The sequence below is a fragment of the Pogoniulus pusillus genome, chromosome 5 (assembly GCF_015220805.1).
Source record: "Pogoniulus pusillus isolate bPogPus1 chromosome 5, bPogPus1.pri, whole genome shotgun sequence".
Lineage (NCBI taxonomy): Eukaryota > Metazoa > Chordata > Aves > Piciformes > Lybiidae > Pogoniulus > Pogoniulus pusillus.
This window is the reverse complement of record NC_087268.1, coordinates 41,917,121-41,988,427: the sequence shown is the minus strand read 5'-3', so window position 1 is coordinate 41,988,427 and position 71,307 is coordinate 41,917,121. Positions and strand designations below refer to the sequence as shown.

The window sequence follows — 71,307 nt, the reverse complement described above, 5'->3', positions numbered from 1 at the left end:
CATTTCAGATTAAACTGAGTTCTAGGGGTAGTTTGCAACCCTGGGAAACACGATGGCAGACAACCACACATTCTCAGTTCCCAGGAGTGCTGCAAAGTACCATAATCTCTGATCAATGCAAACTGATCAGGTTCATTGTACCATGACAGAGGTTTGAACGCAGTACTGAAGTGTCAAAAAAAACCCTGCAGAAAAAGGTGATAGCTACAGGGAGAAGCACAGAAGCACAGAACGTTAGAGGTTGGAAGGGACCTCCAGAAATCATAGAGTCCAAACTCCTCTGCCAAAGCAGGATCCCCTAGGGTAGTTCGCACAGGAACACATGCAGGTGGGTTTTGAAAGTCTTCAGAGAAAGAGACTCCACAACCTCTCTGGGCAGCCAGTTCCAGTGCTCTGTCACCCTCACTGTAAAGAATTTTCTCCTCACGTTAAGGTGAAACCTTCTGTGTTCCAGTTTGTAGCCATTCCTCCTTGTCTTATTGCTGCAGACCACCAAAAAGAGATTCCCCCCAGCCACTTGACACCCACCCCTCAGATATTTGTACGTATTGATCAGATCTCCTCTCAGTCTTCTCTTCTCTAGACTAAACAATGCCAGAGCTCTCAGTCTCTCTTCAGAGGGAAAATGCTCAAGTCCCCCAGTCATCCTCATGGCTCTCCACTGAAGTCCCTCCAGCAGGTCCCTGTCTCTATCAAATCGGAGAGCCCCAAACTGGAAACAGTATTGGCAGGTGTGGTCTCAGCAGGGCAGAGTACAGCGGCAGAAGAACCTCCCTAGACCTGCTGGACACTTTTCTTGATGCACCCAGAAGGGCATTGGCTCTCTTGGCCACAAGCACACATTGCTGGTCCATGCAGAACTTGCTGAAAGACCAAACATTTTGTTTGTGTGTATATATATATATGTCTCTGTGTGTGTTTATAATTTGTATTTGGTTTTCACTTTTACTTCTTAGTTTTCCTCTTTATTTCCTCATTTTTTCCTCTTAGATAGGTGTGACTTGCTCTTCTCCAGCCAACACAGTGAGACAGTGAAGATGTCTGGTTACTGCTCCAAGCAGAAATGACAGTTGGTGATGAACAAGCTGGTTTCCATGCAGACACTACAGTCCAGTTTTCACTTTTATTACTATTTTTCACTTCCCTTCTCCCCCATCTCCCTCCTTTCCTCTCCAACTCCTTTCTTCCCACCCCCCTTCTTCCTCCTTTCTTCTCAATCTCCTTCCTTTTCCCCCATCTTCCTCTTTTCCTCTCCATCCTTTTCCTTTCCATCTCACTCCTTTCAGCCTCACCTCCCTTTTTCCACTATGTCTGCCCCCTTTCCACCCCACACTGTATTTTCCCTTTTTATCCCCCAAACCCAAAGCACCTCAGTTCTGTTGGAGTCTCCTCCCACCCCAGGAATGACCACTTTGCCCTCTCTGCCCACTCCCCTTAGACAGAAGCCCAAAGCTTGCCCAACTGGGCAGAGGATCCTCCCCCTGTCACCACTGGTGAGTCCCCATGGTGCACACTGGGTGAATGGGAATGGAACAAAGGCCAGGGGGCCGGTTAGGTAGGAATAGTCTTGATAGTCACTCTTACATCACCTATGGATGCTGGCTGGGCCTCCTGCCATAGGCTTAGCCCCTCTACATTTAGCTGCTTCTTTCTGCTCACTTGTACAACTGTGAAAAAAAATCAAGAGCAGAGAGGAAAACTCAGAAGTTTGCATGCTCTGAAGAAGTGCTGATGGTACCTTAGGGAACTGATAGTATTTGAGGCCTTCTTGATACCTTGTGCAATCAGCCTTTGGAGCAAGGTTAGCAGAGCCATCCAACTCCATCCCCTGATCCCTGCACCCTTCTCACCTGTGCACCGACAGCTGTGGTTGAAGAACTTGAGAGGCCAGCGTTCCCGATCATCCACGTTTCGAAGGGTGTAGAGACCGCTCCAGGGCCGAGTGTCTGCCTGCACCTCCTGACATCGTCCTCTGCCCTGAAGCGACCCACAGATGTTGCCTGGCTCCATCCCCAAGGCTGGGCAGCAGCGCTTCAAGCGAAGAGCATCCACCGTCATGCAGGCACGAGGGAACTGTGCCTGCACCTGCAGGAGACAGCAACAGCTCAGATAGCCCAGCCCTGTCCAGAAGAGCCACCTCAGGGTGCCCATTATGGCTGGGTGCAGTTTCTGTCCCTCTGCTGGACTTGAGCAAGTGGAATGGGAGATATCCACCGTGAGACAAGCTGGCCTCACCGCAGCTCCATGCCCCAGCCAACCAGGATAATCCCTTTTGCTGCTGAGATGCTGGTGTTGGGTGTTTGTTTAATCCCAGTCTCTAATTGCCTTGAATGTAGTTCAAAAGGCAAGTGCTTTGGCTCGGCGGTGCCTGCCCAGCAGCCACGGCTTTGAGCAGAGTATATAGAGGCTGGGAGAAGCCCTCATTAGAGGGATTAGCACAGCACAAATCCTTGTGTTTTGCACATGACATCAAGGGCAGAAAAGATGCCAGCATGAGAGCAAGTTCTGCAGGCTCTGGCAGCTTGTCAGAAGAGTGAATGGCTCAGATTTATTAGATTTATTTTTTCAGGTCTTTCATGAGCTCTGAGAAATTGATGGTCCTGGTTTAGCTGAGGTGGATAGGGAAACAGGTTTGTTCTTTTGATCAAAACCCTGTAAACAGATAAGAAATAGAAGAGGAAACTCTTTCCAGCTCATTCACTGCAAGATAATATTTTCCACCAAAGCAACAGCAATAGAAAATTAAACAGAAGCACAGAGGATATAGGTGCATCATTAACAAAAATTAATGAACCTGTTTGCTGACTGCAAAACCCCAGTGCTGGTACTGCAAACATCCCAATGGCAACTGGAGAAAGGTTCCTTTCTTAATAGGCATTTCACATGCAAAATAAATTATTTAATTGTTTTTAAAAGGTGGATGATCTTTGTTTGCTCTCTAATCCTTCCCCCCATTATTACACCAGAGGTTGTCTTGGGATCGGTCTGGCTGCAAGACTTTCAGAACTGCACAGCTAAGCATTTATTACCCAGCTGGCAGGAGACAGTCTGTAAGATCAATACACACATCAGACATGCAGACAAGTGGTTTTGTTCAGGACATGAACAAATTACTTTCAAAAGTTCCTAGTACACAGCAGTTCTTGCCTACAGTGCAGCTCCTATGTGCTAGAGGAGTAAAATGGATCAATCAAAACAATGTAGTGATATATCACAAGAGTCTGAATCTTGAAGGTCTTTTCCAATCTAAGAAATTCTGTGAAAGGGCTGGGTGCTAGGTTGGACTGGATGATCTTGGAGGTCTCTTCCAACCTGGTTGAATCTATGATTCTACAATTGGATAGGGCTGGGTGCTAGGTTGGACTGGATGATCTCAGAGGTCTCTTCCAATCTGGTTCATTCTATGATTGGACAGAGCTGGATGCTAGGTTGGACTGGATGATCTTAGAGGTCTCTTCCAATCTGGTTGATTCTATGATTCTATAAAGCAATAGCTACTAGTTCAGCTCCACCATGCTGAATGGAAACTGACAACTCTCTTTGCTTCACTGAAAGCTTTCTCTACCTCTCCCTTCACATCTCTGTTATTTAGCCATTTTTGTAAGTGTAATGGAAACAGCTGTAGTTGTGTCTCTTCTATTCAGTATTTCCATGAACATTCAGCTACACTATTCTAGCACAAGAAGTCTATTATCTATGCAGCAAACTTATCATCATCATCATGCAACTAAAGAGTTCATCCATGCTGCAGACACTACCATCAGCATTCTTCAGGTTCTCAGATCTTTATATTAAAAATGTATTAATTGCCAGGCAAACTAAAATGCAGTTCTGCTTCATTGATGGACATACAAAGCCAATTAGCAATATCATGTAGTCTAAAACTGCTTTCAACTCACGTCCCTTAGGATTCAATTTACCTGGAGCTTGCTGTTCTCAACACAATGTGTGAAAAAGAGAGTGCAACTATTTGCTGAAAAGAGTACATTGAAGGAGTTCAGGAGTTATAAATGGAGACAATGATTCAAAACCACTCTGAACAACACAAACTCCCCTACTACTCAGCAACTGAATGCACTTCTCTGGCACCGGGAAGATCCATTTATGAATTTAGGTTACATACTATCTTGGATCAAAGTTACCAACATACCACCTGAAAGCAATTAAATTGAATACATGCTTATCAGTATCACCAAGCAAAACACTGGCAAATGTAATTGGATTCAGCTAGCTGATTAAACCCCTGAAGTGTCAATATGTAAAACACTGTGTTTATGTTGCCATTAAAATCAAAGCTGGCTCCTACTGCAGTCTTATATAAGACAGAAAGAGCTAGCACAGAGAAAGGTGAAGTACTGAGGCAGGCAAGATTAAGGCAAGGAGGAGTGCTTCTCATGTAGTACATGAGGAAGGAGAAATCTGTCATTTTCGGTGCTGGCAGCCTCATGTTGCTTCATCATGAGGAAGACACCGAGCACAATCACGAAAAGACATTTGTCTTTCAATTAGTCGTGGGAAAACAGTAGGCTTTGTCCATTCCTTCATGCCTCACTGAGGAGAAGTCCCCACAGCTTCCCTGCGGCTATTGCTCTTAAATAAAGGAGCCATTGCTAGGGCTGCACAGTATCAGCACTATATCAGTTTACAAAGCAGCATTCTGAATGACTTTTTATTTACTATGGGATTTTACTATCTGTTGGAAAATAAGTAGCACTGCCTCTTGGCACTACTACCCAGAACTGCTTGCCTGTAATTATGAAAGAACTTTTCAGACCGTGAATCTAAGCACATGAGCAGTGGACAAAGCCCCAGTAATCCAAACTGTGACCATGCTGCCTTTTCACCATTTCTGAGCTACTGAGTTTAGGCTCCCACACCTCAAACTGTGCTACAATCATTAGTTAATTCAAGCTTTAAGCTGAAAATACAAGAAAATAGTATTGCAGCCACCTTATAGTCTGGATTTGTGCCCAGATTCACCCCTAATAGCAAATTTCTCAGTATGCCATCAAAGGGTGGCAGAGAAATACATCCACACAGATGCAAATGCATACTTGGGATTCATACTGTCACACATTTTTTTTGGCAACAGAGGAAATAAAGAGAAAGAATACAGAAATGTAGAGGAAGGAAAAAAGATTCATAAGAAATACTCAAAAAGGGATACTCAAAGAAATCACTAAACACAACTCACCCAAGAAACACAGAATTCCTGAGCAGTAAGTAGGCAGTGGGTTCACATTTCTTTTCTCAATGACACTATTGTTTCTCAGGCTCCTTCTACTGTACTCAAGCACAGATTAGCACGAAGCCAGAGAAGTATTTAGCCTTTGGAATTTTGGAAAGAATTCAGGCCAAAATACAACATTCTACATATAAATGTTTGTGGAATTCAATATATCAAATGATAAATCCTAATGGCCAATGATAAATCTGGAGATAACAATAAGAAAGGTAATTCTATAGGCAAAACTGCTGACAAGTTAAACATCAGGGTCAAAGAGTAACTGTCACTCCTGTGTATGTTAATCCACTACTCATGTAGATTTTCCTGTTTATGTTTAAGTTATTTATGCTTAGAATAATAGAATCAACCAGGTTGGAAGAGACCTCCAAGATCAGCCAGTCCAACTGATGACTCAGCCCTATCCAATCAACCAGACCATAACACTAAGTACATCATCCAGGCTTTTCTGGAACACCTCCAGGGACAGCGACTGCACCACCTCCCTGGGCAGCCCATTCCAATGCCAATCACTCTCTCTGCCAACAACTTCCTCCTAACATCCAGACTAGACCTCCTCTGGCATAACTTGAGGATGTGTCCCCTTGTTCTCTTGCTGGCTGCCTGGCAGAAGAGACCAACCCCCACCTGGCTACAGCCTCCCTCCAGGTAGTTGTAGGCAGCAATGAGGTCACCCCTGAGCCTCCTCTTCTGCAGGCTGCACACCCCCAGCTCCCTCAGCCTCGCCTCAGAGGGCTGTGTTCCAGGCCTCTCACCAGCTTTGACACCCTTCTCTGGACACATTCCAGTATCTCAACATCTCTTGAATTGAGGGGCCCAGAACTGGACACAATACTCAAGGTGTGGCCTGCCCGGTGTTGAGTATAGGGGCAGAATAACCTCCCTTGTCCTACTGGCCACACTGTTCCTGATCCAGGCCAGGATGCCATTGGATCTCCTGGCCACCTGGGCACACTGCTGCTCATGTTCAGCTGCTATCTACCAGTACCCCCCGGAGCCACTCTCTGACCCCAGCCTGTAGCTCTGCTTGGGGTTGTTGTGGCCAAAGTGCAGAATCCTGAACTTGCAAGATTGTGTTTCATTTCCAGAAAGTCTGATGATAATTCTTCAGCTTTTTATATCTTTATACATAGGTCTTTCAAATCCTGTTTCTACACTGGAAGTGTTTTGGGTTTTTTTTTTCCTTTTTGTTTTGCTACTTAGCTGCTCGTCTCTGTTCTCTTCCACCTCCTGAAGAGTAGATCTCTTGAATCATTTCTCCCTAACTTTCTTCTTTTCCTCCCATCCCATTATGCTTTTTCCTTCTTACACAGGCTCTGATTCATTCATGTCTTCTCTCCTCCTTCCTCCAACACAGGCCACTGCCTTTTAGCCACCTTACCCTTTGTCTCCCTGTCCTGCAGTTGGGAGAACAAGGCCAAAGTTTGGGCCTGCAGAACAGATCACAGGATCACAGGCTCACAGGATGCTAGGGGTTGGAAGGGACCCAAGGAGATCATCGAGTCCAACCCCCCTGCCAGAGCAGGACAACACAATCTAACACAGATCACAGAGGAACACATCCAGACAGGCCTTCAAAGCCTCCAGAGAAGGAGACTCCACAGCCTCTCTGGGGAGCCTGTTCCAGTGCTCTGTGACCCTTACAGTAAAGAGGTTCCCCCTTGTGTTGAGGCAGAACCTCTTGGGCTGCAACTTACACCCATTGCTGCTTGTCGGCTCTTGCAATATTTCAGATATTTCTCTAGTCCCTTTCTAGTTAGTGGACTTCTGTTCCTGAAAACCAATTTACAACTTACAACATACTCATAGTATGTACATCCAAACAAAAATATAATGTTTCCCCAGGGGTTCACTAATGAATAAAGATAGTATTGATGAACACAGTAGGACTAAAGGTTAAGATTCCACTTAACCACCCCAAATACGTCTTGTTAACTATAATATAAATTCTACTTCTATTTACATTTGTATGAATATGAATTATGTATTCCTACAAAAGCACAAAGCAGCAATCATAGAATATATTGCTGGGGGAATGTGGCTGTTTGAGCCAGATTTCTAGCTCAGATATAAAAGTATTCAGAACAGAGAAACTTAGAAGTAGAAGCTCTGAGTGGCATCATAGAATCAGCCAGGTTGGAAAAGACCTCCAAGATCATCCAATTCAACCTAGCACCCAGCCCTATCCAATCAACTAGACCACGGCACTAAGTGCCTTATCCAGGCTTTTCTTCAACACCTCCAGGGATGGTGACTCCACCACCTCCCTGGGCAGCCCATTCCAATGGCAAATCACTCTCTCTGCCCCTTGCTGCTTCTGCCACTTCAACTGAGCTCACTGCTGTCTTCCTCTGCTAGTGATTTGGTTGCTGCTGCTTTGGCTGCTGCTGCTTTTGCTGCTTTGCCACCACTTGACCCTTTCCCCATCTTCACTAAGCTTATTATATTTCTCTACTAGTTTAGTTCTCCTTATACTGTTATATTTAAACTGTAAGTCCCTGGAGGTGTTCAAGCAAAGCCTGGCTGAGGCACTTAGTGCCATGGTCTAGTTGACTGGATAGGGCTGGGTGCTAGGTTGGACTGGATGACCTTGGAGGTCTCTTCCAACCTGGTTGATTCTATGATTCTATGAAATACAATTTCATTTTTCCCTGACTTTCAAAAAAAATCCATGTTGTAGTGAGTTTATTCTACCAGGGGAGGGATCCACCCTAACCTAGGACAGGCGAAAAAATACTTTCAAGGAAATCAATCAGAAAAAAAAAAGCCAAACACTAATTGAGGTTCTTAAGCTGAGCTTAGACAGAAAAAGGCTCTCAGAAGTTGCCCACTCACAGGGGAAAATAAAGGAATAAAAGTATTGAATGTAGTGCTAGAATCAGTTGAAAACTTTTGTTTTCTTTTTAAACTAATTTCTTCCCTAGCAAGTTGAGAACCACAATTTCAGTTCTTCTACAAGACCTGGAAATAAGATTTGCTATTAAAAATAGGTTAAATATATAAAAATCATTAAAACTAACTCTGAGTCTTGAGTCATGTTTCCTAAATCACTTGTGTCTATCATGCTGGATAATTAAGTAAGATTTAGCAGATGGTGCAGGAGACAAAGTCGGAAATATTTCAGTTAGGAGACAGAAACAAATCGTTCCTATCACACAAACTCAATTTTCAGACCAAAGAGAAGGAAATGTTACTATTTGTATGAGTAAGTAACTTTTATTCACTGCTGAAAGGCAGACAAGGCAGCAACAAATACCAGGTGCAGAAACCGCCTGCAGGATCAAAGAGGGGACTTCAAAATCAGACAGATGTGCAAGTCTGGTGACATGAAAGAGGAGGAGAAGCATCTCTTCTGAGGAACATCTGAACTTGTTAAAACCCTCAGAAAGCTTATGGAAAAGCCAGGCACAGCAAGTTAGTCCCACCATCATCAGGAATATCATAGAAGCATAAAATCAACCAGGTTGGAAGAGACCTCCAAGATCATCCAGTCCAACCTAGCACCCAGCCCTAGCCAGTCATCTAGACCACGGCACTAAATGCCTCAGCTTCTTCATTATTTGCCATGTTGTACTATTGCAAGTTGTTCCAGCTTGCAGCACTAAAAAGGGGGTACACCTCTCCCTGACCTGCACCTTCTGCTGCAGTTTTCCTTCCCTTAAAACAGCCACCAAGGATGACTGTGGGGAAAGTGCATGAACCAAATCCACCAGATTTTGAATATTTGAGTAAGGATGAAACAATATTGAGTAAGGATGAAACAAACCCTATGAGGAGAGGCTGAGGGAGCTGGGGGTGTGCAGCCTGCAGAAGAGGAGGCTCAGGGGTGACCTCATTGCTGTCTACAACTACTTGAAGGGACATTGTAGCCAGGTAGGGGGTGGCCTCTTCTGCCAGGCAACCAGCAACAGGACAAGGGGACACAGTCTCAAGTTGTGCTGGGGAAAGTATAGGCTGGATGTTAGGAGGAAGTTGTTGGCAGAGACAGTGATTGGCATTGGAATGGGCTGCCCAGGGAGGTGGTGGAGGCACCGTCCCTGGAGGTCTTCAAGAAAAGCCTGGCTGAGGCACTTAGTGCCATGGTCTAGTTGATTGGATAGGGCTGGGGATAGGTTGGCCTGGATGATCCTGGAGGTCTCTTCCAACCTCATTGATTCTATGATTCTATGAATATTGTAAAATATGGTTTCTCCTCTGAACCCCTGTGAGGTATCTACTTCATTTAATGGTCATTTACAAATACAGATGTAACTATATCTGTATCAGCAAAGAAGTTTCTCAGTTGCAGAGAAGCAATCATGTGACTAAAGCATAAAGGCTTAGTCAGAGAGACATGAAAGTAGCCTGGATTTGCTGCCTAGGAGGAGGCTCATTTTGAGGGAACAAGCCAGTAGAAAAATAAATTGAAATAGAGAGGTTTGCTGGCAAGAAGAAACCTAGAAAGTAGCAATGCTAACAAGAAGGCGACGTAAAGAAGATACAGCTGAATGAAAAATGTCTGAATACTGTGACATAAAAGCAATAAAGCAACACTCGAGGTTATTTTTCCAGAACCTGCCAAATCACATTAAAAACCTGCATCAAGCCTGCAAAATCAAACAGACAGAAGTTTAAAAACACCAGAATTAAGGTTATCTCTTCATTTTATCCCCTTCTTCCACATAAGACCCAAGGTCTTATTCAGTGTGTCCTATCCAAATCCCATAGCAAACGAAAATGAGATTTTCTTCTCAGTGTCCCTATGGCTATTACCATTGCTGTTTCAGTGTTGCCACAGAATTTGTGTTTAGCATCACAAAACCTCTGAGAAGGAAATTGCTATCCTTAGCTCATAAATAGAAATTTCAGACACTACCACAGCACATAACTGTCATACATCTGCACACCTGGGTACTGCTAAAGAAAATCAGACACTTGGAGAGAGCAAGAGTGACCTAGACCTTTACTGGACCTCACAGAGATAAAAGGCAGAGGGGACTCAACCTATAGTATGACCAGATCACTGCCTAAAACCAGTTGCAGAGTCACATCCTGACCCCCCAGCTGAGTGGCACTGGCTGGCTGGCTGGTGCCTGCACTGTATGGCGCTGGATCCTACCCAAAGGGAGGCTGAAGCCAGGTGGGGGTTGGTCTCTTCTGCCAGGCAACCAGCAATAGAACCAAGGGGACAGAGTCTCAAGTTGTGGCAGGGGAGGTATAGGCTGGATGTTAGGAGGAAGTCCTTGACAGATTTGCCATTGGAGTGGGCTGCCCGGGGAGGTGGTGGAGTCGCCATCCCTGGAGATGTTCAAGAAAAGACACTTAATGCCATGGTCTAGTTGACCGGCTAGGGCTGGGTGCTAGGTTGACCTTGGAGGTCTCTTCCAACCTGGGTGATTGATTCTATGATTCTGTGAACTATACCTTGGAAAATTGATATCAGTGTGCTAGTGCACAAGCCAAGAAGATAGGCAGAGATCCAACATCCAAGCTTGCTCCATGACTCTTTTATTCAACGGTAGGACAAAAGCCCAAACATAAACACTCATTCTCTCTTTTGCTTCTTTGAATACACATCTGCAGGAAATATCTTCCTAATTCATTCCCAAGGCACCATTAAAGTCCTTGATAAATAATTAACAGGTTTTTTTTTTCCAAGAAAGCGTGCATTTATCATGTCACATGCATAGATGAGTACAGATGAGAAGCCACAAATAAATCTTTATTTTAACATTTTCTTCTATCTTGGAGTATTCAGTCATGCAGTCATTACTTATAAACATTTGAAAGTCCTTAGGAACTATAATAATATAAGCATGCATAATATCCCTTGTCTGTCTTCTTAGCAGGAGTCTAAGTAACACTTACCCTGTTTGTGCTAACACAACATTCATCAGCAGTGAGAGCACCCTCCTGGATGTGACTCTGTGATTAATACAAGGACCGATACCTTTACACAAATAGATGGGAAATTCTGCATCCTGGTAAGGAGTTGATTTAATGCTGTGTTTTACACTGCTGGCACCAAGGGTGAAGTATATTTTTCTCTCTGTTTTTCTGGAGTCGCTGTTAGGGGATTGTGCTACTTTGAAGCAAGCAAGAATGTTTTGGTGAGAAGAACTAGATTACAGGCTGTGAAAGGAAAAAAATGGTGATGTCTACTTCCCTCATAGGCTTGCTGACATGTATAAAAGCATAAAGCAAAACATAGATAAAGCACTCTCACTTGGGCTGCTGGCTGAGATGCATCTTACTCTCTAACCTCACCCTCTGTTTTTTATTCTTTGGCTAATCCACTTTGCTTCCTAACCCTCCTGGCCGAGCGTCCATTCTTCCTTGGGACTGGGGTAAGGTTGAGAGAGGTAGGGGGAAGGTGAAGGGGCAATTGGGAGCCCCTCCTGGGGACTCAGGTTTCTGGGAGGGCTGTTGTGTTTCTGTATTACCTTTTACCTTGTATATTTCTGTCTATAACTGTATATACTGTAAATATCTGCTTGTATATTGTGCTAGCTGTAAATAAAAGCTTCGCTCATATTTCCAGAGCCATCTGAGTCCAGTCTGGGTGATTTCTAAAGTGTGTAGGGGGGAACACCCAAATCATCACAGTTACCAAAAATTACCTGAAAGCAGGAGAAAGCATCTTAAAAATGTGAGACTCCGTTTTATTTCTTTGGTTTAGCAAAACAAAAACTGGGAGTTGACTTGACTGCACCCTGATGACCAAATGCCAGATGCTGAGGAAATCTTTGATCTAGAAGAGAAAAGGTTTAACATAAACAATAGCTAGAATTGAACAGAGGACAGATTCATTTTCCCCCCATTTAGAAGTGAAGAAAAACGCATGAACAATAAAGACTAGCCAACATTATTTAAGTTTCTAGCCTTGATGTCATTCCTTAGGATTTCATAGAATCAACCAGGTTGGAAGAGACCTCCAAGATCATCCAGTCCAACCTAGCACCCAGCCCTAGCCAGTCAACTAGACCATGGCACTAAGTGCCTCAGCCAGGCTTTGCTTGAACACCTCCAGGGATGGTGACTCCACCACCTCCCTGGGCAGCCCATTCCAATGCCAATCACTCTCTCTGCCAACAACTTCCTCCTAACATCCAGCCTAGACCTTCCCCAGAACAACTTGAGACTGTGACCTCTTGTTCTGTTGCTGGTTGCCTGCCAGAAGAGACCAACCCCACCTGGCTCCAGCCTCCCTTCAGGTAGTTGTAGACAGCAATGAGGTCACCCCTGAGCCTCCTTTTCTCCAGGCTAAACACCCCCAGCTCCCTCAGCCTCTCCTCATAGGGTTTGTGTTCCAGGCCCCTCACCAGCTTTGTCACCCTTCTCTGGACATGTTCCAGCACCTCAACATCTCTCTTGAATTGAGGAGCCCAGAACTGGACACAGTACTCAAGCTGTGGCCTGAGCAGTGCTGAGTACAGGGGCAGAATAACCTCCCTTGTCCTACTGGCCACACTGTTCCTGATGCAGGCCAGGATGCCATTGGCTCTCTTGGGCACTCTCAGCTGCCCGTTGACAGCGCAGGAATAGCGAGTTCCAAGAATTTTGACCTCTGCTCAAGAGTTTGACGAGAAGCAACCTCTGATCCCTCCCAGTTCCCGCCCTGCTGAGAGCCTCTCTCCCTCACTGGCACAACCCCCCCAGGCCATCCTGCTCCTGTCCCTCGCGGTTTCGCTTTCTCTTCTGCCGAGTCTAAGCAGCGGTGGAGGTGATCTAAGGGAAATCAAGGAATGCTGGTAAAAAGGTCTCACAGACCAGATGCTCGTGTTGAGGGTGTCTCTGACAAACCATGAAATACCAAACTCTGTAGAGAAGTTTGGTTATAGTAAACCGTTGATAATCTGCAAACCTAAACAAGGGCTGCTGTAGCAGTGTCTGCAGCTACTCGTTGGAGATCTCTGATAAGCAATCTCGTAAAGACCCAGGCCTGCAGCGACTAAGGAAAGCAGGCAGGAAATAAAGGAGAAGCAGGGACATCCTGACATCAGCAACAAAGAAGGCTCTGCTGACCAGAGATGAGAAACACCCTGTGAGGAAGACTGTGGGGGATGTTCATCGCAGATAACCATTCCAGACCACCAGGATTGGAATTGGGGTGGAGAATGGAAAAATACCTATGTTAATGAACTCCAAGAAATAGCTGTAATAACCCTACCTCTTCTTATGAATATGCATGCCCTTGTGACGTAAACTGTGGCTTGTGCCAGCATGGAGTGTGCAGGATTGATGGAGCCATCCTGCCTGCACCCAGCACTGAATAAAGCATCCCTACTTCATAACTCTGCATGAGTTCTGGGGTTCAGTTCATAGAATCATAGAATCAACCAGGTTGGAAGAGACCTCCAAGTCCAACCTAGCACCCAGCCCTATCCAATCAACTAGACCATGGCACTAAGTGCCTCAGCCAGGCTTTTCTTGAACACCTCCAGGGACGGCGACTCCACCACCTCCCCGGGCAGCCCATTCCAGTGTCCAATGACTCTCTCAGTGAAGAACTTTCTCCTCACCTCGAGCCTAAATCTCCCCTGGTGCAGCCTGAGGCTGTGTCCTCTCGTTCTGGCGCTGGCCACCTGAGAGAAGAGAGCAACCTCCTCCTGGCCACAACCTCCCCTCAGGTAGTTGTAGACAGCAATAAAGTCACCCCTGAGCCTCCTCTTCTCCAGGCTAACCAATCCCAGCTCCCTCAGCCTCTCCTCATAGGGCTGTGCTCAAGGCCTCTCCCCAGCCTCGTCGCCCTTCTCTGGACACGCTCAAGCATCTCAGTGTCCCTCCTAAACCGGGGGCCCAGAACAGAACACAGAATGGAGAATGTGGAGGGCTCCCTGACACCTCCTTCGCAGATGGTCTCCAAGTGTTTTTCTCAGACACACTCCAGAGGCCTGAAGTGCTGCCCCGCACCAACCTACTGTGAATTGCCTGTACAGGAGGGGCTGCAGACCAGCACTTCTTTATCAGAGCCGTCGCCTGCCAATCGTCAGTGCCCACACTCTTAGCAGAGGCAAAATGGCATCGTTTCCCTAAACGATGTGACTGAAAGCATTGGAAACTCTGCACCAACCAACCGAAACACCACCCAGCTGAGCAAGACAGTAAGAAATTGCAGGTGAAGGAGCCAACAGCCCTGGCAGGTTTAGGACAGTGCAGGCAGCCTGCTGCTACTAGCTTTACCGCCTGCACAAACTGTCATGACTGCAGACGTGACATGAGCAATGCCGCCACCAGTTAGGCAATCTACGGCTCCGACCGGGCCGCTGTGGAGGTTTGTAGGCGGTGACTACCCGCAGGGAGGCAGAAGCGGGGCGGGAAAAAAACGTTCTGCCGAAACCCGGGATCGAACCAGGGACCTTTAGATCTTCAGTCTAACGCTCTCCCAACTGAGCTATTTCGGCTCCCGGCCGTTGTTTTTCTGAGCGATACCGGTAACGTTTTCTTCCACATGCATCATCTGGCTAATACCTGCGTTTAACAGTTTAAGACAGCGGTTGTTACTTGTCCTGTATCACTGGACACCATGACTACCACAAACGAATTATGACGAGTCTCTGCAAATAAAACTACGCCTTAACAAAGACAATTGCAGCAATAACATACAGGCATTTTGTATCGGAGTAACTGTTTCAGCTGTGGCACCCTGGATTATTAGGGGAGTAACAACTGTTGTGTGGAATTCAAGAGCATTATTACACTGAGAGTATTTTTGCTTCAGTGCTTTCAGGGACTTTATTTTGAAGTTTGACAGAGCTGACATTCCATAGGCATGAATAGAACAGGCACTTCCATCCTCATTTTCCCACAGTCTTGCTCAGAGAGGCACATTCCAGAGAAGCTCTATGTGTCTGCATAAATCACAAAGCCAAACTAAGCATAATTGCAAGAAAAAACAGTCTGTTCTCTTTTTTTTTGTGTGGCATTTATTCTGAAGAACAAATGATCCAGGGTAGGGTGTCCCTGCCCATGGCAGGGGGGTTGGAACTAGATGATCCTTCTGGTCCCTTCCAACCCTGACTGATTCTATGATTCTATATGGCATTCCTGCAGCTATGGGGGTTGAAAGCAGAGGATGTACCCAAGTGTGCAAATCAGCACATCTGGCGCTGCTGCTGGGCACTCACATCTCATGTTTGTGTTTATTTGCACATCCCAAGCTATCTGTGAGAGCATCCATTATGGATGCTTCCTGCATGCCACATGCATGTAGCTCAAGATTGTCCACTGCTTCTCCCTTCTGTTAGTCAAAACAAACCAAACTAACCTCTCTTACACAGTAACAGAAGAATTTAACTCATTTGCAAAGTCAACCTGATGTAGAGCAAAGTAGCTGAAAGCAAAAGCCTTCTAGAATAACACTGTCTTGCACCACATCCTGGACTCCAACATGGTGACACATGGGTTTGATGGGTAGACCACGAGATGGATAAAGAACTGGCTTAATGACTGCACCCAAAGAGTGGCTGTCACCAGGTCCATGTCCAAGTGGAGGCCAGTGACAAGCAGAGTCCCTCAGGGATCAGTCCTGGGACCACTCTTGTTCAACATCTTTGTCACTGACATGGACAGTGGCATTGAGTGCACCCTCAGCAAGCTTGCTGATGACACCAAGCTGTGTGATGCAGCAGACATGCTGGAGGGAAGGGATCCCATCCAGAGGGACCTGGACAGGCTGAAGAGGTGGGCACAAGCCAACCTCATGAGGTTCAAGACCAAGTGCAAGGTCCCGCAGCTGGGTTGGGGCAATGCCAAGCACAAATCCAGACTGGGCAGTGAGTGGATGGAGAGCAGCCCTGAGGAGAGGGACCTGAGAGTGCTGGTGGACGAGAAGCTCAACATGAGCCAGCAGTGTGCACTTGCAGCCTGGAGGGCCAACAAAATCCTGGGCTGCATCAGGAGAAGTGAAGCCAGCATGACAAGGGTGGAGATTCTCCCTCTCTTCTCCACTCTGCTGAGACCCCACCTGGAGTACTGCATCCAATTCTGAAGCTCCAGCACATCTTCACGAGAGGGAGTGTGTCCAGAGAAGGGCCACTGGGATGATCAGAGGGCTGCAGCAGCTCTGCTATGAGGACAGACTGAAAGAGTTGGGGCTGTTCAGTATGCAGAAAAGGAGGCTCCCAGGTGACCTTCTTGTGGCCTTTCAGTATGTGAAGGGGGCCTACAAAAAAGCTGGGGACTTCTCAGGCTCTCAGGGAGTGACAGGACTAGGGGGAATGGAGGGAAGCTGGAGGCAGATAGGTTCAGACTGGACGTGAGGGGGAAGTTCTTCACCATTGAGAGTGGTGAGAGCCTGGACTCACCCAGGTCGGTGCTTGAGGCCCCATCCCTGAACATGTTTAAGGCCAGGCTGGATGAGGCATCTTTATTTGATGATTCTCTGATATGTCTAAGCTGTGGCTTTGGCCAGCCTGATCTAGAGTAGGATGGCCCTGCCCATGGCCACCCTAGATGATCCTTGTGGTCCTTTCCAGCCCTGACTGAATCTGTAATTCTATGAACAATTTAAAATATGTTTTAATGTGTGTGCATTATATATATATAAAATTACTAACACCAAAACCAAAAATCTCTAAACACTTGGCAGGATTAAATCTTCAAAAACATTTAAATAAATGTCATCTTCCACTAAAAAATAATGGATCCTTTCAAAAATTTCACTTCCAGTGATATCACTTGTTTAGATAGCCACATAAATGTCAAAGTTTCCATTCCCAGCATCAAAATGTTCCAAACAACTTTCAAAAGATCTATTTGATACAGCAATTACACACTGCTGCTTTCTTTTGTGTAATTCTGATCTGATAACACTATCAGAATTGTTTCTACACTACCTATAGGCTGTCTGGGTCAGGACTACTGAATTTTATGTTCATTTCCTACTGCAACTCATTAAAGGCAAAGCTAAGGCAAATGCCCCAGGACCCACTCCTTCTATACTTACACTGATAAGGACTTCTGCACATGCTTGTGTTTTGAGAATCAAATTCCAGTTTGAGACCTTAGAAGTCAGCAATTTCTGAGTACACCATAGCATTCTAGTCCTGTGTTTCTGCAGATCTACACAAGAAAAAAAAGAGGAGGATCTAGGACTATGCCAAGCAAAGAAGCTACAGTAATAAATCAGTGTACTAGTTTGAAGCTAGCTAGAATGTTTTGGTGAGAAGGACGAGATTATAGGCTGTGAAAGGAAAACAATGGTGATGGCTACTTCATTCATAGGCTTGCTGAGATGTACAGGAACAAGAAATAAAAACAGATAACCTCACTTGGGCTGCTGGCTGAGCTGCATCTTACTCTCTAACCTCACCCTCCATTTTGGACTAATCCACTTTGCTTCCTAACTCCCTGGCTGAACCTCCATTCTTCCTTGGGACTGGGGTAAGGTCGAGAGGGGTAGGGGGAAGATGAAGGGGCAGTTGGGAGTCCCTCCCGGGGACTCAGGTTTCTGGGAGGGCTGTTGTGTTTATGTATTACCTTTTTACCTTGTATATTTCTGTATATAACTGTACATGCTGTAAATATCTCCTTGTATATTGTGCTAGCTGTAAATATAAGCTTCATTCATATTTCCAGAGCCAGCTGAGTCTTGTCTGGGAGATTTCCAAAGTGTGGGGGGTGGGGAACACCCAGACCATCATAATCAGAGAAGTTTTTCCTTCTATGTCTGCCACCTCAAAGCCAAAAAAAAGTGAATATTTATTAGTTCTTCCTATATACTGAAAATTTTAAACTCTCATCTACTTTTTTCAGTGTGTTTACTTGAGAGAAAGCAGCTGCATCATAACTTTTACTACTAAATCAACTTCAAAAAAGATTCATTGACATACTTCCTGAAGTTTCCTCCAAAACTCTACATTAAAAATAGACTATTGTTTCATCTTTAAAATGGTTATCACCAAAACCAGAAAAAAATGTGGAAGAGGAAACTGAACAAAGTCAACTGATCCACAATTCACAGGACACGATGTTTACAGTTTCTTCTCCATCAATAGCCTTCACAGACAGGAAATAACACCACTGGGATGTTTCTATTACAGTATTTCCAGTTTGTTACAATTACAGTTAAGAAAAGGAAATAAGCATATAAGAGACAGTAATACAGTAAAAAAGATGACATCTAAACCAAACCAACGTTTAAGAAAATGCTCCTGGAAATCTCAGTAAGAATACTTGCTACTTCTTGACACTTTTACACACACACCCCCATTAAAAAAGAAAAAAGGAGGGGGAGGCATTTGAAGTTACAAAGTAGATAAAAGTTTAATCAGTCATCCACAGAGAAAAGGATCAAACCATATGGATACCATATCTAGCTTGTATCACTGGATTTATACTCTTGGCATATAAAGTACAGAGTATTTCCCCTTGATAAAAAATAGATCTTTAAAGTGACAAAAATAACACATTACACTTTAAGAACAAACTAATGCATGTGAATGATTCCAGAGCTAAAACAAATTTCATTGAAAGTCCCCAAAACTGTAACTGGAATTATTTAGTCTTTACTAACATGGCAGATTTGGCTTCAGTTACACTAATTAACAGCATAATAAATATTCTTCACCCTGTATAGTTCTTTAAAATCAATACTTAGTGAGAATATAGTATTGCACCAAAAGCTGAAATTAACAGGTTCCACTTGGAAAGTGCTGAAACTCTTCAAGGTGTGCTGTATTGTCATTCTGTATTCATCACAGTTCACTTATCTTGAATACATTAAGAGTTCGGTTTGGCCACCTGGAATGAAGGCTTCGAAGAAAAGACTGTGTGAGGTAGAATAAACTCCTTCAGGTTCTCCACCACCCTATGGACCACTGAGCTGTGCAAATGGCTCTGTCACAGGAAAGGGTTCCAAAGCTTTCTCTGTGTTTTTCCAGTTATGAAAGTTTTCCTTGTACCATTCAACTAGTATGAAGAGAAAGCTGATTAGTCAAGTCAGCCAGAGACACAAGGGAAATTCAAACAGTCCCACCAATATCCTAGCCCAACAACATGCTAATAGTTATGTAGCCTATAAAATTAAAAATATATAGTTTCAGTTTTAGAAATTCTTCATTAAACTTAGTCTAGCATTAAAAAGCAATTAATTCTAGCACTTTATACACTTTAATGTGATATTTTTTTCTTTATAAAATCAGGTAAATTAGCTACTTAAAAAGTACCCAATTTTATGTAAAATGGAAGTGTTACATTCATTCTCTTTACTTCAAATTAACTAACCTGTGCACCCATTTCCCCCTATTTCCCTTGTCCCATCACATCTAAATCAAAGTGTAAAAGCCATCAGTCCTACTTGTTTTCTTTATTCCTTCTTTCCAAGGCACTTTAGGTCTCCATCCTAAATTGTGCATTTTTTCTGAGTTCATTGGGTATCTCAGGTCATTGGTAGGTCTGCAGAAGTACAAAATGCACACAGAAAACAACCTGGTTAGACTTTTTCATTAATTAGGGATGCAGTACCTCACACTTCAGGAGGTACTGCTTTAATTCTGTTCTGAAAACAATTTGATTAGACTGTTTCATTAATAAGAGATGCAGTACCTCACACTGTCTTCAGGAGGTATGCTTTAAGTCTGAAAATTCCCATCAACATGAACAAATAATATTGCCCTCAAAAAACACACAGCAGCTGAGTGCAGCTACAATACAATTCAGCATGTACAGTCAGCAACTTAGAATTGACTAGAATAAACATGAATTAACATCATATTGGCACAAAAATGAATGCAAAACTCAAATTGCTGCCACTACAATTGTGTGATTCAGTGCATGTGCAACACTCCAGACAGTCACCACACACACCAGTGTTTTCTAGTATCCTCAGTCACATTTTTTTCACTCTGAAAGCCTACAAATTTCAGATTTGAAATACAGACTTCCAAAGCATTGTCATTACAGTGCCTCATTAGCTACACAAACTTAGAAACACTGAATATGCAGAATCCCAGGTTGCAGCATTCAACACAGAAAAAAAAATCACAGAGAGAGTGATTTGCAATTGGAATGGGCTGCCCAGGGAGGTGGTGGAGGCACCGTCCCTGGAGGTCTTCAAGAAAAGACTGGATGAGGCATTTAGTGCCATGGTCTCGTTGACTGGATAGGGCTGGGGGATAGGTTGGACTGGATGCTCTTGGAGGTCTCTTCCAACCTGGTTGATTCTATGATTCTATGTGTTGGTTTGAGGATAATTGGAATACTTTAATGAGAGAAATTAGAACATTGGCTGTGAAAGAGAAAATAGTGATGTCTGTATTAATCATTGGATTGCTGAGGGATATAAAACCACAAAACAACAACAAAGTGTCTCATTCTGTGGCTTGCTGCTCACTAGTTAACTGTCTCTGACTGAATCTGTGTAACCCAATCTAATCATTTTTCTTCTAACTTCTTGTCAGCTTTTAGCATCTCACCCCAGGCTTTCCCTGCAAAGATTAAGATTTCTGAGATAAGAGAGAGGTGAGAAGAAGGGGTTAGTTGGGAGCCCTCCTGGGCAGTCTTGGCAGGCGGTTTAATTTCTGTATTACTTTTAACTTGTATACAATTGTACATGTCTGTATATATGCTTGTAAGTAAGTGCCATGCTGTACATAGAGCTTCATATTAACTTCCAGCCATACAAGGCTAGACTGGTGATTCCAAGTGGAGGGAGGGAAACTCCCAAACCACATCACCTATGTTCAAGCACAGCACAATTTTTCACTTCCACAACCTGGCAGTTAGGTAGCCTAGCCCAGCATTCCTCTTTTACTGGCACTAGCTAAGCTATGTCAGCAGATGAACCAGCTACTTATCATTATTAAAACATGCTAATCTCAAACAGAAGCAGAACTAATTTTTCCATGGCAAGTAACCCCCATGACCTTTAAGTAGCTCATTACAGAATTAAATCATTAGCTAGGTATCTTAAGAATCATTTGTAAGACCTCAACATTCTTTGAAAGATGTATTCCTATGTGTATTGTATTCCTTGTATTCCCAAGCTTATTTATGTTTAAATATTAGAAGACAAGGCCAAATACACAGGAAGACACATCTCAGTCTAAATTAGAGTAAGCTCATATTGTGTCAGCCTAAGGCAATGTGTTCAGAGTCCTGCAATACACTCAGGATTTTGAAGAAGCTTCCTCTTAAAACCAAAAATGTGTACATTTAAACACTTCAGATGCCATGATAATCCAAATGTGAACAGAATTCTAAAGGCCACAACAAAACTTAACTGCTATGAGCAGATACATAATTCATAATCACTCTGGAGAGAATGATATCTAAAGTAAGCTGAGGCTCATTGCTGCTGCAGAAAAGAAATGGAGATAAGAGAACAGAGCCAAATCAAGCCTGAAATTATGGAGGAAACACACAGCAAAAGCATTTCTATGAAAGCTATCATTTTTGCTGCCACCCTAACTTTGGCACCTCGGAGTTTTACAGCTACTTTTGAGACAGCAGGTTTAGCTTAAGATAGGAATCTAAAATTAACTAGGCTCTGTAGGTGCACATTTCTGCCTGTGGAGAGTGGGTCTTGCCTATAAAGTACTAAGTCAGAACTAGTCTCATTAAGGTCACAATACTAAAGCTAAATGAGACATGACAGGATTTGTCTAATTCAAGTGACACTGAATACAAAGTAATGGTATAACCACCTAAACTACCCTTAAGAAAAGATCTAGTCACCATGTAAAACTTGTCCTTCTCATTACTGAAGTCTGCTCTGTAAGAAGCCTGAAAAAACGTTTGATGACAGACACATTCTGCTTCATGGCAAACAAAAGTGCTCTTACTCCCTCAAAAGTTTTCCTTTGTACAGAGCAGAAACACTTTCCAAAATAAAAGAGTTTTGCCAAACTCACAGAAACCTTCAGGAAAAAGCTATCCTGGGTGTGCTTTGTTATTTTCTCACCTGTCTTTGACATAATCCATCCAGTACTCCATTTCAGATTCTGAAGTAGTCTTCTTTATCTGTCAAAAGAAACAAAAAATATTACCACACATTTTGCACTGTCTTAACATACATTTTAAAACTAGATTTTTTTAACCAGATGTGCTAGTTTGAGCTTAGCTGGAATATTTTAATGATAGGAATTAGATTATAGGCTGTGAAAAGGAAACAATGGTGATGTCTGCTGCACTCATAGGCTTGCTGAGATGGATAAAAACAAGAACACAAATATAGATGACAGAGTTGCTCTCTGGCTTCTGGCTGCCTCCCTTCTCTCCCTAACTTGCTGTCTAACTAATCTGTCTGCTTCCTAACTCCCCTGGCCAATTCTCCAAACTCACCTTGAACGTAAGGTGAAGTCTGGGATAAGGTAGAGGGGTGGAAAGGAGGTGGTTGGGAGCCCCTCCTGAGGACTCTGGTTTCTGGGAGGGCTGTTGTGTTTCTGTATTACTTTTTAACTTGCATATTTCTGTCTCTAGCTGTATATATTGTAAATATCTGCTTGTATATTGTGCTAAGCTGTAAATACAAAGCTTCATTCTTTAATTTCCAGCTGCTGAGTCTAGTTTGGGTGATTTTCTTAAGTGTGGTGGTGTAGGTAACATGCAAACCATCACACCAGATTTAAGGCTGTTAAAAACAAACCAACCAATCAGCCAAAACACACAAACAAAAATGGTCTTTTGTCTAAACTTGAGTTCTCAAACTACTGGAATTATCTAATCTATCTAAACAAATTCCAATAGCTGTCTTTCATCCAAGAACTGCCTAACCATTCATGATCAGATTTCAGTAGTGTCTCACTCTCAACAAACAATGAAGCAGCCAGCATGAAAAATTCCCTACTAAATGTTACTTAATTGTCATGTCAGTTATGTCCCAGTTGGGGTAACTGCTGCAGCAGCTCAATGCATGATAGCCTGTACTGCAAATTTACATAGTACAGCTGCCACAGAAAGGGTAGTCAGTCCTTCTGCAGCAACAACCGTCTAAGATCCACTACAAGCCTAAGCTCTCTCAGAGCTGCAAGAGGTTTATAGTAGTAGTCCATATAATAATATATACATGTGGAGTGACTGGTAAAGACAAGCATCGTAACTGTGTACTTACTAAATGGATTAACTCCTTAGCAAGCTGGACAATGGACATCTCAAAGTTAGTTCCAATGTTATAAATTTCACCTGGCTTTCCCTCCTTCAGGACAGTAAGGAATGCTTCTACTACATCTGCTGCATAAAGGAAATTCCGTCTCTGAAGTCCAGAACCATGAATACAGCTTAAAATTGGGAAAAGGAAAGAGATTTTTGTTAGTCGTTAAATAGAAGTATTCCATTTATTAAGACTTTTGTTTTAAGAAGTTTTGCTGTTAGCACAGAATCAACCAGGTTGGAAGAGACCTCCAAGATCATCTAGTCCAACCTATCATCCAGCCCTCTCCAGTCAACCAGACCACGGCACTAAGTGCCTCAGCCAGGCTTTTCTTCAACACCTCCAGGGACAGTGACTCCACCACCTCCCTGGGCAGCCCATTCCAATGGTAAGTCAATCTCTCTGTGCACAACTTCATCCTAACATCCAGCCCAGACCTCCCCCCGGCACAACTGGAGACTGTGTCCCCTTGTTCTGTTGCTGGTTGCCTGGCAGAAGAGACCAACTCCCATCTTGCTACAACCTCCCTTCAGGTAGTTGTAGACAGCAATGAGGTCACCTCTGAGCCTCCTCTTCTCCAGGCTGCACACCCCCAGCTCCCTCAGCCTCTTCTCATAGGATTTGTGTTCCAGGCCTCTCACCAGCTTTGTCACCCTTCTCTGCACACATTCCAGCACCTCAACATCTCTCCTGACCTGAGGAGCCCAAAACTGGACACAGTACTCAAAGCAGTTACTGAAGGTACCTTATGTAGCTGACATGAAAACAACCCTGTAAGGAAATCCTATTGTAAGAACAAGCAATTCATAACTTGGTTATAAAGTTACCATTTTACAAATTACACAACATATTTAGAACTGTAATTAGCAGAGACACTACAAATAAAAAAGCAAATTTCTTACCATTTTCTGTTCTGTTGCAACAGAGATATAAACTTTGGAATAACCTAAGTAATTGAACAACAAAAAAAAAAATCATTATTATTTTAGAAGCTGTTACTCTGCAAAGAACATGGGCCTCCACCACTAAGTATTTGAATAAAACTGTGCTAGTTTGAGCATAGCTGGAATGTTTTGGTGAGAAGGACTAGATTATAGGAAAACAAGACTGATGTCTACCTTGCTCATTGGCTTGCTGAGATGTATAAAAACAAGAATCAAAACACAGATATAAGGGAGTCTCGCTTCTGCTGGGGAACTGGCTGAGCTGCATCTCTAACCTCACCCCTCTCTGCCATTTCTTTAATTAATCCACTTTGCTTCCTAATCCCCTGTCTGAACCTCCATTCTTCCTTGGGACTAGGGTAAGGTTGAGAGCAGTAGGGGGAAGTTGAAGGGACAGTTGGGAGCCCCTCCTGGGGACTCAGGTGTCTGGGAGGGCTGTTGTGTTTCTGTATTACCTTTTACCTTGTATATTTCTGTATATAACTGTATATACTGTAAATATCTGCTTGTATATTCTGCTAAGCTGTAAATAATAAGCTTCATTCAATTTCCAGAGCTGGCTGAGTCAAGTCTGGGTGATTTCCAAAGTGTGGGGGGACAGGGAACACCCAAACCATCATGAAAACCTTTTAAATAGTTTTAAGTTATCTTAAGTATAATCAAAGAACTCATTCAATCTGGACACTGCAAGGATTTAGGGTTGCTTTTATCAACAGCAGATGCATTTCTTGCATTGTAAAGCAACCCTCCTGGTCAACCATTACAAATCAGTCATTATAAATGTAACATTTTTAAAGAAGAAAATGGTTCCATTGCTTTTCACACACAGAAATGCACCAGAGTTCAACTAGAGTTTATAACATAGTGTAAACTTCCAGGAAATTGCAGTACATCTACAATCAGAAAGTAAGAGTCATTAAAATAGTTACATTTGGAAGAGAATCAACAGAGAATTTTAAGGTTAAGCAAACACAGATCAAGTGATAACCACTAGCTCACAGCATAAAGATTTACAATATTATGTTCAGCTGTAAGCTTAGATCCATGCATAATGTCCCAGAAAATTCAGGGCAGTTAGCCCCACTATTGAAGTTTTTAAACTGAAACAACTAGAAACCTATTCCAATTCTTTTAATTTCATTAACACACTACTCTAATCATAGGAGCACACATACAAAGTAAAACAAAAAAATACATCTAGCCTAGTACTGTGCTCTTAGTAGCAACTAAAAGTGAATACTTAGGGAAGAATACACGTATGATGAAAGTAAGTAAATAGTGATACATCCCCTGAAGGTACTCCCAACATCATGCAACCTGTAGCCAGACATTTCCTATGGCACTGATCAGTGGAAAACATAAGCCAACGCTTATCTACCTGCAATGATGTGGGGGAAAGTAAATTAATTTGCAAAAAACCCAACACCCTACACATAAAAATCAATTTAAAATAATGTATACCTCTTTAGAACTTCAATATAGAGCTACATTTCACAGAAGCTTCAAACTCCAAAAAGTGTATGTATGGTTATCACTATCAGTGTTATGTCCATTCACTAGCACAGCAGATCTTAGTACTGCCTGCAAAGACACCTCCCTCTCAACTAACTGTTTTAAACAGCCCACAAGGTATGTATGGACACATGCAAAGTACAACTCTTTCTGTACTGTACAGGGTTAACCCTCTAGGGGGAGTAACCTTGAACCTGACCCTAGGTGATCTTGACCCCTCCCCAGGGGTGAGTCTCAATGCTACCAGGTGATGGTTAGCCCACTCCCTCTCCTGTCTAAAGGCCTATAAAAGCAGGGGGACTTCCTGTTTCTCTCTCTCTGCACTCCCTGCTTCCCTGCTTACCAGCATCACCATCCTGTTCCAGGTTCTTACCATGTGGCCATCACCCACGAGGCAGACAAATCCATTACCATCAAAAATCTGGTTGTATTTACACATTTTGTATTTGTTTTTCTTTCCCTATACCTTTGTAGCTTCCCTACCTCAGATACCTTTTTAACTTATTGTTAAACATTCCTTCCTTTTTTTTTTAACTTCCAAATCAGAGTGAGATCATTTATTTGGGTGTGCTTACCTTTTCCTCTCTCTACAGCTAATTTCTTTCTTTTGGGAAAGAAGGGGGAGGAGGGAAGGGCACCCTAAAATATCATTATTGGTTCTATCAAATATATTTGAGTCTCTGGGAATTTAAATTAGAGCCAAGACATGTACTACTGCTTACCTTGTATCTGATTGCTACAGCTTCATCTTATCTATGTTCCATTACAGGTTGGAATATCTCTTTACCAAATGTTTCTCTCTCATAATGTACTGTTTGAAACGTTTAGCTCACTTATTGAGTGTTGATAATGACAGCACATGACATGTGAGTAAATGCACTTAGAAAGTGAACCCTACCAAGCATAGGGCAGTTAAATATCCCTTGAAAAATTACAAAGTCATTGCAGTCAAATTCATGTAAATACTGGAAGTCTTCAACTGATGTTTTACTGACAATGGAAAAAGATGCATCCACTGTGTTGATGGTCAGACATACTAGTGTGAGATCAAAATAGATAATCACAGCCAAGCGTACACAGATATATTTGCAAGACAGTGCAAGACAGACAAATCAGAAAACAGTAGCATCATGACATCCCAAAATTAGTGTGTACTGAAGCTCAGAGTAAAGCACAGGGTTAACTTACTTTTTCTGGATACTGGTGAGGTCCATAAACATTACTGCTCCGTGTGATAACAACTGGGAACTTTAAAGCATTAAACATGAAAGTCATTACATAAGAAAATACATACCAGTAAAAATCTGCATGCTTCCTGCCAATCAATAATACACTGACATACCTACAGTGCTTATTCAAAAATCTACATGCCCTCACAAACTTGAATGAATGAAGCTATCCGTGCTTTTTGTCAAACAGGCAAGGGCCTCCAGCCTCCTCAGACCGTCAGAAGCACAAGGGACAAATGCTTGTAATCTCTCAGTCTTGCTTAGGAGCCACCATGATCTATCTGGTTGACTAGAAATTGGCTTACTATTTCTTATTGCAGGAAAACAACACATGTCAAAACCAAAAGACTAAGGTATTCAAAAGTGTGAACATTTTTACTTGAGCAAAACTGGGTAATCAAGTTTTCCCCTCTCCCCTCCCTTTATTTTTTTGCTTTCACTACAAGTCTAGTCTTACTACAAATTTATTTTTGCATATTTTACTTCTGTATAAATGGATTTCCTTCAAACTTAACACTGTTTTCTCGAATTGCTAATGTTCTCTTTGACCATTTTATCAACGAATATTTTTGGATATTAGAGTTCAGAATAAAAAAAAATAAGAACATTTGACTTCTCACTGTCTTGCAGTGTATCTTCACCAGTAAGTGGTGGACATCCTCCAACACACCCAAACTAGAAGACTAGCAGTCAGAAAAGTCACTGTGTGGACTAGTACTGATTTTTTTTAATACTCTTACATATGTAACACAGACACCTAAGTATTGACTTGAGAGTTTAGGAAGCTTACTTGGTATCTTTCCCAGTAAGACTGAACAGAACACTCTGCAGCTGCTTTAGAGGAAGCATAGGGATTTGTTGGACGTTTTGGTGAAGATTCATCAAATTCCTAAAATGAAAAGAGAAATTTGTTTTACTCATTTTGTTTTGCCCAGATAAATCTTAAAGTTACAAAAGCTGCAGTTGCAACTGAAATTAAAAAAAAATCCCTAAATATCAAGGACCACAGACTGGTAAAAATCTCCCTTCTGCTTACAGCAGAAGAGGAACAGAAGAATGTATTTATCAAACACAGGAGACTGCTAGAATACTGGCAGTAATATTTTTATACTCCTGGTAAAGCACTTCACAACAGCAGGTCCTTAAGATTTTTATCTTGTACAATAGTAAGTTCTTACAAGGAGGTTCAATCCTTAGAGTACCATTGCACTACAGCTAGCAAATTGACCTTTCAGTCCTAAATAAAATGGGTCCATTATCTCACTGCTTCGGGTAACAGGCATTCAATATAAAGCATGCTACAAAGAAAATTTAGGAGAGTTTTGATACTTAGCTTTCTGGAGACAACCAGTGCTTATGTACAAGCTCCAGTAAGTCATACATTTACAGAGACCAAGGAAAGATAGATTAAAGCTAGTAAACCTAGAAAAACCCTCATACATTTTTAATCTTACCTCATCAGTACTACCTCCATACACTTCATCTGTACTAACATAGACAAACTTCTCCACGTTGGCTTCATGCGCAGCAGCAACCAGCACATTAGTGCCATAAACATTCACGTAAGTGAATTCCAGGGCACGCCAAAATGAAAGATCTACATAAAAATAATCCAGACAATTCTGATTACATTTAGCCAACATAGGGCTTCCTATCAAAGCATAATATTAAAGGTTGCAATATAGACTGGGGCTTCTACACTAATGCTTTGATTGTCAGACAGCAAGGTCATTATTAAATAAAGACACTTCAAGACAATATCCTTGGTCTGTACAAGAGGCTGGAATCAGAAGCAAAAGCTTACTGGCTATGGATGGTTCCATTTGAAACAGAATTACCTAAGTTTATTTAAGTGGCATAATAACTATCTCTCCTCTCCACTAGGAAAGGCCAAGTTCAGTAACCGAAAGTGTCACTTTGACAGTTGTATAACATAGTACTATATACATCTTAATTAACTAGCATCTGGTTTAATTCTGACAATTCTGGCCAGGTATTTTCCTGCATAATTCTTTGATAATTTGTTCTCACAGTGAAAGGAGTATGGTAAGGATAGCTCTCATTAATAGTTTTACTAAAAAGCTGTAATTTGAAATAGGTGCTTCTAAACATATTTAGCACCCAGGTAGGATTCTGAAGGGAACTATGCTTAATTCTTCAGCTTCCAGACAGCAGGTTTTCCTGCAAAGTTGGAGCAAACTGAGTTAAAAGTTAAGACTATTAACAAATTATTTCTCCATTACCTTCGTGACTCCACCAGTACACTGGGCACATTTAAAAATACAACACAAAAGAAATGCCAGGAATTACTATTTATGCACAACTGAAAGAGACAACAATCAGATGAAGCACTTTGTAAAGTAAGCCTGTGAACCTCTGTAAGTCTTGAATCACGTAGCTTGTGAAGACAAACTGTATCCTTGTTTTATATGAAAAGATGAAAAGTATCAGTATATATTTCAAACAAACATGCTCATAGAAAATAATAATACCAAAATATTACTCACCTACATGTGTCTGGGCTGCAAAATGAAGGACTATATCTATTTTCTCAGTTTCAAAGAGCCGTTTTATGAAATCGGGTTCACAAATATCTCCCTAAATAAGAAAAAAAAATTAAAGAATTCTTTTGGTTAGAAAGTAATAAGCTTTCATTTGTACTAAGCATCACATAAAAGGGAAAAAAATACAAAGGAAGCACAGGATACAAATAGCACTACCAGGTAAGGTTGGGACGATTTATCAATGCCATGTCTAAAATAAAACCAGATATAAATATCACAATTTCACAGATTGCATCAGGTAGCAATGGATCCTCAAAGGTCATCTTGTCCAACCACCCTGCAGGGACACCTCCAACTAGATCAGGCTGCTCCGGGCCACATCAACTCTGATTTTTAATGTCTCCAGCAACAGGGCCTCAATCACATTGCTGGGGAGCCTGTTCCAGTACTTTACCACTTTCATTGTAGAGAACTTCCTCCTTATGTCTAACCTAGCTCTACCCTGCCCCTCATCCTATCACTACAAGCCCTTCTAAACAGTCTTTCCCCAGCCTTCCTGTAGGTTCCTTCAAATACTGAAAAGTAATTATATAAGGTCTCCCCAGAGCCTTCTCCTTTCCAGGATGAACAGCCCTAATTCTTTCAGCCTGTCTTCATAGGAGAGGTGCTCCAGCCCACTGATCATCTTTGTGGTCTTCCTCTGGACCTGACCCAGCAGGTCCATGCCCCTCTTCTGTTGCAGGCCTCAGAGCTATTTTGAGCAACACTCTTAACGAAACTTATTTCAGGATTTGCATTATTATTTAACATTAGAAACGGCATCGTTGCTCAAAATAATACATAACACACGTATAGCAAGTGCCTTAATGTCAGTAGAGCAAGTCTGGCTATCGGACACTGACACCTAGTGGCACTATAAAAGGTGAAGTGAATTTCCACTTAAGATTGGATGACTTGCACAGATTTTCTTTCTTTTGTGGCTTGTTCTGGTAATCTGGGGAGGTGCTGTTGTTGGTATTTTAATAGATATATCCATAAAAGCGTCAGGCATCGATCCACAAGCCATTCTTTAGTTTGGTGCAGAAGCAACAGGTGTACATTAAAGGTAAATGCAAGCTGAGGAAAAGCTTTTGGTACTTACCTGTTTGATCAACTTAAATTTTTCAGCATTTTCAATAACAAGGCAATTATCTAAAAGTAGTTCAAATGCATCTATGTTTTAAGAAGCTTGCAAGCAACAATTCTGAACAGCCTCAGAGAAGCACAGTATGTCAGAAATGGGAGAGAAATTAACTCATTTTCCTACTTCTCATCCTTGAACAGAACTGAAACACTCCAGCAAATACTTCAGGCTCACACATTATTTTGAACTAAATGGTTACTTTAAAAACAAAGCAAACAAAAAAAAAAACCCGCACCTCTGAAATTCAAACTCATCTGTGATGAGCAACAACAGAACTTCTAATAAAACTGTGTCTTTCATACAGCCTCTTATGAAAGTCCTCTGAAGTTTTACTTCTCTAGCCTCCAAAACCACACTTCTCTTCTACAGCACCACTACAGCATTTATCCTTCCTGCTCTCTCCTACAGTCAGTAATAATAGCATTACAGTTCTAATCACAAGGCTTGTCTATCAGGTACTATTTTTCACAGTGTATTTTTTTCTATCAGTGTAAATTATTTGGCTGCATATCAGCTGCCTATTAAGCTCTGATCAAACTTCCTTCAAAAAACAAACAAACAAAAAAACACCCAAAAGGGCCCGAAAAGTTGGAATGAATTGTACTGATCTAAGTTTTATGAAAACATATTCCTACTCTAGTGCAGAAGATCCATCATTTCTTGCTAGTATCCCACTACTTCACATAGGAATTTGAGTATTTACAGGATGCCTTCCAGAACTCTATGCTGTCCCCAACAATGTTCATATATACCCAGATAACAAGGCCTTTCTAATGCATTCATACACTTCATATCACATAATGGAAACTGTCAAAATATAAGAGATATGTTTAACTTACATCTACTACCTTGACAGTTTCCCCAAAGTTGTTATCTCAGAAGTGCTTCAGCACATAAACGTTCTAACTGCTGGGCTTATCTCAACAGCAAACCTAAACCCATCTCCTGTCCGGACATAAGGCTGTGGAAACAGTAACCTAATTTAATTGGTGTAATTTTGAAAAGGAAAGGCATATTCTGGATACTCCTAGGAGACCCTGTTCCTACACAGCATCAACAGCAGTAAAAGGAAGAATGAAGCCTGATGTCTAATGCTAAAAGAATGTGTTGCATACCATAGACTATGATAAATTACAGTGTTTGAAGGTGAAAAATCTAAGAGAGCATCAGAGAAACATGAAAGAGCGGAATCTGATTCCATATTACCTATTGTAAGTGAAACAATTATACCTAAATCCACTCATCTCTACAGCCTCATTTTTACCAGTTCTGTACCTGTATTATATGGTAAAATACGTCAACTTTCAAAAGATTACTGCATGGAAGAGGCAGAACATCACCAACTTCTGTGGATGAAACAAGGTAAAGAGATGAAGTAAATGCTGTTATGTCCACCCGATTGTTACATACACTGACATGTGACTTACACTGCCTCATTCTTGACAATGAAGAATTTCAACTTTACCATGTATGAAAGCAGTGGCTATTGGTTTGGGTAGCTCTGGAGCCCACATCACCTTGGTATGAAGGCATAACGATCAGTTCAGAATGCAAGATTCCTAGAAGAGAAGGCTTTGTTACCTGGATAAACTTGTAGTTTTCTTTCTCAGAGACAGTTTCAAGGTTCTTCAGGCTTGCACAGTAGTCTAGCTATGGAGAAATACCAAGTCAATCTCATGAACTGGTCTTTGCTAATGTAAATAAGCTAACTAAGATCCAACCTAATTACTAGAGCGTTTGAGAACAAAGTAAAATCCTTTTTTCAAAAGAAAAGCTATTATGCAAAGAAGCTTTAAAAACAAAAAAATATAAAAGATATTCTAACTCCCCAAAATTCTTAACCAGAAGTTTAGAGTTTCAAAAGGTCCCTTCACTTTTTTTTTGTTACAAGTAGTTTATGTCTGGTGGATACAGGACTGTAAGCATGAACAACAGGTACTTTTTGGTTTGGCATAGGAAGAAATGGATAGCCAAACAAAAACCATACTAGACAACAATAACCCTTTCAAGTTTCAAACGCTATAGATTACATTAACGATAGTTTTAAATAACTTCCCATATCAAGAAATAAGCTAAGCTATTTACCTTATCTAGATTTATAATCAGATAGTTTGGATAGTTTTTCACTAGGGAGACAACTACATGTGAAGCACTGTAAGATAGAAGAAAAACATATTTTACACTTGTATAGTTAGCTTTACAGTAACATAGAGATAACAAATTACAAACAAGCTCAGCAATACCAAAATGCTTCAGGGAAAAGGGGAGTTCAAAAAATAAAGAATAAAGGTTCTTCACAGAGAGAGTGATTTGCCATTGGAATGGGCTGCCCAGGGAGGTGGTGGAGTCGCCATCCCTGGAGGTGTTCAAGCAAAGCCTGGCTGAGGCACTTATTGCCATGGTCTAGTTGATTGGATAGGGCTGGGTGCTAGGTTGGCCTGGATGATCTTGGAGGTCTCTTCTAACCTGGTTGATCCTATGATGTATTTTAAGACACATCAACATTATTCTATTGATCATGACCTTAAGCACATATTGTTGTGAAACTAAGAAGTCTGATTAAAAGTTCATGCTATAACCAAAGAAAACAGCACTGCTCACAGCCACCTAAAAAACCCCAAGCCATTATATACTGGATTCAACTACTATCCTAAAATACTTTTATACTCTTTACCTTTATACACCAAGTATTAACAAGAACTAAACCATCATCCCTCCTAACTTGCAACACTGATTCTCCTACACTGATGCTATGTGTAAGAAGTAATGACAACCTGGCTACTAGGTGTAACTTCTCTTTGGTACAGTCCTGTGCACAAGAGGCTCACCCCTGAGAGTTCGGGTTTAGCAGGGCCTCCAAGCTGAAGAGTATACACACAAATCTAGCCACAGAATGACAGAATCACAGAATCAGTCAGAGTTGGAAGGGACCACAGCGATCACCTAGTCTCAACCCCCCTGCCATGGCCAGGGACACCCTACCCTAGAGCAGGCTGCCCACAGCCTCATCCAGCCTGGCCTTAAACACCTCCAGGCATGGGGCCTCAAACACCTCCCTGGGCAACCCATTCCAGGCTCTCACCACTCTCATGCTCAACAACTTCCTCCTCACGTCCACTCTGAATCTCATCTCCAGCTTTGCTCCATTCCCCCTAGTCCTGTCACTCCCTGAGAGCCTAAAAAATTCCCTCCCCAACTTTTTTGTAGGCCCCCTTCGGATACTGGAAGGCCACAGAAGGTCACCTCGGAGTATCCTTTCCCTCAGACTGAACAGCCCCAACTCTTTCAGTCTGTCCTCATAGCTGCTCCAGCTCTCTGAGCATCCCAGTGGCCCTTCTCTGGACACGCTCCAGCATGTCCGCATCTCTCTTGTAATGGGGGCTCCAGAACTGAGTCTTCTCACAGCTTCAGCCTCTGAACAAGCTGACAGGCTTTAGCTTTAAAGCGGACTTTGATAATTATTCTCTGCCTCTAGCAGAGCCCGTATCACGGGGGAGTGGAGGTGATCACAGCAGGCTAGCGCAAAGCACTGCCAGCCCCTTATCCCATCCTGGCTGGGACCGAGAATCGACTCTTAGTGTCGACAGTAGGAGGTCCCTTCACCGAACATCAACTTCCTTAACATGGACAGAAAAGTACAGGGCAGCAGCTCAGTTCTCTCCACAGAGCTTCCCATACCGAGATCCGCCATACGAGAGAGGCACAGGAAGCCTACAGCGCAAAATCGGACCTCTGAGCCAGCCGAGACAGGTCCTATGGGGACACGCAAGCGAGGCGGCACCACGGGACCCCTCACCTAACACATCCCTCATGCGCCCCCACAAAGCAGACAGACCCCTCCCGGGTCAGCAGAGAGGCGAGGATGCTTCTGGGGCACGGCCACTCACATGAACCCCGCGCCGCCTGTCACCAGCAGCCGCTTCTCGAAAGCCCGCAGCTCCGGGGAAATCGGTAGAGCCGACATCATCCGCGCTTTACGGTAGCGGATCTCAACCCCGTACCGCTTTGCGCCGCCACATCACACCTACACATGCGCACCACTGGAGGCGGCCCTGTTTCTCCCGGAGGTTTCACGGCCAGGCCCGCGGCGACAGCAAGATCCAACATCGCTAAACGCCCTCCTCTCCCCTGAGCAATGGAAGCGAGCGGCATCGCCGCGAGTGTGCCACACGCCAAGAGCAGACATAGCTCCCGCCGCCTTCAATGGCCACCGCCGCCTTTTGCGACGATAGGTCTCAACTTACGGCTAAACCCAGCAACGGACACGTCGTACCGGGGGCGGCTGGCGGCACGGTGGCAGGGGCGGTGCTGGCACGGCCGAGAGCGGAGACCCTGCCCCGCCGGGGCGGGCACGTTCCTCGCACGCGGCCGCCATTGGCTCTTTCGCTCTCCCGCCCTGCCGCTCGCGCGTCCCGCGCCCGCTTCCCAGCCGGAGGGGCGGCTCACGTGACGCGGCGGCGCGCTCCGGGCTGCGGGATGCGGTGGTGGCTGCTGTGGCTGCTGTGTGCCGCCGGCTGGTGGGGCGCCGGGGGCAAGACGCTGCGGGGCGCCTTCGCCAGTGCCGCCGCCCGGCTGGAGCCTTGGCGGCCTGTGGTGCGCTTCCAGTTTCACGGTGGGTGTTCGAGGGAGGGGAAGCGAGCGACTGCGCGGCCTGGCCGCAGCGTCCCTGGCCGCTGTCCTGAAACGAGGGGTACAAGATAAGGGGCAAGGAGTCGTTGAGACGCCGAGGGCGCTAGCCGAGGGGCATGGGGAGCGGCGGCGGGCAGTGCGGCCAGCCTGCCTTCCGCCAGGACGTGCAACAGGTCTGATCCGCGCTGCCGGCGGAGAGGAGCCTATGGCAGCGGCGGGGGTGATGGGGAGCTTGGCCAGAAGCGAGACCCGGCGGGGCTGCGCCGAGTCAGTGGGAACGGGAGCTGGTAGCAGCCCGTCGTGCTGCATTACATAGCATCGCTGCTTGTCAGCGTACGGAAAAGTGCAGCTGTGGGTCTTAGGCGCTGTGCCGCCCTTCTCGTCCCGTAGCCCAGTGTAGCAGGGTTATCTGGGAGAGCAGAGGCATTTTGACTTTGAGGTGCATCTCTGGGATGTCACCCCAGGAGAGAAAGGCTTAACATTGTGCGTGTCCATTTCTCCTCCCTGGGTGTTTTTAGGGTCAACGTGCATCAGAATGTAAATTCCCACCTGATTACTCCCAATGGCTTTTTCTTTCCTAAGTTATTAAGTGCTTGTTAGTTAAGAGGCCTAACAGTGGGTTAGAATCCTGCTAGAATAGGCACTGCAGAAACACAGGTTGTGAATTACTTTTCAAAAAGAGATATATGTAAGTGTGGTGAGTGTCATATATAATAAGTCTGTGGTGGTCAGCATGCTTTTCCAATGTCCTAAGCATTTCAGTAGCTGAAGCTAACTAAAAAAGAAAGCCTCATGGCTAAAGAGTTTTGCTGAATGCTTCAGAAGACAGCCACAAAGATAATACTTGCACAGGCTTCCAGTCTGGAGGAGCAATGAGTTTGCAAGAAAAAAATCTAATGGAATGAAGGAAAATGTGACACAGCCTTTGTACTAGACTCAAGAGCTACCCTATGATGCTCAAAGGTCATAAAATACTAGACTTTGAACAAGTTATTGAGGCTGAGGCATCATCTTTATTTGAACCTGAGAAAACAATGTCTGAGGTGGGATGAAGGAAAAAAAAGCTATCTGAAAATCTGTTTTTAAAAAGGGAGAGGAGAGGGGAGGCTGTTAGCAGTAGAGAAGACTAATGACATTTGGGTTATGGTGAAGGTTTATTTAAGCACCATCATAGAAAGTTATGTATGCAATATTAAGTTAATGACACATACAGAAAGTATTTCTGAAAGAGTGTAAAGGCTTTTACAGGAAGTAGTGGTGAAATTTAAGAAATAAAGTGATGCTGTAGTGCAAAATAATTATACCACACTAACTTTCTGTTTATAACTGACATGGAGGCAGAGGAGTTGATTTTGTTTTTTAAATATCAAGGTGACCATGCTGTTCTGTGTGTCAGAGTTGAGAATGCAGCTGTAGCTGTGACAAAAGCAGCTAGACTTCACCTGTTTCAAGCACAGGAATGGGAGAAAGTGCAAAACAGCGTCCAAGATCAGAGCTGTACAGAGAAGTTCTCTAAAGCTCAGCTGACAAGTGAGTTTTACCCTTTTTTTTTTCCTTATGCGTTAAATTGTCTACTTAGAACCCTGTTAGATGCATATTCAACATATTCTCTTCAGTGAATTTGGACTTTGTGTCAACTTAAGTAAAAGCAGGACTTAAGGCTTCTATAATTAAAAATTATTACAAGGAAATAAAATTGCTTTGTTTACATTGTTTCAGAAAACTTTGCAAGTTGTGATTTGTTGTATCGAAAAGTGAACAGTCCCTGACAAATGGTGACTTTAATGTATAAACAGCCAAAATTCCTGGCAGATCCTCTTCTCCTGCTTTCACTTTTCCACAGCTCAGAAGGAGTATACATTTGACTGAAGTTTTCATTACTCATTCAGTATATAGATTTTCTTTTTTCAACTTTGCTTTGAAATAAAAACCCATTTTAAAAGCTCAGACTTACCTGTAAAAAAGATTACATTGAGTATTTGAAAGAATTTACAAAGAATACCACTGTAATAGGAAGGTAAAGAACTTGAGAATCAAGCTCCTTGAGAAAGTCATGTACAGTTTGAATTGTGACCTTTATTGCAGTGGAATGAAAAAAAATTAGGGACAAACTGATGAAGCCTGCTGCAGTTACCTCTACATTTCTGAAGTGGTTGTAAGGTGGGAGTGTGTAGGACAGGTACATAGTAAAAAGGTTAATTTCATACATGCAAAGCTTTTTTTCTCTGTTGTTTGTGGTTTTGTTTTATTTCTTTTGTCTGTAAGATCATCTGAGAAAATCTGTGTTTTGCTGCCTTTATTTTTGCATTTTGAATCTTGCATTAATATGTTTTTAATATTTGAGCTGAGAATTACAGCAGCACAGACTGTGTAGGTGATCTTGTCTTTTATGCAGGAAGAGTTATCATTTGTCAGGAGAGTTCTGTTCTCTGGAAACTGTTCTCTAGTTCTATGGAAATGACATTTTTCAAAGACACAAGAATAAAAATAGTACTTTTGCTTTCATGATAGCATAAGCTTATCACACTTTGATTTAGAAAACGTTTTAAAGTTGGGTTTTTTTTTAATACAATATCAAAGACAAGCTAGTCAGGATAAAGTTTTACTTGAGTATCCACATAAATGTAAAAGAAAAGTAAAGTACTGAAGCATTCACTGTAAGGCAAACACACTGAAATAATTTTCACACCAATTATTGATCATAACATTACAAAATCCAATTAGAGCATTAATTCTCCTTCAATAAATTAATATTAGAAGATTCATTCAAATGTATCTTAAATGAGTGCAGCTTATTTCTTAAATGCATTTCCTCTGTGCAGCAAGAATCCCTAGAGTAATAAATTTATTTCTTGGAATATAAGAAAATTTTACACAGGTACAGTTTCTAAGAATGCAATTCCTTACCCTGGATCAGAACTGAAGTGCTGCTGAAATGTCCAGCAGTTGGTCTGCCACTCCTGTGTCTCCTAGCTGTATATTTGTTATTTTCTACTGCATGTAGGAATCGTGTGACCACAGGGTGAATTGGTTCTGTTTGCTGGGCAAAATCAATTCCATTTTTATTTTATCCTTATTTCTTGTGATTCAGATTGCATGTTTGATGAAAAACTGATTAAACGTGCTCTGTGTGATTCTGAGTCTTGATGTAACTAACACTGTACCAGAATTCAGCTAAGAACTGAAACAGAGTGAAGCCATCTCTGTGAGATGCAGTTTTGTGATGGGAGCTGTTTAACTTTGTGTGTTTGATTGATAAGATACACAGCTCCAGAGTGGAATTTGTACTTAGCATTGCCTACACAAGACCAACATCCTGTGTTAGAAGACTTTTATTTTTCATTTTAGTTCATGTGTTGTCCATATCTGTACTTCATGACAATTGCTGCAAAGACACATGCCATACATTTCTTCCTGGATCTTCAGTTTATGCCTTGAGTGACTGAAGGAAAATATTTTCTGTTCTAAGGGATTGTTTTTAAATTATATAAAGAGCTTTCGCAGGTAGGCTTCAATGTAGAAGTTTTGTCTGCAAAATATTTAGAGATAATGAGTTTGCTAAAGGGTGTTTTACACATATGTCTGTAAATTTTTTAACTAGAAAGGCCTTTGCATAAATAGCTTGTTCTGTACATATTTTATGACATTTTTCTTAGCCTTTGTCCAGTTACTACATTGAATTAATCTACAGTCCAGTTACTGTATTGTTATTTTTTATCTACAGAGATGACTTTCATTTATGACTGAGCTAATCTGAACTGGACATCAGTAATCAGTGTAACAGTACTTAACAGTTTCACTAAACATAGAGCCACAGGTTTCATTTGCAGCAAGTGTTTATTTTGAAGAGATTGTGCTTGGGTATCAGTTGCTTTAGGAAAAATAGTGCGAAGATCAGTGAACAGATGAAATAATGTCTCTTACATAGTTGGGTTTAAATGTTGTTTGATGTGAAATATGCAATTTTATTAGGCAATAGTCTCAGGTCTTAGTTGTCATTTGAAGTTAAGTCTATTGCATGTTGGGGAAGAAGCTGTCAAATATGCTAACATACACCTTAAAAGCTTGTACACTGCAATTTGCCAAGCTCTTGAGTGGCTGTTCCAATTTGGTGTAGTTACTGGCCTCAAAAGTGGCAACCCTGCCAGTGAAGCCCAAAGCTCAGAGGTGGAATGTGGTACATGTCCTCAGCAACCCTTGCCTGCACCTATTTGAATCAAAAGATTAAGCTGGAATTCTGGTCTCTGGTTTTATGGCTAGTTTTCAAAACAAAGGCTGGTTTGTATTGTGTGTAGTTGATAGCCTGGATTTAAATTTTATCTTAATTCAGAAACTGGTTTTCTAAAACTCAACTGATTCAATGTTTACTCCTGTTTTTGTTTGTTTTCTTCCTAAGTGACTGTGAACCACACAGAGCAAAATCTGACAGTATCCCAGATTCCTTACCCGGAAACATGGTATGTGTTTTATGTAGACAAGTTTACCTGCGAGGAGAATTATTCTGAATCCGAGGATATTCAGTTTGAAATGGTCTTACTAAACCCAGATGCAGAAGGGAATCCGTTAGATCACTTTAGCGCAGGGGAATCTGGTAAGATTTTTTTTTTTCTCTTAAAATTAGATCTGTAAGTTAAGGATCTGATCACAAACTAGTCCTTACTGTGCTTGGAAAAGTGTGGGCAATGGATAGCACAGTCTTTTATATTTTATACTCTACTTTCTCACAAACAATTAAGTTTAATTCATTTCATAGAGTCAACCAGGTTGGAAGAGACCTCCAAGACCATCCAGTCCAACCTAGCACCCAGCCCTATCCAGTCAACTAGACCATGGCACTGCGTGCCTCAGCCAGGCTTTTCTTGAAGACCTCCAGGGACAGTGCCTCCACCACCTCCCTGGGCAGCCCATTCCAATGGGAAATCACTCTCTCTGTGAAGAACTTCCTCCTAACATCCAGCCTATACTTTCCCTGGCACAACTTGAGACTGTGTCCCCTTGTTCTGTTGCTGGTTGCCTGGCAGAAGAGACCAACCCCCACCTGGCTACAATGTCCCTTCAGGCAGTTGTAGACAGCATTTGCTGGCATTACAGAGAAAAACACTTCCTTTCTCTAGACTGACTTTCCAAAACTTGGCTAACTGGAAGTATAGCCACACAAGGGATGTTAGTGTTAACATGTTTGCTGATATGTGTTTCTCCTGCATTTAAACTGTAAACTACTTCTTGAATGTGAATTTAATCCCTGATTTAAATTAATTCATCAAATTCCTTGCTGTGTAAAATTCCATCCTGTGCAACATGAGTACATACACAATAGAACACTTTGCCAGTACAATTTAAGTTCAATGTTTAGGTTTTTTTAAGTATCTCAGTCACAGGCTGTAGATGAGTTATTTGCCAGTGCTGATTTTATTGAAGAAATAGAATTTTAATTTTTTTAACATATGAAGGAAAACTTCCTGAAGTAACTCAAAACAGCAGCTAAAGAAATGTCTACATTAAAAGCGTATGCTTTGGACAATCCAAACCAACCTGATGTATGCTTCACTGCTCTGGGAGACCTCATCACCATGCCACTAACCTCAATTTCTTGTCAAAAGGAAGAGGCCAGTAGGCTTATTCTGCCTTCCATATACAGATTTAACCTATGTACCCAGAATGAACCTACTTGCTATGCTCAGAATTGTATTCCCTGCTGACGTTCTTGATCTGGGAAGGATATAGAAGGAAGAAAATATGCAGTGAAATATTTAGCAAACTCTTTAAGAAAGTATCACTGTTAATAATTTGGGGTTTATACCTTATAATTGACTTAGCCATCTTCTTAACTGTGCTTCTTTATCTACAGACTTAGTTGGCAGCTTTTATTTGGTGATTTTTGTATCCAGAAGTGAATTAATTTGCTGTCAGAAAGCAATGGTAACATTATTTTGCTAAATCGAGGCACAAAGCAGCTATAAAATATCATGTGGCACTTCAGTTGTGTATAAGCCTTCTGGAGAGGTATCTCAGCTTCCTACATTAATTTTGTAGGAAGACTTTAAGCACTTGGAAGCAGAACTCTGAACAGCTTGCATGCTATGTGAGGAGGTGCATAAATGTGTCGAATGCACGTATTTAGATCTAACAAGAAGGAAACTATATGAGCTGTATATGCCATGTCTTCCACAGTTGCAGAGAAACACCTCTGTTTATTCAGAATTAAAACCTGCATCACTTCCATGAACCCCAGAATGGTAGGTGTTGGAAGGCACCTCCAGAGATGGTCAAGTTCAATCACTCCTACTAAAGCAGGTTCACCTAAAACAGGTTGCACAAGATTGCATCCAGGTGGGTTTTGAAAATCTCCAAAGGAGATTCCACAGCCCCTCTGGGCAGCCTGTTCCAGGGCTCTTGTACCCTTCTTGTTATGAAATGTTACCTTTCTGAGTTCCAGTTTGTGTCCGTTGTCCCTTGTCCTTTTACTGGGCACCACTGAAAATCTGACCCCATCCTCTTGACACCTGCGCTTCAGATAATGTTGTGATCCCCTCTCAATCTTTTCCAAGCTAAACAGACCCAGAAGTTCAAGTATAGAATCCTGAAGTTTCAACTTAACACTTAATTGCCTGTGTCTACTTTATGAGAACTGAGGAGGATTTCCTATTTCTGTCTGAGGAGTAATGTTTGTCATTTTCCCATAGAGGTATGCAACTTAGGATGTTAGGGTGTCAGAGAGAAGATTCAGCTTAATTTCTTTGTTCTTTCATCCAGACACCTAAAAACTGTCTTTATGACAGTTAAATAGAGGTCATTCTTCAGTCAGTTACTAAAACTGGCCTGACACAGGAGATTGGAATGGGCTGCCCAGGGAGGTGGTGGAGGCACCGTCCCTGGAGGTCTTCAAGAAAAGACTGGATGAGGCACTTAGTGCCATGGTCTAGTTGATTGGATAGGGCTGGGTGCTAGGTTGGACTGGCTGATCTTGGAGGTCTCTTCCAACCTGGTTGATTCTATGATTCTATCTCAGAAGTTAAAATGGACTAAAAGTATGGGAAAGAACTTAAGACTGTAACTTTGAGATGTTTGCTTTGAGGGAAGAGGATGTCCTAACTTCTGATTGCAACGAGTAATCTCGTTTCCAAGCTAAACAGGTAGACAGCTCTTTGAAGTTAGGTATTTCAAACTAAGATGCATATGCAACCTAGGAAAATTAAACAGGACAGGCTGAAAGTTACCCTACTGGTACTTTATATTTTTTTAATAGTTTTATTTCAGTGCAACTTTATCTTAAGCCAATTGTCCACAATCTGTCTTTGGTTGGAAGGAGCTTCCTATTCAAAATAGTTAATTTTTATTGAAAATCAGTTTATAGAGTGTCATTGAATGTCAGGGGCTGGAAGTGACCTTGAAAAATTATCTAGTCCAACCCCTCAGCCAGAGCAGGATCACCTATACCAGATCATACAGGAATGTGTCCAGGTGGGTTTGGGGTATCTTCAGAGGTACCCAAACTTTGAACTTGATGATGAAAAAGGTTCCTTCCAACCTCAGCAGTTCTATGATACTGCCAGATTGAAAGCCAGAGGACTGCCAAAAATTTCATGCATTTTCTCAGATCCACTCTATGAACTTACTTTTCTCTGCATGGTGTTCCTTTCCATTTTTCTTTGTCTTAAAGTTTTCTGTCTTGATCAGCTGAGATTCTTTCACTATTTTATGTGGAGGAAGAGTGACACCCAGTGGTCAGATCCATTCAGCGAAAGTTTCTTCACAGTTCCTATAATCTCAAAATTTGCCTCTAAAAATGGAAGAAAAAAAAAAAAAGGAGTTAAAAATGAGTCTTTTAATAATTATGTTTCAGACTGATCAAATGGGCTACAATTAGTTTCTGTTTCTTACGGGGCTATGCCATTTATAGTATTTCTCCAATTGCTACAAAGCTATTTGCATTTGAAGATAATCTCTCTTATGCTCAGAAAAGATACCGCTGAATAAAAAAATACTTTGTCAGATCAAATAATAATCAGCTCTGTGGAAAAATTCACTGACTTTCTGTGATGGTTTGGGTGTTCCCCGCCCTCCCCGCACTCTGGAAATCACCTAGACTCGCCTCAACCGGCTCTGGAAATTGAATGAAGCTTATTATTTACAGCTTAGCAGAATATACAAGCAGATATTTACAGTATATGCAGTTATATACAGAAATATACAAGGTAAAAGGTAATACAGAAACACAACAGCTCTCCCAGCAGCCTGAGTCCCCAGGAGGGGCTCCCCACCGCCCTTCCACCTTCTCCCACTCCTCTCAACCTTACCCCAGTCCCAAGAACGAATGGGGGTTTGGCCAGGGGGTTAGGAAGCAAAGTGGATTAGTCAAAGAGGCTAGAGAGAGATGCAGCTCAGACAGTTTCCAAGTAGAAGCAAGAAGTACTTTATGTTTTGATTCTTGTACACCTCAGCAAGCCAACGAGTGAGGTAGACATCAGCCTTGTTTTCTTTCCACAGCCTATAATCTAGTCCTTCTTACCAAAACATTACAGCTAGGCTCAAACTAGCACACTTTCTTAGCTAAAATAGACTAGGATTTACTCATTTTAGCTGTACTGCCACTTTCAGGTGGCATTACTAAATATTCCCCAGTGATTATATAAAAAACGTACATTGTTTTAATTATTTACGGCTAGCAACAACATTTCTTCATAAAATCTAAGCTGTATATTTGTTTTTTCCACAGGATTACATGAATTCTTTTTCCTGCTTGTCCTGGCATACTTCATAACTGCTTGCATATATGCACAATCCCTATGGCAAACAATTAAGAAGCGTGGACCTATGCATACTGTGTTAAAGGTGTTGACTATCGCATTGCTGTTGCAGGCTGGTTCAGCTTTGGCCAACTACCTGCATTTCTCAAGGTATCTTTGCTTATTTTTTGCTTTCAGTCTTAAGACTTGCAGAACATTGTGTTGTAAAGCTCAATACCTATTTTTATCCTGTGGTGATTGTTGACAAAACATAGGACTGAGTTTTTAACTCAAAATGTACTTTGAAGAGAGAACAAGCACGTAAGACTCAAGTATCTTTTTACTCTTTTATCAGTTATTCTAAAGATGGAATAGGAGCACCTTTTATGGGAAGTTTAGCAGAATGTGAGTATGCTTTTCTACTGTTTGCTACATATTCCTATACATTAATCTGTATAATATATTAGCAGATACTATTGTTGGACTGCAATGTAATCATGGGTCGTATCATTAGATTTTTTTGACTGCAAAATACTGAATGTTGCTCTTCTGGAAAAACAAGATTAATTCTTGATGTTTCAATAATGGTATTTAAAATTACACAATTATATATTTCTTAGTACTCTTAAAGGGTAATTTTTTTTTGTCTCAAGATTCCTTCCTACAAGCACTGAAATATGCACCTGTCACATGAGTAACCATTTCAATACGCTGAAAAGGGTCGCTAAGTTTGCATGATTTAGAGTAGCAAAGCTTTCTTAAGAATCTTAATCACATTTTATGGAGTGTGTCATTTCACCAGCCAACTTAATGTTGTGCTGTATAGAATCATAGATTCAACCAGGTTGGAAGAGACCTCCAAGAGCAGCCAGTCCAACCTAGCACCCAGCCCTAGCCAATCAACTAGACCATGGCACTGTGTGCCTCATCCAGTCTTCTCTTGAACACCTCCAGGGATGGTGACTCCACCACCTCCCTGGGCAGCCCATTCCAATGGCAATCACTCTCTCTGGCAAGAACTTCCTCCTAACATCCAGCCTATACTTCCCCCAACACAACTTGAGACTGTGTCCCCTTGTTCTGTTGCTGGTTGCCTGGCAGAAGAGACCAACCCTCACCTGGCTACAGCCTCCCTTCAGGTAGTTGTAGACAGCAATGAGGTCCCCCCTGAGCCTCCTCTTCTCCAGGCTGCACAACCCCAGCTCTCTCAGCCTCTCCTCATAGGGTTTGTGTTCCAGGCCCTTCACCAGCCTTGTTGCCCTTCTCTGGATACGTTCTACTTTTCTATTATAATCAATTGGTCTGATTAGAATAATAAAGAAAATGCTTATGTAAAGAAATTCTGTTACGAGAGTGTTTTCCTCCACTCTGTATAGATACTCTGAGTTCTCACTGGAACTGACTTTCTGTAATGTTCTTTCTTAGAATGCACCTTTTTTTTTCTTCTCACATTTGGAGCACTGGAGGGTTCTTTCTGAGAAAATCTGTTGCCTTTTGGTTAGCTTGAAGCACCTGAAGAAAGTAGTACTGCGTTAGTAAAATAGCATTGGATAGTAACAGCCTATGGAGAAAAAACATTTTTCCTTCCTGCAGTACGTTTTAGAAGCTTGCAGTTGGAATTAACGGCCTCTTGATGGCACTTGGCACCGCAGTAATTGCCTCCTCGATGTTTCAGCCATTTGAGTTAGCAGCTCCTTGCAGCTTCTCCAACAATTGCATTGTTAAACTTTCCTTCTTGTCTCCTGAAATGAAATTAAATGGAGAATATCAGGGTAGTCATAACTCCTCCCCAGTGAGAAACCCAGTCAGAACTTTTGAGAGAGTAGCTGCATGCTACATCTTCTGTATGGTAGTGAAGAGACCACTTTTATTTGCTTAAAGTAATTATTAGTAATGAAATAATACTTTTTTTAATATTGATTTTTTTCTTTACTACCATTTTTAGGGTTTGTAGTTTCCAAAAAAAGTAGAAGAGCAGAAGTAATAAAAATGTGGAAAGCTTCAGTGTCAGTTACAGTTCTGAGGAATGGCTGATAGCAAGTAGCATAGTTGGAAGATGGAAAGTGTTGCCATTTTTCCTGTATTAGAGCAGAAATCTCAGTTAAAAGTAAATGGCAAATTTTCTGTTGGCTTCAGTAGGGCCAGAATTTCTTTCTAGAAACCTGTCTGGATACCACCCCAAGCAATTATTCTTATTTCCTGCTGTCATTTAGTCTTCACCACATATAAAGACCTGACCTTTAGTCCTATTTATCACTCAATTACATAAATCACACAAATAATACTGGCACTCAAACACATGACAAATAATGAATTTTTAACTTTGAGTAGGATTGAAATGTGAAAAGTCAAATACTACTATGCCTGTTGAACAGCCCAAGTGGATGAATTGTGAGGAAGTTGGACAAACATGGTATTGGCTCAGCAGCATGTGGTGTTACGCTGGCCCTGGATATTGTGTGATTATTGTAGTTTCAGACACTTCTATGAGCTTTCTTACTTTCTGACAAGCTGTTCAGGAATATCAATGATTAAAGCCAGTACTGGGTTTTTATCTTACACTATTTTATCTAGAAATCAATTTGAATTGTTACCACAGTCAAGCAGAACAATATCTATATCCAAGATATGATTGAGCAACCATGTCTGACTGTAACATACAGGGCAAGTTATCTTAAGGAGTGACAGAAAATAAAATGCTCTCTAGAACATCTAGATATATTTACTCATTTCTCCAGCTTGGATTTGTGATGCCTTGGATTTACATAACAATTTTTCCTAGCAAGCTCTGTGTCTCTGTAGCTAGCATTGTAAAATAATCATAGAATCAGTCAGGGTCGGAAGGGACCACAAGGATCATCTAGTTCCAACCCTCCTGCCATGGCCAGGGAGACCCTACCCTAGATCAGCCTGGCCACAGCCTCATCCAGCCTGGCCTTAAACACCTCCAGGGATGAGGCCTCAACCACGTCCCTGGACAACCCATTCCAGACTCTCACCACTCTCATAGTGAAGAACTTCCTCTCACGTCCAGTCTGAATCTACTCACCTCCATAATCCCAGGATGATTTTACCTAAACCCAGTGCCAGTTCATTTCATTAAAGAACTAGCAAGTTTGTATTTACTGAAAGTTCTTGATATTTCTTAAACAGTGAAAGTCTCTGAATACACTAAGAAAGAAGCATTTAAGCATATAGACTGTGAGAACACCAGATATATCCCAGAAATAATGTATTGAAGTCTGTTTTACAGCCACATTTTGCTGGTATTGATGGCACCAGGGAAATATTGTAGCTGGTCTTCATTTGACACAGTCCTCTTGGCTGCATATTAATCTGTGTACAATGACAGCATTTTCTGTGCCAGTATTTGTAGTAAATGTGAAAGTACATTTATCTTTTATAATACAGCCCAGCTGCATAAAAATAGAAATGTGGTTCTGTAACTTAGAAATATTTTTCAGGTACCTGACAGTGGAAGTGTGAATTACAAATAAGGAACAAATTTACTTGAACTAAAATATTAATCAGATTAAAAGCACTGTTGTCTGTAGTGTCCATTCACTAGTTTTTGAACCAAATTTCCATCTACATAATAGAAGAATCATTTTTTGTTATAGATCTTTGTTACGTCAGTACAATGAGGTGATTTCCTCTCAGCTACCTGAAGGGAGGCTGTAGCCAGGTGGGGGTTGGTCTCTTCTGCCAGGCAACCAGCAACAGAACAAGGGGACACAGTCTCAAGTTGTGCCGGGGAAAGTATAGGCTGGATGTTAGGAGGAAGTTGTTGTCAGAGAGAGTGATTGGCATTGGAATGGGCTGCCCAGGGAGGTGGTGGAGTCGCCGTCCCTGCAGGTGTTCAAGCAAAGCCTGGCTGAGGCACTTAGTGCCATGGTCTAGTTGACTGGATAGGGCTGGGTGCTAGGTTGGACGGGATGATCTTGGAGGTCTCTTCCAACCTGGTTGATTCTGTGATTCTAAGTCCAAACACCAGCTTGAAAACTGTTCAATAAGTTTTATTCAAAAATTTATCAGGTCTAAAGCTAACAATCACCCAGAGAGAAGCCTTCCATTCTGTCTACTGTCAAAAGTACTTCAATGAGGCTAAAAAGTAAAGGCTTTATATAATCTAGCTTGAAGTTTTCTTTATTCAGATTACAGCTTCAAACCTGGGTTTGAGGTACTGATTAAGAATATAGCTTTTTAGAGTATGTGTTAAGTGTTCCCAAACAGAGGAAAAAAAAATTAATGGACATGGCAAAATGAAGCAAAAGTAGTATGCATTAATAAAATGAAATATAGGCAAGTTGTTATTCCAAATGAAATTTCTATTAGGGGAATTCATAATGAATAACCATGTAGATATCTGAGAGTGGAATTTGCCCTCAATATTTGCCCTGTCTGTTGCAAGCAACTGCATCCTTAGGACAAAGTGCAATTGAAGTGCAATGCAACTATCTGATTTTGAACAAAAACAACAAAAAAAAAATCAGTGCAAAGAAAGTAGTTCGCTTCATGTTTCATATTTACAGTGTGATTAACATACATACCACTATAGTTCTTTAGCATTTGTAAGTCTGTTTATGCAGATGGACTCCTGAGCCCAGACTTCTCTGGCATAAGAGTAACATTTGGAAGTGTGTGGCGCAGTGCCCATATTGTTGCAGAACTGCAGCATATCTAGAGGAAAGCTGATAGTCTGTTTGGTCACTAGAAACCACTCAAAATAATCACATTTTGTGGCAAAGCAACCTCAGCTACTCAAGCTATTGTGAAAATTATAGTTAAAGCTCATATGACAGGGGCATAAATGTCCAGCCATCCTTTCTGGGTATATAGAATGTTTTTCTTTAGGAAAAAACCCAAAACTTTGTTGTGACTTTGTTTTTTCTTCTGTTTTCAATAGTGTGTGACATAGTCTCACAGATACAAATGCTGTATTTATTATTGAGTCTGTGTATGGGTTGGACGATAGGCAGAATGAAGAAATCTCATAGCAGACCTCTTCAGTGGGATTCCACTCCAACATCTACTGGCATTGCTGTAGTAGTTGTTGTTACACAGGTTAGTGTTTTATCTTCATTCTTATACTGAAATACACAGCTGCTCTGAAATTAGTTGGATCACAGTCTGTCATATTTAAATATATTATGAGGGAGGGAGTATCAAAACTGAGGAAGAAAGCCCACAGCATAATGTGCATCCAGTATGTCTAATAGGTAACAACACCTTCTCTTTACTTCAGCAATTAAAGGTGTAGCTTCTCAGTATGTTTTTGTTCAGCAGGAACTTTAAAAGTTCCCACAGTTTTTCCAAACTCCTAATTGTGCCAATTGTTCCTGATATTATACTGTAAACCAGATTGGTGAAGTGATATAGACTGGGGGAAAAAATGACATTTCAGCACAGTCATTTTTCTGACTGATTTTATAATGTGGCCCTAGAAATTTTGTAGCCAGTACAACTGAAGAGTTGTGAACTACATTGTGGGAGCAACAACAAGCAGCATAAAAAACAAGAAAAGCTGTTGTGAGAAATTATGTCACCAAAAAAAAACTCCTCAGTGTCTTCTTAGACTACTCAAATAGAATGTCTGATGGTGTTTTCAATCAATATAAGGGAATCCTTGAAAGGCTGATGTGCAGGATTGGTCTTGCAAATATACAAATGGTCTGGCTCATGATTTCATTCAAATATTTTCCATTAGTATAAATTAGAAAGTCAAGTAAACCTGTAACTTAAAAGTAGATTGTTATGGAGATCATCCAACCCTGGTGGTACCTTTTTGTAAACAAATTTTTTTTAATCACAGCATAAAAACGAGAATCTGAAAGCTATTGAGAGAGGAGCAGGGAGAAACTGGAGACAGTAATGAGGGAGAGATTATACTGGAGATTTTGTGCTATGAGGGTTGTATCTGTAATTAGTGCCACTTCCAAAATAAATAAGTGGACTGCTAAAACATTAAGAATAGCTGGGAGCTGACATTTCTTACTAATTAAGTGTGTAAACCAAAGGCTGTTGAAGGCCAATGAGACTGTTGGAATTTAAAGATAGGTTCATTCCACCTTTGACACCTGTCTAGCATCAGAAAGTTTACATGCTGGTAGTAAGGAAGACTTCTAAAGTATTTAATTTTATTCATGCTTCTCCACTTGTACGTGTATATGGGTGTGTTAGAACGCTGTCACTTCAGACTGCAAAGTTAGTTGTTGTTTCTTTTTTACTAGTTGGAGAGGACACTTGGTATCATCAGCTTGGTCCTTTTTTGGTTGTTACTTCTGGTCAAAACCGAGGCAGTTGCCATACATACGTGGTTCTTCCCCCAGTACTGGTCCGTCACACATTTGTGGTGGCTCTTTGAGCACCACTGAAGCACTGACACAAATTTTGCTATCTTCCCTACAGAAGCACAGCTCTACTACATCTCTCCTCCTAGTACCATTGAGAATGTCAGATTTAGTGGGAGTTTTGTAGGAACAGAATATGGGTGTCAAGAGTATTCATTCCCTGGGTGGTTTTGCACTTTCATCTCAGTGTCTGCTATTTCTAGCAGAAGTTCCCTGACACCAAGAGTATCTTTGCCCCTTCTGGAAAGGATGATTTCCATCTCATGGTTCAATATGTACAAAATATGCTTTCTGCCTTGTCTCTAAGCTCCACGGTCTGTGCTAAGAAGAGCAGGACTCAAACATCACTTCTGTCAAAGGCAGCAAGCTCAAGACTTCATCCTCTGGATTAGTCTGTTACTCACTGGTCTGTCTAGATTTACACAGCTGTTAGACCTGCTGTTAACAGGACAGTCAATGAGTACTTTTAATGGTGAAAAACATAGAACAACTTCTTTTTCTCCATTTTCCCAGAGATTCTTACAGGAGCTTCCTCCCATGCCAGAAGATGGACAGATTTGTGTGAATTATGAGAGATATTCAAAGGAGTTGCTGTGGAGGGTGCTGGAAATCGCATCTACTACCTAACACAACTGGAGATTGAACCATGTTAGTTTTATTGATGTTCTACACTACCCATCCTTATCTGATATTCAGGGAAGTCAAACAGATGGACAACCTGGGAAAACGTGTTATTCAACTCAACTGCAGTTTTGCCTGGCAAACTATCTGACCTGGTTTGCTTACTACTAGTTCAACTTACTCGACAAATTTCCAGGAATTTTTCTCCTCTTTGTATTGATGCTGTGGACATTTTGTCCTGTCAGAGATGACAGCAGTTTCCCAGGCCACGTTTCCAGGTTACTATCAGTGAAGGGCAGACACAGCCTCCTAGTCAGTGAATCTCTTGTGGCCTTCACAGCTGCAAAGAAGTAGCGTCTCAAAGGAGGGACAAGTCTGCCATTTAACATCTCCTTTTGCCTTAACTTGTTCTTTACTTCAGCCTCAGGACAAAAAAAATCCCACACTGCTCTGTACTCATTAAAGACTCCACTCTCCACTGCTGAGACAGAAACCTTGTTCAAAACTTTATTGATGGCAGGTCTTTGCATCACATTGATTTTGGTTTCAGCTTTCAGGGCTGATGAGAGTGGAGGCAGTGATTCTAGAAAGATAGCTGATCACTTTGAACCTGACTAAAATGACATCAAGTCTCGTTGCATTCAATGTCACGCATCACGTGGGTTCTAAGCTATACCCCAAAGGTGTGCTCATTCCTCTGACCTTAGATCTAAATAATTTTTACTGTACTGGTGTTGCATGGCATCAGATACACAAGTACTAGATACTAGGTTAGAAGTAGCTAGTTAACCCATTTTACCTTGTTGCTACTTTTGATTTCCCTCTTGCTTCCTTCTTCCGCTTGCCTCTGAGATGATCTGTCTCATGAGAACCTGCCTATGCTGGAGATTGATATGTTATCTTGGCTTGCCATAAAGTCAGTCTTGGCATAGAGAAGGGGAGTGTCTGTTTCTTCACTGTATGAATGTGGAGTTTCAGCTTGTATAGCTGGAACATCAGGATGATCTCCGTGGTAAACATTGCTCTAGCACCTGAAGAGAAAAGTCAGTACTGGACAGTGGTTGGTGTCCACTGTGAACTGAAATAGATAAGAAATATGTGCAGATGAAATCAGGCATTTTGAGCATTGCATTATGTAAATGAGGAGATGTCCATTCTTCTTCACTTTGTGAAGAAGCAGTGCGACTTTTGTGTTGGATAGTGCAAGTCAGCTTTTCAGCAACCTGCCTCATTCGGTTCTTTTGTCTGCAGGCTGCTATACAGAGTTATGGTTCTGGATAGTAATTAGAATTTCCCTCCAATTTCTTAGAGCTCAAACACTGTTCACTGCCAACAAAAAGATAACTTTGATATTCACTTCAGTGTCTGGGTGTTTTTTCAGCATCTTTCTGATATTGCAGCCAAGTCAGCTGATCCTGTGGTCAAGGTAAGGGACTTCTCAGGGCTTACTGACCTTAACTCCTCAGGCATAGCCAGCCAAAATGATTTTTATTTCAAGATCATGCTTGCCTGTGAAAGCTCATCCTTTATTGAGGAATGGACTGCCTAATCCAGTGTAACCTAGAAACACTCAGTAGCACAAACTTGCTTTTAAAGGATCTTGCTTTTCTCTGGTGAGTGAGAACAATCCTGGATCATAGTAAGAGTAATGACATGTTTCCCTTATTCAGGTTTCCAGTCTGTTGTACTGAGGGTTCCATCTCTACCTCTAATGCTTCTGCCTTCTTATTAAGTAATGTAATGAAGCTGAAGGAAGCTGGATTTCTGTGATCTTACATTACTGTCACTACACATGGTCTTTGATCAACTGGTTCCTGTGTTGTTTACACAGTTTACAGTCCTTAAAAGTCCAGAGCATACTCTTCTGTCAGACACTATTTTCTCATGATGATTTGGACTTTGTTCTCATGATTCCTTTATTCCAGTTCTTTGTCATCTTCTCATGAAAGTGGCTTCCTTCATTGCTGTTACTATTGGCATAGGTTACGGAAAATTCAAACCCTCATGAGCTCTATTCCTTCAAGGTAAGCTATCTTTGGGATCTACCTAAAGTTTCTTCTTAAAGCAATAGCACAGTTCCCTCTCCATCCACCTATATTTCCTTCTTTTTGACGCATGCTTTAGTCAGGAGGATAGATATACACAGGAGATGTTCAGGGGTGGTGGAATGTTATTTTCTCAGACAGTGTATGTTCAGTCCAAGGAAGTTTAATTTAAATACTCTGGCTATTCCCAAATGTAAATACCAAACCCAAAAGTGCTTTGTACAAGACTGCAGTGATTCTGTAACTGTAGAACCTATATTTGTTGCCCTAGCATATTCCACCGGGACTGAAAATCACTTTTGTCCTAGCAGCTCATCAATTTGATACCAAAACTACTGCTGTAGGCATAACTTTACCAAACACTGTACTGTGGGTCCTGAAACCCTGAGATTTTCAGTCATAATCTTTGACAGTATTCTCAAGTAGTTTGACCATTTGAAGATATTTACTTGGAGTTACTCAGAGTTTTATGGCAGGAATGTCTGAAGCCAGTTGATCAGATTATTTACTAGTAATCAGTATTATACTGTAAACCAGATTGGTGAAGTGATATAGATTGGGGGAAAAAATTACATTTCAGCACAGTCATTTTTCTGTGCGTGCTTCATGTCTGTCCCTTTCCCATCTGTTTATTTTCCATCCAGGTAGTAGAGGACTGACTGAAATTACAGCAGTCATGTTTGCTGTTTCATGGCCTAGGTAATGGAGGGGAAAAGCACAAGAGTACTTCCTGATGATATTCTAAGTGAAACTGATCTTTCTCAACTGATGAGGCTCAAGGCCACCCACCTTCAGAAGGCACAGATGGAGTACATATTTAGTAAAAAAAAACAAAACTTAATATCAGTAACCTTTTTGTCTTTATGTAATTAATGTAGTGAGAGAACCTTTGCATGTGCTCAGAAAGGAATCTGACTAATTTAGATTTCTAAATTGAGGCATACAATGCCTGCTTCTGAAGGCCTTCAGAGCTACCTTCCTCATATAAATCACATTTGCCTGCCTTTCTTCAGAAAACCTGCTTCATTAGGCACCTGAAACCTAAGTGAGATGTGTGCAGTAGGTAGACTGGATTCCAGTGTATATTCATGTCTTAAAATGCCATTCCACTGCTACTTAGTGCTTTGAGAGTCTGAACTTTATGGGCATTCTAATCTTTAACGTTAACGTTCCCAAAGCCTTAAAATTCTGTACTTCAGTAAGACCCATTTTTTTTCTTTATGTGACAAGTGTGCACCTGCCTTCTGCTTGAGTAAGATTCAGAAACTGGGCACTTCTTAAGTCTGTCTTCCCATGGAAAATCTATCAATAAGCTTTCTGGCAGTGTTTCTACAAAACTGGATTCTGCAGCAAATGGGATACAGTGCAGAGAGATAAGGAGCATTACTATTATCGTGTAGTTGGTTGTTGGCTAGAGCATTGTCCAGATGTTGGAGCGCTATTTGGAAGCTGCAATGTTCCCTTTCCTAGACCTTAGGAAGTTTTCATGCCAGTTGCTTGCAGAGTCAGACTCGTTCACAGTTTCTGACCTAGCTGATGTTGAATTCTTTTCTCCACAATGGCACAGCTTCAATAGAAGGGGTGGAGAGTGGCCCACCCAAGAACAGCCTATAGCCTGGCAGTTGCTGCACTCTCCAAGGAGGTGGGAGATGTGAGTTGGATTTCCTTTAGGCAAAGAAGGGAGTTGTGGGAGATCTAAGTTCAACCTGGGTGAATGCTTGAGCCTTTAGGCTATTGTATAAAAGGGGCAGCAGCACCACCCTCTTACTTCCCTATCTTTGAAAAGAAAAGTGAATCCTGTTAGGATTTTGAAAGAAAAGGCGTAGTTGCCTGCCTTTGAAACAAACTTTACAGGTTGTGGATCCTGAGTGGAAGGAGACACCTCCCTGTACCTCTGTGGAATCATTTCAGTGGGCTTCCTGCTAAGTAGGCCGCTGTTTAACTAGATGATGATTTTGGATCTTATGCAGAGGTGTAACATTCCTTCTGTCCAAACCAGAGTGAACTTTAACTTGCCAGACTTTCTAAAAATTACTGAATGCAAGGAGTGAGACTTTCTTCCTTCCAGCTGCACTTGAAGTAATAGGTAGTGCCAAAAAGCAGTTCCAATCAGGGTATTCTTGTGCAACACGGCAGGCTCCTAAACAAGCAGAGCGGAGCACAACCAGTTGTGCAGATAATTTAATCTGTGATGGAAATATAAATTGAGGTCTAGTGTAACCTTGTTTAAATATACTTTGCTGCTGTTCTTTTCCAGAGCTTTTTATTAATTTGGGAGCAGTTTGAAGATACGAACCACCACAGCTACCATTCACACCATGGCTTAGCAAGCGGACTGCTTATTGGCCTCAGAGTTTGCCTGGCTTTGTCACTGGCTGCTGGCCTTTACCAGATCATCACAGCAGAGAGAAGCACACTGAAAAGGGAGTTCTATATCACCTTTGCCAAAGTATGGGTTATGTAAGGGAAGCTGATCCCTTCTGCTGTAAATATAATAGTAGCACGCAGTTGTCTGAAGCACAAATGCTTTTTGTCCATAAGAAAGTTAGCACTTAAGTGTCTGTCTTGATTAAATTGCACCTTGTCATCATATTCTGAGTAGTCATTTTAATTTGACAAGGCATATAGAGCTTTTTTAAACAGAAATCCCACCTTTCATTGTGTGGTTTCATTTTGTTGATTAAAAAATTAAGCAATGGATTCATAAAATAGACAGAAATGTAAATGCAGTTCCTCTAACTGTCACTTCTTTCTTCTAAGCTGGCACGTAGTCATTTTATAACTTATACTCATCTTCTCTTTCAGGCCTGCATTCTCTGGTTTTTGTGCCACCCATGTCTTGCAACCATTGCTATAATATTCAGAGAATATCAAAGAGAAAAGGTATGTACAGGCAAGATAAAAGAGATGGAATTTGAATAGTAGTTGTTCTTCATGTTCAGTGTTTGTTAGCAAACTCATGCTCTTAGGCTGTTAATCTTATGACCCCAAAGCAACTTGAAAAGTCTTAGTCACACAGCTTTCGTTGATGCTAATGTGAGTCATATTTCACAAAGGCATACAGGGTTTGAATCATCTAAGAGTAATCATTTCTAGGTTAAGGCAGGGAGGGGAGGAGATTGTGAAGTCAAAAGAAAATATGGAGGAGGTGTTTTGTTTTATTGTTTACTTGTTTGTTTTTTAATTAAAAACACCTTGGGGATTCTTTTAACAAAGCTAGTAGAAAGATAAATCAGTGGGTTTTCGTTGTTGTTTGCTTTTTAGTCTTCATCCTTTAAAAGCTTTGTTTGGCTAAATAGGTCAGGGAAGCTGTAGGTGAACTGTATTCTTCAGATTAAGAAATCTCTCCAGATAGGTAATTTGTTTGGTAAGCTTTAAACAGTTAAAACCAAAGGTGGACTTGCTGGATTTCTCAGTTACTTAAACATACTGGGAGCTACAGAACTACAGTATGAAGCCTGACACAGCCAGACAAAATGCATTACTGTTCTCAAAGGGTTGGCTAACTCCTTCCAGGATAAAGGTTGCTTCTTTTCACTATGATTATAGCCAAAGAGAAAACACTTACACATTTCTGTGCAAACGTATTCACAAATTGAGCTTTTATTTGTGTAGAGGATATATAAGGGAAAGAAAAAGGTTCCACTAAAAATACAGAATAAATTAAAAATTATGGGGTTTTTTTTTCTAAATCTGAGAAATAATGACTCCTCAAGAGATACTAATGAAGATACTTTCAGTTGTTGCTTGATGAAAACATGATCAGAGCAGAAGGACAGTATCTAAAAGTGGGATTAGTGAAGGAAAATTTCAGTGTTTTGAGATTTTGAGCTTACTGAAGGGAGAGTACAGTTGCTCTGCTCTTGCATTTGAGCAAGTGTACCGATTGTGTATATCTACAGCCTCTAAATTATAATAATTTAGCTGTGTTTCCTCCTTTAAATGTACTTCAATACAATAAATGCATCATTAGTAAATACCATATTTTTGTAAGGAAAGCGTGTTTTAAAAGACTCCCTCTATAAAGCTTTTGCTTTCTCAGGAAAAAAATATTTACATGTTGGATAAATACTGCCTTAGACCTCTTTTACAGATAAAGAGACTTGTACTGAAAGGAGATTTGGCTAAGTGAGACTGATAAATCACTGTCCTCAACAGCTCCATGTGTGTGCTAGTGCAAAGTGTTTCCAGGCTCTTGCCTTTTTTTAATTTTATTTCCCCCACTCTGTTTGTTGTAAGAATAGAATATATAAACATCACCTCTGCTTGTGAAACTGCATGGGTGGTGAATTGCAAGTCTGAAATTCCCCAGAACAGAGACTACCAAAAGGGTTATGTGACTTGCCCAGGGCTATCCACTGATTTAAAAACACACAGGTGTGAGAGTGAATTCTGGACTTGAGATTCATGTTCCAATCTTTTCTAACTGCAGCAGCATTAAAAGGTTTAAAGTTAAACCTCAAGTACTTAGTGTGCCAATAGGAATTTACTGTGGGCTGTTTTTTGTGGGGGTGGGGTTCACTTCTCTTTTCTTTTTGTCTCTAGATTATTACCATAGGCGTTATCCTCTGTCAGTGCATCTCCATGGTTATCCTCTACAGACTTTTTCTGTCTCATAGCCTATATTGGGAAGTATCTTCACTGTCATCAGTGACGTTGCCACTAACAGTATCCTCTGGACATAAAAATCGACATCACTTCTGAGATGTTTAGGAAGAATACATTATGTAATAAATGTGCAATAATAACTTGAATAGACAAGTGTTTTTATCACAGGTGTTGCGATACGTTAGTTTCACTGGAAAACTAAGTACCGGTATCGGAGCACTTCACAGACATTTAGTCTGGCAAAGTTCCTTGATTAATCTGTTAAAAGTGTTGGTGAGTGGAAAATCCATAGTTTGAATAACTTTATAAATATTATTTATGTGTAAGTGTGGTCCTGAGCTATATCACAGAAAAGCCTTTTCTCACCCGTTCGCAGACACAGAAAACTGTCCTTACTTCACGTCAGTACTAGGTGTGACAGCATTATAAAATGCTGTTCTTAAAACATCTGCAAGCTCAAACAAGTCTGAAATAGGCCAGTTGTGAAATTGGTGTGATATGTAATGACAAGTACAAGTTATCTTATTTTAATGCTTTAGAGAAAATTAATTTCATAAAATGTCTTAACTATGGAAGAAAGGGAAACAAAAGAGAGAGAATCCTCTGTAAAGCACGTGTAAAATGTTCACATCTGTCTTCAAGACACTTTTCTTTATTACTAGTGTAAAGGCAAAGCCTTTATGTGCAACTGGTGCTCACACTGGTTAAAATTTTAGTGGAAGTGAAAATAGGTTTTATGTTGGGCACCTTTTTTGAAGAAATACAACTAAAAAGTTCATCCAATAATGAAGGTCTAAACAGCAGTTGAAATGGCAACATAAAGGTAATGAAAACAGCAGGCTTGCATCTTTTTAAAGAAAGGCAAAGAAAATGGAACGGGTGATGTGGTAGTAGAATTTTAATCCTGATATAATTCATTTCTGTTACATTGAGGATTCAATCATAATTAAGCCATATACACAGATTAAATTAACAGAAGCATTTCAAATAAATGTTGGTTTCAGTCATCAACTACCCATGAATTCCTGCCCAAGGATACTTAATCAGGATTAAATTTTCTATGAATAATTGAAAAACAAAATACTCACTGGATTTGTTATAATCCATGTTGGCACTGGGTTCTAAGTAGTTGCCATATTCCATCCATTGTAATAAAGCCATACTTCTTTGTGATGCCCTAGCATTCAGAAAGCCACTGTAAATATATACTTTATTGAAGTGCCTGTTTATTATGATTGAATCACACTGACTTTCCCCCACCCTTCATAATAAGGACATACCTACTGCCATTGACCGAAATCTTTCTTTTTGCATTGTTACATTTAAGACTTCTTTTCATACATGTGTTTCTTCAAAACATGGGTTGCTGTTTTTTTTTCTAGTGAACAAATGTTTATTTCTTGTTAACGGTATGTATTTAATTGTGTGTCTAGGAGAACACTGGGGTTCTAGCTTTAACCATAGCTTTTCTATTCATGTTTGCCTCAGTTATAAGCATAGTTGGAATATAAGCTTTTTCCATTTTAGTTCAGCAGCAGAACTAGACATTTGCCTTTGACTAAGGCAAAATGGCAACATGACAAAGTTGCTCATTAAATCATCTCCTTTCTTATTGTTTGTAATTCAGATCAAGAATGGCAGGTTGAGGCTGGAAAAGATGAGATATTATGATTTCACACAATCTTCAGAATGATTAAAAGATTAATTATTACATTCCTCTGATAACCACAGAAAAATACTATTGGTTAAAGCTTCAGTCTTTATTTCCCTGCTTATCTCTGTACTTTTCATCTTCTCAAGAAAAAGCATCCTGTTTTCAATAAGTCTCCAATAATGCAGTAGAAGAGTTCTATCTGTCCTCATGTGTAAGATGTGTAATTCACACATAAAGTAGAATTTTCTGATAGAAGCACTTTACAGTTTATGATCCATCGTGATAAAAGTTTGAATCTAAGCAAACTAACCTGTATGTGACTTTCAGGAGAGGCACTCTATTTGTTTCATTCTTCAGAAGTGTGGTTTTTTTTTTACTTCCTGTAGTCCCTCTGACTTCAGTCATTATTAAGATAAATGGAATCTTAATTTCACCTTATACCCTACAACAATTCATAAAATTAATCCACTGTTGAGTGTAAATATGAAGCATAAAGTGTTTTAATCTTTTCCAGATTGCCCCATAAGTCAGCAGGTAACATTATGCCCTTAGTTTGGCATTGAATCCAACAAGTTGAAAATAACTGTAGCAATTAAGGATCGTTTTCTTATGGTAAGTGGAACGAAGGACATCTATTCCTGTCCTGGTCTATTAGCATCCCTTCATAACCAACACTCACCAATTTTATGTTGTTAAATCATTGATGCATACTGTAGCAGTAGGTCAGTGTGACTACCATAACATTCAAGATGTCAGTTAATTTGGTACAGCCTGTGTTAGAGGGGAATCTTCAAACATGACTAATTTACAGAACTTTATACTTACCTGTATGCTAGCTTGAAGCTTTCTGCCTCTCAGTTATGCCTGAAGAGTGTTTTGAGTATGTGAAAGTCAGTCTCTTCTTCCTAACTTATATCTTCTACAAGACCAGCTGATAACAACTTGCTATTTTCTTGCTCATTCGCACAGTTACCCATTTTATCAGTTGGGTTTCATAACCTCATCTTGAAAGAATAGCTTCCAGTCTTCTTTCGGTTGCTTTGATCAGCACATCCTGACTGGGAAAACTATTGCTTTTCTGAAGCGTGTTTTCTGTCATGAGCTGTGGCTCTCTCATACATCTGAAGAACTCCCGATGCATCCTATGTCAGCTATGCATTAGATGACAGCAGCGGGCAAAAGTACTCCTTTCGTATGCCTGTAGTACCAGAGTGTGTGTGATGTGAGTTTGTGCCGTGTATGCAGGGAGCTCTCAGGGAATGCTCCAGCAGCTGCAGGCTTCCTGCAAAAGACTCTGGTGTGTACCCCTGAAGGCCACGCTGCTGCTGCTGCTGACCATGTGAACCGGCACTGTGTAGTTGAGGTCAGGTGGCAACATCTCACTCGAGAGTTTCTGCTCATTCCATAGATCTGCTGTAAATAAAGTTGCAGTTACAGAGTATATGAATTCCATCACCTGTGCATTTCTGTGCTTGTGTATTGACAAGACTGCAAACTGAAATTGGTTGTGCTCCAAGGAAATCCACATCTGTGTGAGAGGACATCTCCTTTCCAACCATCACCTTTTTTGTTGGCACAGATGCCAGTTTGTGTCAATTATGATTTATTGGTGTCGGGGGGAAAGTAGGGTACCCAGTCTGGGAGAAATAATTGCTGGTTTGGTCTACAGGAGCCCTTCAAGCTTTGAGAAGGGATCACCTTGTATTGCTCCCAAACAGCATCATGGAGGCTGGAGCAATTCTAGGGCTTATCACAGGTACCCTAAGCTATTTGCTCCCTTTCTGTGTAGCATGTGTTTAGTGTATGTTTATTTAAAATACTTCAGGTAGGAAAATTAATGTTTAAATATATGTAAATGTAAGTGGAAAGGCTTGATTGGAAAAATAATCAAGTTTCTAATACATATTAAGACCTCCCACACAAGACAGCCACAGTCAGATCTAACAAATATTCCTTTCTAGTTCCAGTGCCAATGGAGAGCCATAGCACTATCAAAATGATTTTATTTGCATCGCAGTCCTCTACAGACCTGGAAGAATATCGTATTTAGCCCTTGTTGATTCCATGCAATGTTATACCTCTGGCTGACACAAATGTTCATTGGACTGGCTAAAACTGCTGTCATGCTGTGTGTTTTAACTCTTTTTGTGTGACTATGCAATGTACAAAGAGCCCATGATCCTTGCAAATGTCTGACATTAAAAGTATGAAGCTGTTTTTCACAAGATTGTTCTTTCCTAACCACACCGATGTAGCTAGACTCTGATTTTTCCAGTGAACGCTAAGTTCTGATTCCAGTTTTTCTTAAGCCGTTACTTTCTGTGAACTTGTTTCCTCACTTGTGCATCCATCTCTCCCACCATGCTTTGCCCTCCCTTCTCCCCCTCCTCACACATAAGATTTTGACTGTAATGGGTGTCATTTCTCTATCTCTTCCATCTGTTCCCATGATCAACACTCACAGTCCAGCCCCTACTTTGCATCTAGTATGAATATTCTCTTTATCCTTGGTCTGTTTTGATTTTGCAGTTTTCCTATATCCCCTTTGCCCTTCCTACACTGTCTTTAGTCTTCCTAAGCCATCAGAGACCTGAGGAAGTGGTTTGACATCTCGGCAAAGTTGGTTGTTAATTGTACAGAAAAGAGTGTCTCTGTTCTCCTAACTGCACAGTGTTCTTGCTACTCTCGAAGTGACACTGGTTGTTCATCCAGCAGGTTTAAGTTAAACTGATAGAAAACTCAGCCTTTAGCAACAGCAGAAGGAAAAACCCAGATTATTTCTCAGTGGTTTTATTTCACTGACCCAGTCATCAGGATTTGATGAGTACCAGTGGCACTGCTGAGGATGGGAGTAGCAAAGGCCCATGGAAGAGTGAAAGATCACCCTTAGACAGGCGACTTCAAGGTTAGTCCTTTGCAAACTCAACCTTGTAATTCGTCCATCTCCTGTATTTCTTCTGATGCATTTTGTGTGCTAAGGATTGTTCTGTACATTTCTTTAACAGTGGAGAAAACAACCTGGTTTACTGCTTTTAAGTGTTTTTAAACACACAGGGTCAGTTGCGCCTTTGCAGCCTTACAATAGAGGGCCCAGGAGGCCGCAGTTAGAGGAAGGATCTTTGATGGGAGAAAAGACAAGCACCCTGAAACCAGCCATGACTTGAGTGGGTGCTAGTTTTTGCAACAGGTGGCAACACCGTGGCAGAAGGTGAACCAGGAGGTCACAGAGTTTTTCACAAGGTCTGCCTGTGGGTAGGGAGAGACTTCATCTGAACAACCACAACCTAAAAGGGCAGATGTTTCCAGCAGTGAGTACTCTGGAAGGCTGCTGTTATCTATCAATTAGTTAATCTGCTGAGATGGGTGATTTTTGTGAGGCAGTGGTCGAGTGGGGAGCGTCTAACCATGTGGTAAGGGCTGCCTAGGCTGGCAAGTGAGTTTGTGTTTCTGATGCTGCAACAACCCCTCAAAAATTTTGTTCAGGGAGACTACAAATGAGCAACCTCAGGAATCTCCTTCTCTGAGTAGTTAGAACTGGAAGAGTTTACATGAGCCTCATTAGAGTGGACACTTTTTTTGCCTACTCTCTGCCCCTTTTGAGCCTCTTAAAACATCTGTAGTATTTTCAAATCAAACTTTATAAAATGAACATTGGAGTTGTTAAGAAGAGATCAAAATTTACATAAGACTTCTATTTAACCTATTACCTATGGAAAATTTACTTCAGGCTGAGACCTGTTTTCCAAAGTTTATAGCACACAAAAATGGTTTTATGAAATTTCCTTACTTAGGAGTACCTTAAATTGTGTTTTCTAAAAGGGGAAAAGAAATTCTTGGAACCTTACCAGTTTGATTTGCATTTTGGCTCCCACGTAACTCAAAATAGATTAGATTTAAAAAAAAGGGGAAATTTGGCAAGTGATTACTCAATTACATGATTTTACTGCTTTGGTATTTTGAAAATAAAAATGAACAGATCTGTTTTACTTTGAAAAGTGCCTGCTGCACGTGTGCTGTAACCACTTTGCTGAAGCCATATGGAAGGTTTCCTACACTGCATATGGCAATGCTACCCAGAGCTCAGATACATATTCCTGTGCTAGACTACACAGGATCCAGTCGTGTCAGGGATTGTAAGGTACATTCAGATAATACTGTATCAAAGTGTTACTGAATAAGAAGTTCAGTGCATAAAATGCAGGAGTTCACAGTGATGGGGTTGCACTGCTCCTTTTTGGTAGAAAGGAACTAAAATGGCTTGGAGGTAGTGCTGGGCCAGGAAGTTGGGAGGAATTTGGGAAAGGATTATGATTTATCTAGTATCTGTGTTGTGACAAACATAAAGGTGAGCAGTATCAGTAGACACTTTTTAATTATTTCATCCTCCAGAGCTATGGATATTTGATCTTCTCCATGCTTTCCATGTTACCCTTGATTCACATGCAGTCATATCTCCAACGTTTCCCTGGTAGCTGCTCATCTCTAGGCTTCACAACAAGGGGAGGAAAAAAGACCAAGTAAGTGCTTGCAAACTCCTTAAAGCCAGCACTGATCCTCAAAGTGGTAAGAGAATGAATAAGACTATGCCTTAAACTGAGAACAGCTCAGCAATTACCTGTTATTTCCATCACCCTGTTTTCATTAGTGAAATGGTAGGGGAAGAGAAAGCATCTGTCTCTGAGTTCCCCTTGTAATGCCTGGGGCTGTATTTGTGGATTTCAGGTCTCCAATAAGTGCACAGTTTTGCAAATGTGTGTTCATTACTGTGATCTGGTCACTTGCCTGTCCTCTGTAGAGCTACTTTGGTTCTTGAAAGTTTCACCACATGCTTGTATTCAGGTGTCTCCTCAGTGGATAGGACCTCGACCTGTTCCTGTTCCTCCAATGCAAAGCCAGCTTGCGTGGTGGGGAATTCAACTGGGAGAATGGCAACTTCAAATGACAGAACCTTTACTTAGTGTCAGCTCTGCCCTGGCAAACTGTAGCTTTTCTGATTGCTTTCCACCACCTCCCTGGGCAGCCCATTCCAATGGCAAATCACTTTCTGTGAAGAACTTCCTCCTAACAACCAGCCTATACTTCCCCCAGCACAACTTGAGACTGTGTCCCCTTGTTCTGTTGCTTGTTCTGGCTTTTCTGTTGCTGGTTCCCTTCAGGTAGTTGTAGACAGCAATGAGGTCACCCCTGAGCCTCCTCTTCAGGCTAAACAACCCCAGCTCCCTCAGCTTCTCATAGGGTTTGTGTTCCAGGCCTTTCATGCACCTACTAGAAGAGCAGACCACCTTCAATGGAAAAAAAATACATATATCTATTTCTACCAACTGCGTTTGTGATGTGTAGACTGTGAGTTTCAATTTCTTATCTCTGAGGTCTGTTGCCAGAGACCAAAATGTGCAGTGGTGTGTATATATGGATCGCGCCCTTGCAAGTGACTTCAGTCATGTCATGCGACAACACCTCGCTTTGTTGGGGATTGCAGCAAACCTGAAGCTTCTCTTCTGGAGATGAAAAGAGGATGATAGGACCAGAGCAGAGGGGAAAAAATCACTTCCTGGGCACCATATCCTAGTGGAATCATTGCAGTTCATGTATTATTCAAAGTCTAGATTTTGCAGCTAAGTCTCAAATTAACCTTGGAGTTATCTGGGAAGTCTGTTCCTCCCTATCGAGCATGTGGTTACCCCAGCAAGTGCCCTCGCTGCCTGCACATCTTACCCCCCTCTTCATGGCTGTTACATGCGCTAAAGAAAGGAAGTGCAAGCAGTGCCCTAAGAGGTGCTTGAGTTAAGTTTATTCAGGTTAATTCCATGAAGTGCAGGTGTCACAGTGCAGGGGTTTTGAGGGTCTGCACCTGTCCTCTGCGCCTGGGGTGATAATGGCAAGTTTCTCCGTGAGGGGAGTTGGATGCCGTCCCTCGCAGGCCCACCCACGGCGATACCGTGTCCTTTCCAGGGGTGTGGAAGTCTCTACGCCGAGGAAGGCGGCTCTAGAAGGAGGGAAAAACCTCGCCGTGGCACCCCAAAGGCCGGAGGTGCTGCGGTTCACCCTTGGCGGGGGAGCCGCTCAAGCTCGGGGTCGCGGCAGGGCTGCTGAGGCCGGTCCCGGGCCGCCAGGGGGGGCCCTCGGGCCGCTCCGCGCCGCTGCGAGCTGTCCCGGCCCGAACGGTCGCAAGGCAAGAGGGGTTCTTCAGCGAGGGGTCGTCACGGCCCGGCCTAGCACGGCAAGGTCCACGCTCTGCTTGCACCGTGCCGAAGTCACTTCAGCAGTAGCATCCCTGCCCGGTACCTGCTGACCGCAGAAGCCGTTCCTAGAGCGGCCGGTCAGGGCAGGCGGGGAGCGAAGACAGCTTTTTTGCTGAGGTCCCGCTGCCGAGTCGCTCCTGCCCGGCCTTCCTGCCACCGGCAAAGAGCGCGGAATAGCGGGGGGGGGGGAGGCATTTTCCTTCGCATTATTTAGCGCAGAGAAAAGGAGAGAGTCCGAAGAGGCCGAACGCCCGGCGGGGCTCTTCTGGCAGCGGGACCGAGGCCCCGAATTAAGGCACGGCCGCCGCTCCTCTCGCCGGGCCGGAGCGGGCTTGAGGACACAGGCACAGCCGGGCTTGGCTGGTAGCCGCTTCGAGATGCTTTTCCTTTTCTCTGGCATTTCAGTTTGGTTACGTCTTTGCTCCCCCAGTGTATAGTTCTGATACGCCTGACCCGCTATTTCACACTCTCGGGAAAGCCCAGAACGCGGCTGGTACCGAGTCCTAGAGAATGAGGAGAGGTAGAGGAAGGACGACAGAGAAGTTTGGGAAGAAAAGTGTGAAATAAATAAAAAAAGACATTAAAACCAACAACAACAACAACAACAGGCTCTTTAGAAACATCTTGAACGTCTGAATGCGTGTGTGTGTGTGTGCGTGTGTATGTGTTTTCCTTCCTGCCAAAGCAGGATGTCAAATGCTGTCCTTTCCCCCTCTTTTTTTAAAGCAGGCTAAAGGAAAATTCTTCACAGAATCTTAAAGAACTTTTCGACACAACAGCTGCAAAATCTATTTTCTAAACAAAGATTAATACATATTTATATGAGCTTAATCCAGATTTTTTTTTTTTAATAAATCATTCTCAGAACTGCAGAGGTAAACTATATGTAAATACCTCAAGTAATAGGCTTGTAGTGCAAATCACATCATTTTATCTTCAATTTTGCATTCGTTTTTCTGGCTTAAAGGTGCATCAGAGATATGCATTTTAGCATATTCAGAACACGGGGCGTGAAATTAAATGTTTGACAGAGTGAGAAAAATATACAGACTTTGGAGATGCCTTAAAAATAGTAATTTATGCAGATCTAGAGGAGTGAAATCATTTGCAATGGAGTGACCCTCTCTCCAGGAATTTTTTGCTCAGTGTTCTTCTCTAATCTCCTGCTGTATCTTCATTTTTCATTGAACTAGCCAGTTTTCTGCGAAGCAGTCTTGTAGATAAGGGAAGTGCTAAAAGAAGAAGAAAGAAGAAGCTCAGTGGGTCCGTTTCCATTGCACTTTTACCCAAGGCAATGGGCAGAATTTAACGGATTCCTTCCAACATATGTTTTTGCCAGATAAGTAAACAGTGTGTGTCGGAAATGAAAAAGCATTTGCAATTTAATGACATTACAGCTCTCAGCTTAGGCTGGCGTGCTGCGAGGCGAAAAGCAGAAAGAGAGAGGAGAGTAGAAAGAGAAAAAGAACAAAGTTCATCTTCCCTTTTGTGCATTTTTATCAAGGAAAATATTACTTCTTTCCCCCTCTTGTTCTCTTTTCTTTTTCTCTTTGCTTTTTTGTCTCAGTCATTTACATTTTTTTCTTTTCTCTCCTCTGTTCACTTTTACCTTTTTCTTCCACTGCCACCGACTCGTTTGCTTTCACTACCCCCCCGCCCCCCACCCCCCTCATTGTGTCACTTTATTCATCTATTTGGCCCATTCAGTTTTTACCTATAAGGAGCTGTTTATCCAACAATGTATCTTTCTTTTTTCCTTTTTTTTTTTTTTTCCCTTCTCTTTCCCCCAGTGCCGTGTTGTACTCCCGGCGCTAGAGCTCACAGTCAACAGGATTGTTGGAGGGATTATAACGTTTCATTTCAAAGCGCGACAAATCTGCTCCGTCCTCGCTCTCCCCCAGCTCGCCGGTCCCTCGCAGATGCGCGGCACCCACGGAGCCGGGATCACCCCCAACTCCCCTCCTGGGCAGCCCCACCAGGGCCAGGCAGTATGGGGGGGAGTGGGGGGAGCACGGAGCGGCCCCGGGGAGGGGGCAGAACGGAGGTGCCAGACAGGGCCGCCCTGCACTCCCGCCACCGCAGTCGGATGCACCTTGGTCTTGTCCCCGCAATTTCCCCCCCCCCCCCGCTCCACCCCTCTTTCCCCCACCAGTGGAGGAGAGCGCAGGGAAGTCGCTGGCTCCCACACGACGGTCACCCTGGGGGTTGGGTGTAATCGAAAAATACCTTCAGTCAGTGGCAAGTCCCGTGGTAGATACACATATCAGAAAAGATAGATAATGCACTCGTCTAAACACCCATGCATGAGTTGGGTTTTAGTTAGGGTTTTTTTTTGTTGGTTTGGTTAAGTTTGGTTTGTTTTTTTTCTTCCCCCGTGAAATTAGATCTTCCCCATCTCCCAGATCCGGTACTTGGTAAGCAAAAAGGGAAATCTGGACATAAGGAGGTAAAGTAGCTAGAGGTGGTAATTTAATCAACCGAGGATATATTTCAATGCGGTTTTTTTTCCTGGTCTTCTAGGCATTAGCACTTTAAATTCATTATGTCTGTTTGACAGATATATGCAGCCTTAAGGATCTAAAAATGAAATCCAAGAAGTACAGCCTGCTAGAGGACATATATTGAAGTTAAGAGATTAAAACGGTCTAACCATTGCAAACAGAATGGAACATCTCGCATTCCTCATTCCTTATAAGCATGACTATTTTGCAGATGTTAAATACGGTCTGCTCTAATTATGAACGAGGCGGGGGGGGGGGGGGGGGGGGGGGAGGCAGGAGGACCCACACAAGAGCCGAGGCTTTCTAACTTTTACACTGATGAAGTGGATATTAGAAAGACAATATTAGCTCCTGTGCCGTCTCGGGCTCAGGAAGTTTTACATGGGGGATTTTCTCCATCCATAATTGAATAAGGAGGGTGCAGCAGCAGCAGCAGCCTCTCCTACATGCTTTAAAGACTCAAGAATCGTGCACGAATTTCCTATAAGGCAAATAACAAAAGAGCCAAATGAGAAGAGCGGGTCTTTTTTTTTTTTCCCCATCTAACTGGGACACTGAGGACTCTGTGTCATTACAGTAATTTAGCAGTGTTAATGATCTGTAATATTAATACATCATACTTGAAAATGGGGAAGAGTTGTCATAATTAAATGCATTAAGCCACAATTAAAAAGTCATCTAAGCACTTGTAAAGATACCGGCGACGATAAGGCTGTTCATTACCCCGCGAGCCTCCCTGCCCGTGGAAGGCGCTCCCTAGCAGAGCTGGCTGCAGCAGCCCGGGCCCTGGCGGCGCGGCCTTACCTGGCAGCCCGTGGCTAAGGGTGGGGGCTATGTCAGCGACCCCTTTGGCGGACCTCCTCTGGTTCTTCAGCGTGGAGGGGGAACAGACAATCTCGTCCCAGACACGTGCCCACAAACACCTTTTCAAATCACATCTCCAGCCATCACCCAACTCATCTTTTGCTGTTTTGCCCCACCACGGAGCCATTTCAGCGTGTAAGCAGAAACGCAGAGTCGGTCTGGCCCTCATTTGGCTGCCAAAAGCCCCTGCTGCCCCCTCCGTGCCTGCCACGGACACACAGGGCCTGGCTCAGGGCCGGGTGAGACCCACCGCACACAGGCAGTGAGCGTCGTTGTGGCTCTGGGCCGGGCCCCTGCCCCGTCCGTCTGTTCGGCCCCGGAGCGGAGGCTGGTGCCCAGTTCCTCTGTCCTGGCACACCCTGCATCTGCTCCGTGCTGCCGGGGCTGAATCCCCGAGACTCGAGATCCCAGCAGCGGGGCTGAGTCCTCCACCTGTGGAGCTGAGTCCCCAGGCCACAGGGTTTGCCAGGAAGCCAACGTGTCCCTGGGAACATTTCTGTGAAACGACGTGTCCAGGGTCTGATCAGACACAGCCTGGTCGTGACGGCTGTTAAGGTCTGGCCTTACGCTGCCCAAGTGCTGCCAGCCGTCCCACGGCGGGCAACATTTCCTCCTGTGAGCTGTGACAACCTCATTGCCAGCCTAGTTCTAGCTTTAAAACAATCCAGTGAGGGGGGGACACACGTTAAAATTTTGGTTCACGCCAATCAGATCACTGCTGATGTGACCCTGTGCCAGAGTGTTTCTCCTTCCATCTCTGGCAGACTTTTCAGTCCATGGACACGCAGGGTGATTTTCAGGCTGGTTTCCTAATGGAAATGAGGTTGTACTACCGGGAAGTGTGCTTATGGAAGGCTCTCTGATGGTCTCCTCCTGAGTACTGCTTATCTCTTTGGCCAAATTCAGGCGAATCTGGCTGAGGGAACATGGCCTAGCAGCCTTTTATTATGGAAATGTGTGGCTCTGTATGGGAAGAAAACCCAGTCTGGTAACGTAACGGCAGAGGGAAAAACTCCAACATTAGCTTAGTCTTATGAATCGGACACGGAGGAAAAGTTTCAGACAGATCTTGAGCAGAATTCCAAAAAGTAGGCCTATTTCCAGCCATAATCCACAACTCCATGCAAATGTAGGCTTGCTGAGCCTGGAACTGCTTGGGGATCTACACAACACGGACGTTACCCACACAGGGTCCTGAAAGGAGCACTGTGGATTTCAGCTGCTTATACCTTTCCTATTGCTGGGATGTCAATGATGATTGTAATTGCTAAAAATAATAGCAGTGAGGAAAAAAATGAGAGTATAAGTAATGACAAATAAATGGAATGTGAAAGTAAAAACACAAATTGCTTTCACATTTTGTTTTGTGTTGGTGTTATATTCAAACACACCCTAGAGATATGCTTGCAAGTAAAAACCTGGTTGGATATTGCTCTTTAAGCCAACATATCAATGAAGATCATTTAGACAGGCAACTATCTAATATTTTACACCAAGGTGTACATTTTGATAAGCCAAGAGTAGCAAGTAAAGCAACAATGTCAAAATGATGGAATATTTGCTTATGTGAGCATGGATTTCTTAAAGACCTGAAGAGAGTTTTAGCACCTCTTCCCTTCCAGCAACTATCAATGCTGTACATATTCCCTTGCCATATATTCTTTTGTGTATTGGCCCATAAAAAGGGTCTCATGCATTCTCAGCTTTCTATCTCACTGCTTTCTTGAGTTTCCCTGATGCCCATGCTAGATCTCAGTTTTTTTATACAGGGGGATACAAAATAACCACAAATTTAAGCTGACACTTAGGTCCATGGTCAGAATTCCTTGTGACCACTCATCATAAGATTGATTTAAGTCGGGAAGGTGCTGTTACCTGGGATAATTGGAATGGACCTTTCATGGTCTATGGCAAACAATGAATTTCAGAACCTCACTTGCCCAAGCATGCTGCAAGCATTTTTCATGCTATCTTCATACATAAAATGAATGTTTGCCACACAGAGTTTATGCAGTGTCCTGGAGAAGACTTGTAAACATTATGAAATCCTGGAAGGTATCTCTGGTGGACCTTCCCTGGAAGTCAGCCATGGAAACACTAACTTAGGCTCCCTGTAAATGGTCCAAATGAGCTACCCCACTGCCTGCTGCAGGGCTGGGATTCAAAGTCCAAGCTCTAGTGTGATGTCTTAGAGACTACAGTCCTGAGCCAGTTTGAGACCTAGAAATTTCTGTACCTTGCATACATGCTTAAGTGCATGTTTAAGTCTTGACAAAAGGTAACTGTGCTCTTCAGCCAGCTTCACTGTGCATTAAAAGTGAGATACATTCCTGGGACTGGAAAATGAACAAGCCTAGCGTGTGATAAAAGACAACAGAAA

The 71,307-nt window shown here is 42.1% G+C and overlaps 3 protein-coding genes and 1 non-coding gene across 5 annotated transcripts in view; 1 reads left to right on the top strand and 3 right to left on the bottom strand.

Moving 5' to 3' along the window:
* The window catches only part of DCT (dopachrome tautomerase), a 21,916-nt gene extending 19,765 nt beyond the window's left edge, over positions 1-2,151 (bottom strand). Inside the window, exon 1 of the mRNA XM_064144044.1 lies at positions 1,851-2,151. Coding sequence (XP_064000114.1) covers positions 1,851-2,151 — 301 coding nt within the window. The remainder of the gene's footprint in view (positions 1-1,850) is intronic.
* A 12,404-nt stretch (positions 2,152-14,555) lies between these two features.
* On the bottom strand, positions 14,556-14,628 carry TRNAF-GAA (transfer RNA phenylalanine (anticodon GAA)). The gene has a single exon. It is a non-coding gene; the product is annotated as a tRNA-Phe (tRNA).
* Positions 14,629-18,464: 3,836 nt separating this feature from the next.
* On the bottom strand, positions 18,465-34,925 carry TGDS (TDP-glucose 4,6-dehydratase). 2 transcript variants are annotated; one of them, XM_064143895.1, is made up of 12 exons: positions 34,575-34,922; positions 32,773-32,839; positions 32,269-32,337; positions 29,508-29,598; positions 28,455-28,597; positions 27,791-27,889; positions 26,960-27,019; positions 24,218-24,261; positions 23,277-23,442; positions 22,128-22,186; positions 19,524-19,621; positions 18,465-19,135 (listed from the first exon to the last, which is right to left on the bottom strand). In XM_064143895.1, the coding sequence occupies exons 1-12, from the start codon at positions 34,652-34,654 to the stop codon at positions 19,035-19,037; spliced, it is 1,077 nt and encodes a 358-aa protein (XP_063999965.1). In that variant the 5' UTR covers positions 34,655-34,922; the 3' UTR covers positions 18,465-19,034. The 2 variants fall into 2 exon arrangements, with proteins under 2 accessions (XP_063999965.1, XP_063999966.1); XM_064143896.1 differs by having other exon boundaries at positions 19,046-19,135; positions 19,451-19,621; positions 34,575-34,925.
* A 119-nt stretch (positions 34,926-35,044) lies between these two features.
* Positions 35,045-61,545, top strand: GPR180 (G protein-coupled receptor 180). Its single transcript, XM_064143894.1, has 9 exons — positions 35,045-35,299; positions 36,688-36,846; positions 39,713-39,907; positions 44,033-44,213; positions 44,398-44,447; positions 48,949-49,106; positions 55,316-55,507; positions 55,864-55,941; positions 57,604-61,545. The coding sequence occupies exons 1-9, from the start codon at positions 35,164-35,166 to the stop codon at positions 57,760-57,762; spliced, it is 1,308 nt and encodes a 435-aa protein (XP_063999964.1). The 5' UTR covers positions 35,045-35,163; the 3' UTR covers positions 57,763-61,545.
* Positions 61,546-71,307: the final 9,762 nt, after the last annotated feature.

Coding starts and splice junctions, on each gene's coding strand:
- TGDS (XM_064143895.1), bottom strand. CDS start 34,654: ATGATGTCGGCTCTACCGATTTCCCCGGAGCTGCGGGCTTTCGAGAAG. Junction 29,599..32,268: donor AAAACTACAAGTTTATCCAG/GTAACAAAGCCT, acceptor TTTCTTATTTAG/GGAGATATTTGTGAACCCGA. Junction 27,020..27,790: donor CTTACTGGGAAAGATACCAA/GTAAGCTTCCTA, acceptor AATGCTTTAAAG/TTCCCAGTTGTTATCACACG.
- GPR180 (XM_064143894.1), top strand. CDS start 35,164: ATGCGGTGGTGGCTGCTGTGGCTGCTGTGTGCCGCCGGCTGGTGGGGC. Junction 36,847..39,712: donor CTCTAAAGCTCAGCTGACAA/GTGAGTTTTACC, acceptor TTTCTTCCTAAG/TGACTGTGAACCACACAGAG. Junction 49,107..55,315: donor TAGTAGTTGTTGTTACACAG/GTTAGTGTTTTA, acceptor GTTCTTTTCCAG/AGCTTTTTATTAATTTGGGA.